Source organism: Schistocerca gregaria, chromosome 1 (genome assembly GCF_023897955.1).
Source record: "Schistocerca gregaria isolate iqSchGreg1 chromosome 1, iqSchGreg1.2, whole genome shotgun sequence".
In the NCBI taxonomy this organism is placed as follows: domain Eukaryota; kingdom Metazoa; phylum Arthropoda; class Insecta; order Orthoptera; family Acrididae; genus Schistocerca; species Schistocerca gregaria.
Window position 1 is genome coordinate 1,119,314,680 of NC_064920.1, and position 72,089 is coordinate 1,119,386,768.

Genomic DNA, 72,089 nt, shown 5'->3' on the forward strand with positions numbered 1-72,089 from the left:
CGTGCTGGACTTGCAGACCGCGTGAGACGACGCTTCATCCAGTCCCAAACATGCTCAATGGGGGACAGATCCGGAGATCTTGCTGGCCAGGGTAGTTGACTTACACCTTCTAGAGCACGTTGGGTGGCACGGGATACATGCGGACGTGCATTGTCCTGTTGGAACAGCAAGTTCCCTTGCCGGTCTAGGAATGGTAGAACGATGGGTTCGATGACGGTTTGGATGTACCGTGCACTATTCAGTGTCCCCTCGACGATCACCAGAGGTGTACGGCCAGTGTAGGAGATCGCTCCCCACACCATGATGCCGGGTGTTGGCCCTGTGTGCCTCGGTCGTATGCAGTCCTGATTGTGGCGCTCACCTGCACGGCGCCAAACACGCATACGACCATCATTGGCACCAAGGCAGAAGCGACTCTCATCGCTGAAGACGACACGTTTCCATTCGTCCCTCCATTCACGCCTGTCGCGACACCACTGGAGGCGGGCTGCACGATGTTGGGGCGTGAGTGGAAGACGGCCTAACGGTGTGCGGGACCGTAGCCCAGCTTCATGGAGACGGTTGCGAATGGTCCTCGCCGATACCCCAGGAGCAACAGTGTCCCTAATTTGCTGGGAAGTGGCGGTGCGGTCCCCTACGGCACTGCGTAGGATCCTACGGTCTTGGCGTGCATCCGTGCGTCGCTGCGGTCCGGTCCCAGGTCGACGGGCACGTGCACCTTCCGCCGACCACTGGTGACAACATCGATGTACTGTGGAGACCTCACGCCCCACGTGTTGAGCAATTTGGCGGTACGTCCACCCGGCTTCCCGCATGCCCACTATACGCCCTCGCTCAAAGTCCGTCAACTGCACATACGGTTCACGTCCACGCTGTCGCGGCATGCTACCAGTGTTAAAGACTGCGATGGAGCTCCGTATGCCACGGTAAACTGGCTGACACTGACGGCGGCGGTGCACAAATGCTGCGCAGCTAGCGCCATTCGACGGCCAACACCGCGGTTCCTGGTGTGTCCGCTGTGCCGTGCGTGTGATCATTGCTTGTACAGCCCTCTCGCAGTGTCCGGAGCAAGTATGGTGGGTCTGACACACCGGTGTCAATGTGTTCTTTTTTCCATTTCCAGGAGTGTACACTGATAGGCGAAAGCATTGCTACTAACTGCTTAACGGCATTTTGATCGCTCTTTGGAACACAGTACGGCAGAGATTCTGCGTATCTTGGTTTTGAAAAGGATATTTCTAGGATGCACCAGGTGATTACTGTGCTATTCACAATTAAGTGCCTTGCAGAGCGTTCAATGAACCACCTTCAAGCTGACTCTCTACCATTCCACTCTCGAACGGCGCGCGGGAAAAACGAGCACTTAAATTTTCCTTTGCGAGCCCTGATTTCTCTTATTTTATCGTGATGATCATTTCTGCCTATGTAGGTGGGTGCCAACAGAATGTTTCCGCAATCGGAGGAGAAAACTGATGATTGAATTTCATGAGAAGATTTCATCGCAACGAAAAACGCCTATGTTCTAATGATTGACACTCCAATTCACGTATCATGTCTGTGATACTATCTAACCTCTTTTACGACAATACAAAACGAGACCCCCTTCTTTGAACTTTTTTAATGTCATCCGTCAGTCCCACCTGATAAGGATTCGACACTGCACAGCGATGCACCAAATAGGGCGGACAAGCTTAGTGTAAGCAGCCTCTGTATTAGATCTGTTGCAGCTTCTAAGTGTTCTGCCAATGAATTGCAGTCTTTGATTTGCTCTACCCACAATACTGTCTATGTGATCCTCCTATCTTGGGTTATTTGTAATTGTAATCCCGAAGTATTTAGTTGAATATACAGCCTTCACATTTGTGTGACTTATCGCGTAATCGAAATTTAGTGGATTTCCTTTAGTACCTGCTGCAATTTCAGTAAATTATTAGCTATCAGTTGTGTGACCTATCGCTTAATCGCAATTTAGCGGATTTCTTATAGTACGTACCGCAATTTCAGTATATTACTAGCTATCAATTTCTGGGCACGGAACTGCCACCCGTTTGCGTCCTAATTGTGATCAATTGTATTGAATCAGGGTAATTTCGTTGTCACAACATCAGTTCAATGTCATCCTCCTCATACCACTGTAACACGATTCTGGCTTTGAGACACGGGCAGTTATCGTGTTGAAAGATGCCATCGCTGTGAGGAATGGCATGGAGTTTGAAGGGATGCAGTGTTGTGCAGTGTTCGCGTAGTTCACAGCTATGGTGCCTTCGATTACTATCACCGGGGTCATGAAAGTCCAGGACCATCATCTATAATGAAATAGGGTGTCCATAAAGGTCCCCTAGCACTTCAAAAAATCACAACTTCGAAACTATTACAGACGTTTGTAAAAAATTAAGCTTCTCTTAAATTCTTTTTTCGTGTGTACTTCGTTGCTGATTCGTTAGAAATGGCTACACAGAAGAAGAAAATGCAGTATGTCAGCTGGCATAGAGAAGAGAAATCTATGATAATGGAATTGCGGAATAATCTACGCCAGAAAAAAAGTGTAGTTTGTTCAAAAACTAAAGAGACAGACAGTATCAAAGACCTTTCAGGAAGTGGACTTTCCCTGCATCTCAGACTCGTGTTGACAGAGTGAGAGCTCTATTTAAAAGCTGATACCATAAGTCAATTTCGTCGTGCATCACACGAATTACAAAAAGCAACGCGAACTGTCCACGTAAGCGGTTACGCCTTTCTGCGTGCAAAGGCCGAATGGTACAAGCATTTTAGAATACGACTATCCTCTGCCGTATGTAGTCGCATGCTTCATGCTGGCCTCCATAGATGCAGGCAATGACAACCAGAAGCAGTGCCTGTTTTCAGGTGAACAATTTTTTGTATTTCTCGATAGGTGAATCGCCACAACGTTAGGATTTGGAGTTCCGAAAACCATCACAAAAAATGTTAAAACTTCCTTGATATCACGAGCTTAATGTTTAATGTGACTTAATGCATAACAGAGTGAGAGGCTTATTTTTCTTCACAGAGAAAAACATAACGGGAAATGTTAACTGAAGATGCTCAACCACTTCCTGTAACCATATTCCAAAGAGCTGCAGCAGCCCCTTATTTTCCACCACGTTGGTACTCTCATACATGAAATCTGAACGTATGAGACATCCTGAATAACACACTGTCTCAAGTGTGCATTGGTCGGGACGACCACCACGCTCTTCCCAAGTCACGCCACTGGGCTTCTTTTGGTCGCGTTACGTCAATGATTATGTGTACGCTGCAACCGTCAATGACATTGTTACCTTCGCCCACGAATTAGAGTAAATTACCCGTGTCCCGTTTCTTCTCTTGATTTTGAGCAGTTCTGATGCAGCTATACTGATAACATTGCCACGCTGATGTGACATGGAGTGGTACGTAAACAGCATATCAATTTTTATACTATGATGACTGTTATTAACAAAAACCGACAGTGACAGCAGAAGACATATAGACAGCTTCGTGCCTAGCATTTCATAAGATACTTAACTACAACTGGCATCGTCTTCAAAAAAAATTTTATGTTTGACGATCTCCATTTTGAAAGCCGTCCTTCATACTAGTAAATTAATAGAATTCCCTCTCAAACACTTCCATATAAGGAAGTACGATTGTTACCTTCGTTACCTGAGTTATAACTTACTTTTTTAAAAGCCAAACGAATGTGCGAGCGAGCTTTTATTATTCGTGAACTTTTAATCTGTCTGTGGTAGAAAATTAAACTACACATTATTCTGTTCTTGGAAAGAAATCTACGGCAAAATGTTTTCGTGAAATAAGCAGTTGAGAATTACCTCTTTCGGATGATCTGGAATTGTGTAAAACAATTTGTAACATCTCGCATCAAAGTAAGTGTATTCAGATGTCTTGAATGCAAGAATGCTGAGAAACCCTTGCTTATCTGGTCGTGTGCTGTATTTCCAGATATTGTTCGCGTTGTCACAGAGACGGATTGATTAAAGCCCGGTAGGTGCTGCCATCTGACGGGAGAATTCAGACCTACTTCCATTTGGGCAGGCCGCCGAGATAATACTACTGTATAGAGTGGCTTTTTGAACTAATGTTAATAAATGTTACACTATTTCTGCTGTTTAATTATTGGTAATGTTCTAAGAGGTTCTTAAAAACATGTTATATCGGAATTTGGTTCAAAGGGCTTTCCGAAAGAAAGTAACAGGTAAAATTTCATTTGCGTTGAATGTAAATCGGTCAATTAAATCTTTTGTAGACACCTCACAGCTTGTACAGTTTGTGTACCTTTTTTGTTTTGAGTGGACACCTGTTTCTCGTTGTTCTTTGTGGAATGATGGTAGATAAAGATTTAATAAGGAAGTGGAAGGTCCTTGTAGATTTGTCCACCAAACGCAACATTTTTCTTTTCCCAAATACATATTTATTTTCCAAGAAGCTGTAACAGCCTTTTGAAATCTTGTACAGTTACACGTAAGTGTATTCAGAGTTCCAGTATCTTTAGGAAACGCAAATTTTTGAAGTAGTGATTTTCCAACGTGCCTAATTCGCAATAACAATTACTGCATAGCTTAGCACAGCCCCAATAGAATATTTAACACTAACAACGCAATAAAACACATTCAACTTTTAAGAATATAAACAAATCACTTTTTTCGAACTTCCCTAAAAGACAGCTGCTACGAATACATGGTAACAATATTTACTTAATTAACAATACAATCAAGCACACTATCGCTGTGTTCTTAAGCACTATGAACGTTCAGATTCTACATTACTTAACAACTTTCGTTCTCAGGTACGAACTTAAACGCTGTTGCATAAAAATTGATTACTTGACTTCCCCTTAAATTTCTTATATAATAGAGGGACTGTAGAGCCTGCCCCGTTGTTCAGAGCACCATATCAATATAATAGCTATAAAGTGATTTTAACAGTGGCTGTAAAAGTGGCGAAATGATTATTACAAAATAATTCCAGCCGCAGCTCTAAGAGTGACCAGATATAGTTTAAAAGAGAATTCTCTGGTCAGTGAAGAATACATGAAGAGCTCAGACGCGCCCTATCCTTTTAAGCAGTGCAGTTCCACCACACCAGCCACATCTAGAACATCATCAGTTCAGGAATGCTCATTACATACCGCTGCCGTTTCACGAACGATGATCAGTTTATGCAGCTGTATTCAAAAAGTGATGCAAAGCAAGGTCAGTCGCACGTTATAGTAAGGTACGTACTCTGATGCTGGCAGACGGCTGGAAATGTCACAAGTGTTTTCCTATATACAAATACGAGTCGTTCGATACTGTAGGACGGATATACAGCGAGGTAACAAAGGTCATGAGATAACGATATGCGACAGTATTGCGTACCCAAGGTACAAATGTGCTGTGCACTGGCGGAGCTATCATTTGTACCCAGTTGAAAACGTGTCCGGAGTGATATGACCGCACGACGGGAATTAACAAACTTTGAATGCGAGATAGAAGTTGGGCTTCGACGCATGGGACAGTCTATATGGTAAATCGTTAGGGAATTCAATCTTCCGAGATCCTCAGAGTCGAGAGTCCACCGAGAATACCAAAATTCTTCACTTCAATTGACGACGGAGAGGGGTGGCGATTGCGCAGAGTTGCCAGTGCTGACACACAAGCAACACTGCTTGAAATAACCGCAGAAATCAATGTGTGTCATACGACTAACGAATCCGTTAGGACAGAGCCTCGAATTTTGTCGTTAAAAGACTATGGCAGCGGCGGCCGGTGGGAGTGTGCTGCTAACAGCACGGCATCAGCTGCTGTTCCTCTCCCGTGGCCCGTCACCATAACGGTTGGACCGTAGACGACTGGAAAAACGTGACCCGATTAGTTGAGTACCGATTTCAGTTGTTAAGAGCTGATGATACGGTTCGAGTGTGGTGCAGAACCCACGATATCAGGAGCCCAAGTTACCAACAAGGCCTGTGCAAGCTGGTGGTAGCCTGTGTTTACTTGGAATAGGCTGGGCCTCTCCTCCAGCTGAACCGATAATTGCCTGGAAATACACTACTCGCCATTAAAATTGCTACACCAAGAAAATGACGTGCTGCAGACGCAAAATTTAACCGACAGAAAGAAACTGTTGTGATATGAAAATGATTAGCTTTCCAGACTATTCACACGAGGTTGGCGCCGCTGGCCACACCTACAACGTGCTGACATGAGGAAAGTTTCCAACCGATTTCTCATACACAAACAGCAGTTGACCGGCGTTGCCTGGTGGAACGTTGTTGTGATGCCTCGTGTAAGGAGGTACCACCACCTTCCCGACTTTGATAGAGGTCGGATTCTAGCCTATCGCGATTCAGGTTTATCGTATCGCCACATTGCTGCTCGCGTTGGTCGGGATCCAATGACTGTTAGCAGAATATGGAATCGGTGGGTTCAGGAGGGTAATACGGAACGCCGTGCTGGATCCGAATGGCCTCGTATCACTAGCAGTCGAGATGACAGGCATCTTACCCGCATGGCTGTAACGGACCGTGCAGCCACGTCTGAATCCCTGAGTCAACAGATGGGGACGTTTACAAGACAACAACCATATGCACGAACAGTTCGACGACGTTTGCACCAGCATGGACTATCAGCTCGGACACCATGGCTGCGGTTACCCTTGACGCTGCATCACAGACAGGAGCGCCTGCGATGGTGTACTCATCGACGAACCTGGGTGCACGAATGGCTAAACGTCATTTTTTCGGATGAATCCAGGTTCTGTTTACAGCATCATGATGGTCGCATCCGTGTTTGGCGACATCGCGTTGGACGCACATTGGATGCATGTATTTGTCATCGCCATACTGGCGTATCACCCGGCATACTGGTATGGGGTGCCATTGGTTACACTTCTTGTTCTCACTGACGGCACTCTGAACAGTGGACGTTATATTTCAGATGTGTTACGAGCCGTGGCTCTAACCTTCATTCGATCCCTGCGAAACCCTACATCTCAGCAGGATAATGCACGACCGCATGTTGCAGGTCCTGTATGGGCGTTTCTGGATACAGAAAATGTTCGACTGCTGCCCTGGACAGCTCATTTTCGAGATCTCTCACCAAATGAAAATCTCTGGTCAATCACGGCCGAGCAACCTGCTGGTAACAATACGCCAGTCACTACTCTTGATGAATTGAGGCATAGTGTTGAAGCTGCATGGGCAGCTGTACTTGTACACGCCATTCAAGCACTGTTTGACTCAATTCCCAGGAGTATCAAGGCCGTTATTACAGCCAGAGGAGGTTGTTCCACGTACTGATATCTCAGGATCCATGCACCCAAATTGCGTGAAAATGTAATTACATGTCAGTTTTAGTATAATATTTTCGTCCAATTAATACCCGTTCATCATCTGCATTTCTTCTTGGTGTACCAGTTTTAATGTCCAGTAGTGTAGTCATGTTAGGCTATTTGTAGACAATTTACAGCCATTCATGGACTTTATGTTCCGAAAAAGGGATTGAATTTTTGTAGATGACAATGCGGCATGTCACCGGGCCACAATTGTTCGTGATTGGTTTTTAGATCATTCTGGGCACTTCGAGCGAATGATCACACGACATGAATCACATCGAAAATATGTGGGACGTAGTTGAGAGGTCAGTTCGTGCACGAAATCCTGCACCGGCAACATTTTCGTAGTTATGGATTGCTGTAGAGGGAAAATAGTTCATTATGGTTCAAATGGCTCTGAGCACTATGGGACTTAACATCTGAGGTCATCAGTCCCCTAGAACTACTTAAACCTAACTAACCTAAGGACATCACACACATCCATGCCCGAGGCAGGATTCGAACCTGCGACAGTAGCGAACGCGCGGTTCCAGACTGAAGCGCCAGAACCGCTCGGCCACACCGGCCAGCTAGTTCATTATTCCCATGACTAGTTAACCTCATGCCAGGTCGTGCTGCTGCATTGCGCCTGGTATAAGTCGGTCGAAAGGGATATCAGGAGGGATCCCATGACTTATGTCACCTCACTGTCTATCTGCCTTGGTAGGTGAGGGGTCAACAAGGGGGATTGGTAGCCAAAGAGATCTGAGAGATTCACGGCAGGGTCGGGGTTTTTCTTCTTTCGGGGACTGAGTGTTGTGTCTTGGTACCGTCATAATTGAAACGGGTGCTTGGCATCGTTTGTCAAGTCTCAGTATATGCAGCTCCGTACCAGGCTACTGCCTGGCCCCAATCAATCACTGTCATATCTTCCACTGCTGAGGTGGCTGGATGGGCACGCCGCGGAAGCCATCATATCAAAATAACAATTAAAAAGAAAAAACGCGGACGTAGAACGCGTCCTCTATCACTGTACACTGCGGTCTTTATTTGGTACTGAAACAAACAACAAGCTGTCCACGACGCTCGGTACTGACGCACCGGGTAGCTCATCCGTGGGCTTGTTAACTTTGGCATTACCATTCGTACAATTTAGGGGCATCTTCCGAGTACTAGCGTCGTCTGCAGGGTTACTGTGTACTGAGCAATCAGCGCACAGTTGGCCATCGCCGGCTGCTCACGTAAACCTCTTTTTCACTCTCTCCTATCTTCCGATGTCGTTGTCATCGTCCTCGTCATCAAAGATTTTCGGTCAGAAATCACATTTATCTTCTTAAAGTATATCTTCGCGAGACGTAAAGCGGATCACTTTGAATTTCCACTAGTTAAGGATTTTCATCATTTCGCATGGTTTTCTCGCCTGTCCAACAAGACTTGTTCATTCCAAATACTTTTCTTTGACTAACCCCTGAGCCATATACAGGAGCGACTTCATTTATTTCGAAACAAATTTCCGCTATTGGACTGTAAACTACAGTACATACACTTAACACAATCATGCTTTCGGTTTCTTAGTCATTCCAAGTTGAAATTAAACAAAATGCTCAACATGTTTAAATTCAAATTGAACTTGAGAAGGGCTATAGATCCGAAACAGAAAATCAAAGAAAATTTGGTTTCAAATGGCGGAAATATCTTTCGGGAATTTCTATATGATTCAGGTCCCCCACGAAACAAAAATTATTAACTTGAGCGATCGTCAGCTGTGAACCATCTCTACACATTGTTACTCCCAACTGAATGTCAGGACTGACTACAGCTGGGACTTATTGAAGGAAAACCTACCCCTTTACCTTTCCAGAAAAGCATAACTTAAAATTTCTCTACACTGAGAGCAAGTTGGCATCCTTCGCGCTATATTAATATATTTGTCATGTTATTCACCGTTTAGAGGGTAGAATTGCTTCATAGGTAATTGCGTCATATACCAAATGTCTGACACAGCAACTTCTAAGGTTTCTAGCTTATTTTTAGTATTCGCAAAAAAAGTAGTGTGACCTGTCTCTTTATTCGATGCGTCGTACTTCACACTAGTTAACTGGGTATCTTCCGAACAGAAGTCTTCAGTATTCGATATGTTACGTCACAAAGATTCTGAGTATAACCACTGTGATATTTGGCGATCAGAAACGATGTCGTTGTCATTGAAAAGTGAAAGAGCTGAGTGTTCGTAACGTTGCCGACCGGTCTGGAGATAACTGGCCTTGCAACTTGTGGTGGCCAACAAGCCTGGCAACCCTCCCACCTACACAGCAAGGGGGGAAGGTGGGGGGGGGGGGGCAGCTTAGAGACAGAAGGACCTGACGACCATTATGCAGGACATTGCTCAAGCATGTACAGAGCAAGCTGTTACTGATTTGTTTTACTGTTGGGGCTGTTAAGTGCTATACCACCTACTGCACTCCTCTGACTTTAATCCTTGTAAGTGCAACTCAATTTCTAAACCGAAGGAAACGTTACACGGCATTCGCTTCAGAACTGTTACGAGCTCGTCGGGCTACAGACCGCGCCATTCGAACTGTCAACACAACTGGCACTACTAAGAGAGTCCTACGACTTCCACATCGCTGGCAACGGGTTATACACAATGCTGGTGACTACTTTCAAGGTCAGTAAAACTTTGAAACACGTATCTATTTTGTACGAGCTGTAAATGAAGAGTCGCCACTATTTAAGTTGCAATCATCGTATAGCCGCCATTCTTTCACCTCGAATTTCTATCCCAGCCTCGAAACTTTCTTTTATTTTCATCATTGCTTTGGAGATGTATAGACTGAACAGTAGGGGCGACACACTATATCTGTGTTTTACACACTTTCTGTTTTCAATTTCCCAGGCTCATTGTTCCCTCTTGATTCTTGTACATATTGTTTATTACCCGTTTTCCCCATATCCTACACCAGTTATTCTCAGAATTTTGCGTTATTTCCGTTATTTGACATAGATGAAAATTTATTCCAAGGCGTCGAATTCTATTCTTCTCCTGCCGTTTTGCTTCCGTTACTAGCCGAAATGTCAGAAATGCCTCTCTGGTGTCTTTAACGTTCATGATGCCAAACCGACCGTCATGTAACGTATCCACAGTTTTCTTCTTCATTCCACATTTTATTCTGGTTATCAACTTGGAAGTATGAACAAGTAAGCCGATTGCGCTATAATTCTCACACTTTTAGGCTTTTGCCATCTTCGGATATGTTTGGTTGATTTTTTTCCCCGGAAGTCTGATGGTATATCACCACTCGCATACAATCTACACAGCAATCTTTTTATTTCCCCTTCACTTAATGGTTTTAGAAATTCTCATGGAGTACTATCTATAGCCTAAATTTTATTTTATCTTAAATCATCCAAAGCCCTTTTTTTATTCTAGTTCATATAGTGTTGTGCAGCTAGTAATCAAAAGGCCCTCGGTGCCGGCTTACAAACCCGCCACCGCTTCCGGCATCATAAGTCACCCTCATTCTGCCAACGGCCTTGTCAAAGAGGGTGGAGGAGCGGATAGAGGTTCAGGGGCACTCCCTGTGTCTTAGCCGTGGCGAACTGCCCTTAAAAGCGGAAGAACCAGCAATCATCAACGGCATTAGGATGCAGAAGGCTATGGAAACTACTGCATTAAAAACACATAACGTGCATCCACAGGACATGTGGCCTGTAATTGAAGAAGTGTCAAGATGAGTTCACCACTGGCAAAAGATTCCCGCCATTAGGATTTCCGGGAGATGACTGCCAAGGGGGAGATGAACATGAGAAACGGGTGAAATAACCGACGAACCATAACTTTCTAGGACTCGGGGCGTGGAATATCAGAAGCTTGAACGTGGTAGGAAACCTCGAAAATCAGAAAAGGGAAATGCAGTGACTCAGTCTAGATATAGTAGGGGTCAGTGAAGTGAAATGGAAAGGAGGCAGGGATTTCTGGTCGGATGAATATAGGGTAATATCAACAGCAGCAGAAAGTGGTAGAATGTGGAGTGGGATTCGTTATGAATAGGAAAGTAGGGCAGATAGTATGTTACTGTGAACAATTCAGTAAGAGGGTTGTTCTTATCAGAAACGACAGCAAACCAACATTGACAACGATAGTTCAGATATACATGCAGACGTAACAAGCAGAGGTTGAAGAGATGGAGAAAGTATATGACGATATTGAAATTTTAATACAGTACATGAAGGAAGTAGAAATCTAATAGTCACAGGGAATGCAGTTGTAGGTGAAGGAGCACAAGAAAAGTCTATGGATAATATGGATTTGAGCCAAAGAATGAAGGAGGAGAGCGACTAATTGAATTCTGTAATAAATTTCAGCTAATAATAACAAATACTCTGTTCAAGAAACACAAGAGGAGGAGGTATACTTGGAAAAGGCCAAGTGATACAGGAATATTTGAGTTAGATTACATCATGATCAGGCAGGGATTCCAGAATCACCATACTGGATTGTAAGGCGTACCCAGCGGCAGATATAGACTCAGATTACAATGTAGTACTGATCAAGAGTAGACAGAAGTGTAAGAGAATAGTCAGGAAGAATCAATACGCGAAGACATGGAAGTACTGAGGAATGATGAGGTACGTTTGAACTTCTCTAAGGATATAGATACAGCAATAAGGAATAGTTGAGTTGGCATAGAGTTCAAGAAGAATGGATGTCTCTAAAAAGGGCAATCAAAGAGTTGGAAAGGAAAACGCAGGTAGAAAGAAGGTAACTACGAAGAAACCGTGGGTAATGGAAGAAATATTTCAGCTGATCAATTAAAGAAGGAAGAAAGGATGTTGAGGGAAATCCAGGAATACAGAAACACAAGTCGCTGAGGAATGAAATAATTAGGTAATACAGGGAAGATGAGGTGAAATGGCTCTAAGAAAAATGTGAAGAAATCGAAAAAGCAATGATTGTCGCCGGCCACGGTGGCCATGCGGTTCTAGGCCCTACAGTCTGGAAGCGCGTGACCGCTACGGTCGCAGGTTCGAATCCTGCCTGGAGCATGGATGTGTGTGATGTCCTTCGGTTACTTAGGTTTAAGTAGTTGGACGTTCTAGGGGACTGATGACCTTAGAAGGTAAGTCCCATATTGCTCAGAGCCCTTTGAACCATTTTTTTGAATGATTGTCGGAACGACTGACTCAACATGTAGGAAAGTCGAAACTACCTTCGGTGAAAATAAAAGCAAGGGTGGAAACATTACGAATTCTTCTCTGAAATGTATAGGATAGAGCGGATAGGAGGAAAGAGTACATTGAAGGATTCTATGAGGGGGAAGTTGTGGATGATGTGATAGAGGAAGAAACGAGAGTTGATTTACAAGAGATAAGGCATCTAGTATTAGAATCGGAAATTAAGATAAGAGAGTGTCACTGGAAAATTACAGCATTTGGGTTGGACATCATTAAAACAAAGGCGTTTTTCGATGCGGAGGAATCTCCTCACGAAATTCCAATCACCAACTTTCTCCTCCGAATGCTAAAATATTTTGTGGAAGCCGACCTACTTGGTAAGAAACGATCACCAAGATAAAATAAGGCAATCTTAGCTCGTATAGAAGGATATAAGTGTTCGTCTTTTCCGCGTGCTATACGAGATTGGGATAACAGAGAATTTTGAAGGTGGTTCGATGAACCCTCTGCCAGGCACTTAAATGTGATTTTCAGAGTATCCATGTAGATGGAGGAGCTAAGATCAAATAATGCAGCAGGGATAGATAACATTTCATCAGAATTTCTAAAATGATTGGGGGAAGTGGCAGCTAAACGTCTATTCATGTTATTGTGTATGTCTGGTGACACACCATCCAACTTTCGGAAAAATCACCCATACAACTCCGAAGACTGCAAGACCTGAATAATGCACGAATTAACGTACAATCAGGTTTAACATCTCATGCGTCCAGGCTGCTTACAAGAATAGTATATAGAAGAATGTGTAAGTAGGCTGTTTAGGTTTTTATATTGGTAACGCCACGTGGCGGTCTGTGTGAAAATAATAGACGATCCTGTGTGTAGTCTGTGCCTGGTTGGCATTGTTGAAAAATTCTCTGTTGTATCGTTGGGCAGTAAGCTGTTAGCAGCGCGTAGCGTTACGCAGTTGGAGGTTAGCCACTAGCAGTGGTGGATGTGGGGACAGAAATGGAGGAGTTATGAGAGCGGATGATCTGGACTTGTGTCCATCAAAGACAGTAAATTTGTAAGACTGGATGTCATGAACTGCTATATATATTATAACTTTTGAACATTATTAAAGTAAATACATTGTTTGTTCTCCATCAAAATCTTTCATTCGCTATCTATGCCTGTCAGCAGGTAGTGCCATAAGTAGTTTGAATCTTTTATTTAGCTGGCAGTAGTGGCGCTCACTTTATTGCAGTAGTTCGAGTAACGAAGATTTTTGTAAGTGATTTGTGAAAGGTATAGTTTAATGTTACTCACGGCCATTCTTTTGTAGGGATTATTGAAAGTCAGATTGCGTTGGGCTAAAAATATTGTGTGTCAGTTTAGTGTTGATCAGAATCGGTAAAGAGCGAAATGTCTGAGTACGTTCAGTTCTGCTCAGCTGTTTGAAAATCAAATAGTGTAAGAGGTTTATTAGCACAGTAATTCATTAATTTTTCTAAGGGAACGTTTCAAATGTAAAAGAAATTTGAGGATGGGGTTCAGTTTAGCTGTTGGAAAGCTAAAGGGTCCAGAGAGGCAATTCTCACTCTGCGGAAGGAAAACTAAAGAAAAATCAAGACACATTCGTAGGGTTTGTCGCTATGGAAAAAGCGTTCGACAGTGTAAAGTGGTAGTGCTCGGATTAGTTAGGGTGTAAGATAGGGATGTAGTCTTTCACCCACACTCTCAGCCTGTATATCAAAGAAGCAGGAATGGAAATAAAGGAAAGGTTCAGAAGTGGAATAAGGATTAAAAGTGAACGGATATCAATGATATGATTCGCTGATGACATTACTATCCTGAGTGAAAGTGAAGAATTACATGATCGGCTGAATGGAATGAACGGTGTAATGAGTACAGAATATGGATTCAGAGTAAATCGAAGAATGACGAAAGTAACGAGAAGTAGCAGAAATGAAAACAGCGAGAAACTTAACATCAGGACTGATGGTCACGAAGTAATTGAAGTTAAGTAATTCTATTACCTAGGCAGCAAACTAGTGACAGACGGGCAAGGAGTACAACAGATGGAGACTAGTACTGGCAGAATGGTCATTCCTGGTGAAGATAAGTCTACTAGTATGAAATATTGGCCTTAATTTGAGGAATAAATTTCTGAGAATATACGTTGGAGGACAGCATTGAATAATAGTGAAACCTGGACTGTGGAGAAAACGGAGCAGAAGAGAATCGAATCGTAGGAAATGTGCTGTTACAGACGAATGTTGGAAATTAGGAGGACTGATAAGGTGAGGAATGAGAAGGTTCTGCGCAGAATGGAGAGTAAGGGGATATGTGAAAATCCCTGACAAAGAGAAGGGACAGGATGGTAGGACGTCTGTTAAGATATCAGGACATGACTTCCATGGTACGTGAGGGCAATAACTGTAGGTGAAGACAGAGTTTGGAATACATCCAGCAAATAATTGAGGACGCAGGTTGCATATGCTACTCTGATATGAAGAGGTTGGCACAGGAGAGGAATTCGTGATGGGCCACATCAACCCAGTCGAAGAACGATGACTGAAGAAATAGATAAAAAACTAGTGGCTCCACTATCTTCATTTTCTATCACGTCATCAGACAAGTCCCCCAGGTCGTACATGTCATCAACGTACTAGTTGATGCGGTCGTTTATATTGCCTTCTGCACCATCATACCGTTGATCATTGATTCTTCCGCCTTTTAAGTGCCCTTTCCCCAAGGGCAAGGGATTGTCCGGAACCTCCCTCTACTCCTCCGCCCTTTTCGACAAGGTCGTCGGTAGAGTGAGGGTTTTTGTATTTTCATTATTGCAGCACAGTCAGCGATCGTGATAATCCAGTATATAAGAAACGATCAGCCTCGATTGCAGTAATGAAACCAACCTTTACCTAGGTTTCAGCCAAGTAATTAAGCCCTCTTCAGAAGACATACCTGAATCTTTAATTTGTCTAACAGGGCATGGTCCGGAAATAAAACTAAAACAGGCTGAATAGGCGTAGTCACGTATTAAAATTGCGGTACATAAGTACTACGTCTACACCAAGACTTAACGTAAGCTCTGCGAGAGCCTCGTCTCCATGGACACCGTGCGCTGGACCTCGGGAGCTCACGTGAATCTAGGTAGGACTAGATAACGCGCTGCAAATCAACATGGCGGGGAACATTGTTCATCTATAACTGAGACCATGACTGTCAAAGATAACACGCCAACGCAGTTATATCGTGAAACAAATAACTTATAGAGAGGTTGACAATCTTAAACATTAAGCCTTTCCACCAGGTTATGACTAAAATGTAACAAACTATGCCTGGATTTGTATAATTTCGAATACACTACTCCGACTTATACTGTTAGAATATATCGGCCCTTTTACAAAGAATGCTGAATAACTCACCCATCGTAATTAATGAAAGGTGACATAGGACACAAAACAGCGAAACTGTAATATGTAAACTCCATAATGCAATAATCTCGGTTAACCTGTACACAGATGGTCGAGTAGATGTTTTTATCAGTTGATTTAGATATACTTCTTACTGTTGACACAAACTGTATGAATAATGTTACCAAGATGAATTTTTTTATCTTATTACAAAAAATGATGCGTGAGTGAACGAACAACGCCACTTCATCGCCATGTAATAGCAAATGACCAGCGTGAATCAAATTATGTTTTACGTGTAAAAAATATAGTAATTGCGTTATGCAGCATTACCTAGGTTAAGGGTGGTTTCATTACCGCAATCGAGGCTAATTGATCCTTACATATTTGGATGAGAGTTATTTCTTTAAAAAAATGGTTCAAATGGCTCTGATCACTATGGGCCTTAACTTCTAAGGTCATCAGTCCCCTAGAACTTAGAACTACTTAAACCTAACTAACATAACGACATCACACACATCCATACCCGAGGCAGGACTCGAACCTCCGACCGTAGCGGTCGCGCGATTCCAGACTGTAGCGCCTAGAACCGGACGGCCACTACGGCCGGCGGTTATTTCTTATGCCACGGTTTTCGGCCGCCGTTGCTGATAATCTATATTTTAAAATACACCGTCTTTACAACTGATTTTGTATACACTGTGCAGGTAGGAATTTCGAATTAGGTACAGAGGACACGCTACATGTAAATACACAAAGTAATCCGCTCTCTTCTGTCAATAGAAATAGAAGTAGAAGTACCCGAGGCTGATCAATTTAAAAATGCAATTAACATATACATAACACGTAAGTGCCTTAAAATGAACGTTCTGGAAGAAATCAAAATGCGTGTAAACTCACGGACAGCCCTTGATAAAATATTAAATGAACAAACAGACTTGAAACATAAAAATTATTTAGATAACTTTATTGAAATCATACAGCTTGATTACGGATAATCGAAATAAAGTGAAAACAAAGATACACACAGTATGAAAACATACTAACACAACACAGATCGTCTCTACACATAGACAAATAAACAAATCGTAGACGTGAAGCACCGCTAATTTAGCTATCAGAACTACAACACTATACACGCTATCGATAAAAGACCTAAGCTGACATTTCCAGAAAATAGCAAATGTAAGTGAAAAATACTTTAAATGAGTAGCAAATGAAATTAGGATCCAACTGAAGTTCTTAAGAAGGCAATACGATTACAACAGAGCGAGAGTACCACGATGCAAAGTAGTTGTAACAACCAATACAAAATCAAGTATAATTCTCATTAGTTTTAATTTTGCAAAAGGAATGACGAAGAATGAGGTGACAGACAATGTCCTCTGTGATGTACCGGGAATCAACAGGAGACTCAGTTGCTCTAAGACCGAGATGTCACAATGGAGGCAATACTGAATCAAGTCAAAATCAGCCAACAATAAGTTTCCTATATCTTTCACGACAGTTTGGACAGAAAAACAGACCAAGATAGCCGTAAGCCTGCACCCGTGGCCCCTTTCTCCCTTTTAAAAGGCCCGCCGAAGCGAAACAGCAGCGTAAATATTGAAGGTACATGAAGCCATTCTTCCAGAAGATGTGTTTAAAATCCTAATTATCACGGGCAAGTACTGAGTGCATCTCTAAGATAAATGCAGTAATACATAGCTAAGTGGCGGATTATTCTGTCAAAAAAAGATACATATTGATTCACTACCGCTAAAAAAATGGCGTAGTCACAACCGTCGCAAGGTATAGCTTTTTTTCCTGATGACAAGAGATTATGCCCCTAAGGGGTAAACCGAATCTTCTGACAATGTTACGTGAGGCTGTCGACTGGAAACATTGACGGAACTGTCTAAGGGACTCTGGTTTTTGTTGATCGCCATACCTCATTCTGCGTAGGTCGCTGTCTTACATGCTGCTTCTTTGGACTATCAAATTTTTACAGCTCCCAGTATTTTCTTGCCATGTTAGCCAATGACTGTATGGAGAAATACTAATTTCCATCTTATCGATCCTAACTTGATTTTAGTTAAGATAAATGGGCTCCAACATATCAACTGCTTACGACAATGATCTGCTGAGACTGTCTTCGTCTGTTTCAGTAGGTACGAAAACGTTCTGTGTTCCCCCCGCCATGCCGGTCTCCGACATCAAAATCACCGTTCCTAAAGCTTTGAAAACATTCTCTGCAGGTTATTCCACTAATAGTTCCCTCTCCATTGGTCTTAACCAGAATTTTAAGAGCCATGTTAAAACAGATTCCTTCATGTTAAAGCAGAAAATTAAAACATCCCCAAATGTCGAGAAATGGGTACGTAAGTTGACGTACTTAATCGACAATAACCTTAAGATCACAAGTCGACTAATATTTTATGTTTAAATATGCCTAAGCGTATTGTATTACACCTATGGCCAACTACCTGAACCGCTCTTGTTGCTACTGCCGTCTATTGCAAAACGGCGGAAGCAAAGTTGTAGACCTAACAGCTCACAAGTTCTTGCTGTGAGCTAAATACGTCAGACAACCCGTCGCTGGAGGCAATTTTGTCCGAGGACCGGTCTTTGCTGTTCGCGGCGTTTCGAACTTAGTATTCTATGACATTCGACAATGCTCTACAACATTTGAATGCAGTCGAGAATATTCTAAGAAAAAATCAAAAACAATGTGGAACGGTATCTATTTGTTTCACTTTAAAAACTCTTCATTGCGAAGAGGTGTGGTTCTGTGGACCACTTCACTGATATCTAGTATAACACCAGACAATCACTACAGTAAACAACAGGAGAATACAAATAAATACTGTTATTGGGGGTGATTGGTTTTGGAGGTACCTTCGACTTCACCCAAAACTACGTTATGTACAGGGCGGACTGACGCCTTAAGATAGGCAACCCAACTTACATCACCCCCAACTGGGCCAGGTGATGCAAGACGGGTTGCTTGTCTTAAGATGCACGAAATGCTTTCTGTATCAGTTTTATACCGTCCACCCTGTATAATATTTGTTCTAGGGCTCTCCGTCATAGCGTCGTGTGTACTTCCAGGCGTGCAGAACGCTGCGCTAGCGTTTGAGGCCACCTCGCATCCGCCACCAGCCTGCGACGCTAACACCAACAACTGGCGTCGTTGACAGAGACGAGGAACTCTCTGCGCTCAGCCGAGTCTGACCGAAGCAGAACTGCCCCGCACACAGAGCGCGGGGCAAGTCGGCTAATGGACGCCCCGAGAGGCTATTAGTCGCCTTGGCCTCTGGCGCTGACCGTCCACTCGGCCATCGCATTTAATTTACGAGTTAATTAAACTGCTAATTGCGTGAGCGATGCGCGCAGGAAGTGCGTACGCCACCCAGAGATGGACCAGGCTGCGATGCGCGGTTGTCTGCCACGATTGCCCAGTCCTGCGCGCGATTGCGGGGTCCTGCGAGACAATTTGGCACGGACTCTTGCCAAGTACAGCTCTGCTGGCCGTAAAATGTACTCGGAAAGATATAAAATAACGCATATATTAGAATGAATTCATTTTTATGTCACGTAGGTGTATGAAGCGAGTTAATTCTTCGTTTGACAGCTTGAATGGTGCTCATCTCGCGAGGTATCGAATCGAACCGAGCTGAAATATCAGGAAAGTGTACTTCATCTGAAGCCGCTTCAATTCTGTGCCAGAGAATATCAATCCATGACCAACTGGTGAGATATCTGTGCTGGCCAGGGAAAAAATCGAACACCCTCTGTATCGGGCAAGTCAGCAGAGCCAACAAGCACTGTTCCGTCATCCTAATGAAAGTAAACATCGTGGAATCTTTGACAATGGGGCACAGCCATCCGCCTTAACACGTCAGGTACGTAATGCCTGTTGGGAAAATTATTGATTATGTGAACCACGGATGAATCGTGTAGTCTACCCAATGACACCACTTTTCAAACACCAGGTGATGGTGCCACTATGGCAACATTCGTTCTCCCCGCCGTCTCCACTCTGGGATAAACCATCACATAGCTGGAAGCACCACGGCTCATGTGTCCAGTGTTACCACTCAATGAACCACAGTCGGTGCGCTTCTCACACCTACCACTTCAAGAAGGCAGCAACAATGGCCTCCTTACTACATATGTCGTTCGAGTGTCCACGTGGATACTTGTCATGATACAAGGAAGTGTTTATGTGATTGTCGTGTTGTTATTACAATCCAGCACGAAGGAGAAAATTACGCATCTGTTCTCTCGTGCATTTATCATGGAAAGCTGTTGGGACCTTGCGCAATGTTGAGTACGGCCTTACTGAATCCATTGGCTCCATACTCCACACTCAAAAGTTCTAATTTTTATGCATTCAATGTAAGACCCATGTGTTACACGACAAATATCAAAACGGTGACTCATTTCCAGCCACACACGAAATAGCTGGTGTTTTGTTATCGAATTCATACCTTGAACAAAAAGATGTCGTAGATTTTCAAGAGCGTCAGGCATGAGGGAGGGGGGGGGGGGGGTTGGATAAAAACGCGTTCTTTTACGTAACCCTACAGACAAATGTCACAAGGTGTGACGTCTGGAGACCTGGAAGGCATCGTCGATTAAGTTCATCTTCTGCCGCTCTTCTTACAATCCAACGTCCTGGACTGGTGTCATTCAGGTAACGTCGGACGTGATTTGAGAAATTTCTCCAATCACGTGCGACGTCACCCGAATGACACAAATGCAGAACGTTCGATTTGAAGGGGAGGAGCATACGATGAACTTCAACGCCGGTGGCCTCACAGGTCTCCAGACCTCACACCTTGTAACATTTATCTGTGGGGTTTCGTAAAAGACCGTTTTTATAGCCAACATTGCATCGAATGTGGCAGGAAAAGAGCCGCCATTGTCGTGTAACATTTACTGCTCACGATGAATGCAAGAAAATTTCATATTTTCTCTTTTCGGGAACGTCGCAATTGTGTTTCTATCATTCGCAGTTTGAAAGCAATAAATGTTTCAACAATTGTGTTTCTATCTTTCGCAGTTTGGAAGCTATAAGTGTTTCAAATTTGTTCCTTACCGTCAAAGAAGCAGGTATAGGCCTGCGTCTTCAAATACAGAGATATGTAAACAGGCAAAATACGGCTCTGCGGTCGGCAACGCCTATATAAGACAGTAAGTATCTGGTGCAGTTGTTAGATAGATTGGTTCCTGCTGCTACAATGGCAGATTATTAAGATTTAAGTCACTTTTAACGTGGTGTCATAGTCGGTGCACGAGCGATGGAACACAGTACTCCACCGAAGCATGTACCGTAGCATGAGCGTAGATTCGTAAAACATCAAACCTCCGACATCGCTGCGGCCGGAAAAAGTTCCTGCAAAAACGGGACAAACGACGACTGAAGACAATCGTTTAACGTGACTGAAAAAGAACTTCCGCAAACTGCAGAAGATTTCAATGCTAGACCATCAAGAAATGTCAGCGTGCGAACAATTAACGAAACATTAACGAAGTGGGGTTTCGGAGCCGAGAGTCCACTCGTGCACCCTTGATGAGCGCACGACACAAAGCTTTACGCCTCGCCTGGGCCAGTCAACACCGACATTGGACTGTTGTCTGGAAACATGTTTGCCTGGTCGGACGAGTCTCGTTTCAAATTGTAAAGACCGGATAGATGTGTGCAGGTATGGAGACAACCACATGAATCCATGGCACCCTGCATGTCAGCAGGGGACTGTTCAAGCTGGTGGAGGGTTTGTAATGGTGTGGGACGTGTGCAGTTGGAGTGATATCGGGCCCCTAATACGTTTAGATACGAGTCTGATAGATGACACGTACGAAAGCATCCTGTGTGATCACCTGCATCCATTCATGTCCATTGTGCCCTCGGACGGACTTCGACAACTCCAGCAGGACAATGCGACAGCCCACAAGTCCAGAATTGCTACAGAGTGGCACCAGCAACACTCTTCTCAGTTTAAACAGTTGCTCTGGCCACCAAGCTCCACAGATATGAACAATATTGAGCATATCTGTGAAGCCTTGCAATGTGGTACTCAAAAGAGATCTCCACGCCCTCGTACTCTTATGGATTTACCGACAGCTCTGTGGGATATGTGGTGTCAGTTCCCTCAAGCGCAACTTTAGTGTGAGTGTTTGCGCGCGCGCGCGCGCATGTGAGTGAGTGTGTGTGTGTGTGTGTGTGTGTGTGTGTGTGTGTGTGTGTGTGTGTGTGGTGTGTGCGTGCGTGTAAAGCTTTTGATACTTGGATCGAGTGCATGTAAGAACTGTAGTGTGACCACAGAATCGTACCCTAGCACATGTATTGATGTTGACGTCTTTTTTCTCATTAAGTCTTATATACGTGATTGTCATAATGAGTTATACACGTACAGAAGCTTCGGAAGGCATCAGTGCATTTAGTGAGGGGTTTTGTATCATCGACAGTGTAATGCTTAATGTCTTTCGGAGAGCCATAATGATACAACATGGGACCTGATGACGGGAACACAAAGCGGAGAGTGGACGCGTCGGCTTGTGGTTGAGCGTCGTCGTCGTCGTCTTCGTCGCCGGCGTCCGCGAAGGCGGGCGGACGGCCGTGAGCGTGGATTTCTTCCGGAAAGCCGATCAGCGTAAGCCCGTCCAGCTCCCGCAAGTCACCAGACGCACGCGGCGTGGAAAAGGCGGACACGTCTCAGGGGCGTCGTCTCACAGATGTGTGAGTGCAGCGAGCGCAGGCTAACTTGGAGGTGTTACTGCAAGGTGTTCGCTGTGAGATTCAGTGCAAGGATCGCTACGAGGCATACGTTGACTCTAGTTTATTTATTCTGTTATATCCTGCTTTTCGCTATTAGCACTTTTATAGCAAAAAGTACGATATTACACACATAAAAAAAGTTAATCGTAATATTGGCTCTTCTATCTCGAAATGAGATAGATGTCTTATACTGTTTATTTTGATAATACAGAATATTACGCAGAGCAAAACGAAACTATATGTTCGAAATTAAAAAAAAGGAAGTTCGCTTGAAAAAACAAAAAGTAAGAGCACAGAGACTATAAGACCAATTGTTTTATTAGATTGAAGAGTTTCTAGATAACAGAACGCAGCATGTCATTCTCAGTGGAGAAAAGTCTTCCGAAGTAAGAGTGATTTAAGGTGTGCCGAAGGGGGGTGTCGTAGGACCGTTGCTATTTACAATATACATAAATTACCTTGCTGATAACATCAGGAGTTCACTGAGCTTTTTGCGGATGATGCTGTAGTATATCGAGAGGTTGTAATAATGGAAAATTGTACTGAAATGAAGGAGGATCTGCAAGGAATTGACGTATGGTGCAGGGAATGGCAATTGAATCTCAATTTACATAAGTGTAATGTGTTGCGAATACATAGAAAGGAAGAGCCCTTATCATGTAGGGGAAGCAGCTAATTCCATAAACTACTTGGGAGTAGGCACTGGGAGTAATTGAAAAAAGAATGACCATATAAAGTTGATTGTCGGTAAAGCAGACGCCAGACTGAGATTCATTGGAAGAATCCTACGGAAATGCAATCCGAAAACAAAGGAAGTAGGTTATAGTACGCTTGTTCGCCACTGCTTGAGGATTGCTCACCGGTGTTGGATCCGTACCAGATGGGGTTGATAGAAGAGATAGAACACATCCGACGGAGAGCATCGCGCTTCGGTACAGGATAATTTAGTAATCGCGAAAGCGTTACGGAGATGTCAGATAAACTCCAGTGGAAGACTCTGCAAGAGAGACGCTCCGTAGCTCGGTACTGGGCTTTGCTGGAGTTTCCAGAACATACCTTCACCGAGAAGTCAAGTTGTATATTGCTTCCTCCTACGTATAACTTGCGAAGAGACCGTGAGAATAAACTCGGAGAGATTGGAGCCCACACAATACGAGACTGGAATAGATGGGAGAACCGATAGAACCTTCAGCATTGCAGCGCGTCAGCAATCGTAATTATCTAAATAAATTATGAATAATCCGCCTCGATTGCGAAAATTCCCGGTGTTTACCCAGGGTGTTCATTTTAGAAATTGACTATGCCCATTTAGGCAAGCTGTTTTTTATTTTGTCCTGAAGAAGGCGTGGTTATCCACGTTGAAACCTGGGTAAACACCGGGAATTTTCGCAATCGAGGCGGATTATTCATAATTTATTTAGAACCGATAGAGGTACTCAAAGTACCGTCAGGTGGCTTGCGGAGAATGGATGTACATTTAGATGTACATGAACGTCTCACAACATCAAAAGACATAAAATGGTATATTCAGAGTAGCGTTCTCCATGAACCCTCAGGCATTCTTGAATCCGATGGGGCGTGCTTAGTAACTACTCATCGCAGGCCTCTTGAGACATATTGTCCCACCTCTCAACGGCAGCATTCCAGAGAGCTTCAGCTGTTAATGGTGGATGTTGACAACTAGAAACAGCTGTTTCCAGCAAGCTCCATGCATTCTCTCTCTCTCTCTCTCTCTCTCTCTCTCTCTCTCTCTCTCTCTCTCTCTCTTTTTTTTTTCCGTCTTCAGGCTGGTTTGATGCTGCGGCACACCGTTAATTCCTCTCCTGTGCTAACCTCTTCATCTCAGAGTAGCACTTGCAACCTACGTCCTCAATTATTTGCTGGAGGTATTCGAATCTCTGTCTTCCTCTACAGTTTTGCCATCTACAGCTCCCTATAGTACCATGGAAGTCATTCCTTCATGTCTCAACAGATGTCCTATCATCCTGTCCCTTCTCCTTACCTGTTTTTCCACATATTACTTTCCGATTCTGCGTTAAATCTCCTGATATCTTACCTTATCAATCCATCTAATTTTCAGCATTCGGCTGTAGCACTATATCTCAAATGGTTCAATTCTTTTCTGTTCTAGTTTTCCCACAGTCTATGTTTCACTACCATACAATGCTGTACTCCAGACGTACATTCTCGGAAATCTCTTCCTCAAATTAAGGCCGGTTTGATATTAGTAGACTTCTCTTGGACAGGAATGCTTTTTCTCCATAGCTAGTTTCCTTTTAATGTCCTCCTTGCTCCGTGCGTCACTGGTTATTTTACTGCCTAGATAGCAGAATTCCTTAACTTAATATGCTTCGCGACCATCAATCCCGATGTTAAGTTTCTCGCTGTTCTCATTTCTGCTACTCCTCGATACTTTCGTCTTGCTTCGATTTACTCTCAATCCATATTCTGTAGTCATTACACCGTTCATTTCATTCAGCAGAACATGCAATTCTTCTCTTTCACTCAAGATAGCAATGTGATCAGCGAATCGCATCACTGATATCCTTTCACCTTGAATATTAATTCCACTGCTGAACCTTTCTTTTATTTCTATCATTGCTTCCTCTATGTATAAATAGAATACTAGGGACGATAGGCTACAGCCTTGTCTTACACCCTTCTTAATACGAGCACTTCGTTCTTGGTCGTCTACTCTTATTATTCCCACATATTGTGTATCACCCGTCTCGCCCTATAGCTTGCTCCTCCTTTTTTTCAGAATTTCGATCATCTTGTAACATTTAACATTGTCAACGCTTTTTCAGGTCGACAAATCCTATGAACGTGTCTTGATTTTTCTTATTCTGGCTTCCATTATTAACCGCCACTTCAGAATTGCCTCTCTTATGCCTTTATTTTTCCCAAAGACAATCTGAACGTCATCAAGCACATTCTTAATTTTCTTTTCTGTTTCTTCTTCTATAACATCAGACAAATCTTCCACCTCATAGAGTCTTTCAATGTATCCTTTCCACCTATCCGCTCTCTCCTCTGCATTTACCAGTGGATTTCTCGTTGCACTCTTAATGTTACCATCCTTGCTGTTAATGTCACCGAAGGTTGTTTTGACTTTACTGTATGCTGAGTCTGTCCTACACACAATCATTTATTTTTCAGTGTCTTCATGTTTTTCCTGCAGCCATTTCATCTTAGCTTTCCCGCACTTCCTTTTTATTTCATTACTCAGGGACTTGTATTCCTGTATTCCTGAGTTTCCCGGAACATTTTTGTACTTCCTCCTTTCCTCAGTCAACAGAAGTATTTCTTCTGTTACCCATGGTATCTTCGCTGCTACCTTCTTTGTACGTACGTTTTCCTTCCCAACTTCTGTGATGACCCTTCTTAGAGATGTCCATTCCTCTTCAACTGTACTGCACACTGGCCTATTCCTTATTTCTGTATCTACAGTCTTACAGAACTTCAAGCGTATCTCGTCATTCCTTAGTATTTCCGTATCCCACTTCTTTGCGTATGGATTCTTCCTGACTAATCTCTTTACCTTTAGCCTCCTCTTCATCACCACTACATTGTAATCTGAGTCTATATGTGTTCCTGCGTACGCCTTACAATCCAGTATCTGATTTCGGAATCTCCGCCTGACCACGTTGTAATCTAACTGAAATATTTCTGTAGCACCCGGCCTTTTTCAAGTCACCACCGCCTCTCGTGATTATTGAACAGGGTATTCGCTATTACTAGCTGAAACTTGTTACTGAACTCATGAAGTGTTTCTCCCCTCTCGTTCCTTGTCCAAAGCCCCTATTCTCCTGTAACGTTTTCTTCTTCTCCTTCCCCTAAAACGGCATTCTATTTCCCCATGACTACTATAGTTTCATCCCCCTTATCATACTGTATTATCTTCTCAATATTCTCACACACTTTCTCTATCCCTTCATCTTCAGCTTGGGACGTCTGCATGTATACCGGAACTATCGTTTTTGGTGTTTGTTTCGTGTCGATTCTTATAAGAACGACCCTGTACTGTAGTGTTCACAGAAACACTCTCTCAGTCCTACGTTCCTATCCATAACGAATCCTACTCCTGTTACACCATTTTCAGCTGCAGTTGACATTGATCAGAAATCTCTCTCTTCTTTCCATTTAACTTCACTGACCCCTACTATATCTTGATTGAGCCTTTGCATTTCCCTTTCCATATGTTCTAGTTTCCCTACCACATCCAAGTTTCTGACATTCCACGCCCCGATTTGTAGAACGTTATCCTTCCGTTGATTATTCAATCTTTTTCTCATGGTAACCTTCCCATTGCTAGCCCCCTCCCAGAGATACGAATGGGGGACTATTCCGGAATGTTTGCCAATGGAGAGATCATCATGACCTTCTATTACAAGCCACATGTCCTGCGGATACACGTTACGTGTCTTTAATGCAGTGATTTCTATTGGCTTCTGCATACTCATGCCGTTGATCATTGCTTTAGCGGCCGTTTCCCATCCCTAGGACAAGAGAGTGCTCTGAATCTCTGTCCGCTCATCCACCCTCTTTGATAAGGCCGTTGGCAGAATGAGGGTGATTTCTTATGCCGGAAATCTTCGGCCGCCAGTGCACACAAACGTGTGGTTCCAGAAGAGGGGCAGCAGCCTTTTCAGTAGTTGAAGGGGCAACATTCTGGATGATTGACTGATCTGGCCTTGCAACACTAACCAAAACCACCTTGCTGTTCTGGTACTGCGAACGGTTGAAAGCAAGGCGAAACTACAGCCGTAATTTTTCCCGAGGGCATTCAGCTCTACTGTATCGTTAAATGATGATGGCGTCCTCTTGGGTAAAATATTCCGGAGGTAAAATAGTCCCCCATTCGCATCTCCAGGCGGGGACTACTCAAGAGGATGTCGTTATCAGGAGAAAGAAAACTGGTGTTCTACGGATCGGAGCGTGGAATGTCAGATCACTTAATCGGCAGGTAGGTTAGAAGATTTCAAAAGGGAAATGGATCGGTTAAAGTTGGATATAATGGGAATTAGTGACGTTCGGTGGCAGGAGGAACAAGCCTTCAGTTCAGGTGAATACACGGTTATAAATACAAAATCAAATAGGGGTAATGCAGGAGTAGGTTTAATAATGAATAAAAAAATAGAAGTGGGGGTAAGCTGCAACAAACAGCATAGTGAACGCATTATTGTGGCCAAGACAGACACGAAGCCCATGCCTACTGCAGTAGTACAAGTTTATATGCCACCTAGCTCTGCAGATAACGAAGAAATTGATGAAATGTGTGATGAGATAAAAGAAATTATTCGGGTAGTGAAGGGAGACGAAAATGGGTGACTGGAATTCGAGAGTAGGAAAAGGGACAGAAGAAACATAGTGGGTGAATATGGATTGGGGAGAGAAATGAAAGAGGAAGCCGTCTGGTAGAATTTTGCACAGAGCATAACTTAATCATTGCTAACACTTGGTTCAAGAATCATAAAAGAAAGTTGTATACATGGAAGAATCTTGGAGATGCTAGAAGTCATCAGATAGATTATATAATGGTAAGACAGAGATTGAGGAATCAGGTTTCAAATTGTAAGAGATTTGCAGGGACAGATGTGGACTCTAACAACAATCTATTGGTTATGAACTGTACATTAAGACTGAAGAAACTGCAAAAAGGTGGGTATTGAAGGAGATGGTACCTGGATAATCTGAAAGAACCAGAGGTTGTACTGAGTTTCAGGGAGAGCATAAGGAATCAATTGACATGAATGGGGGAAAGAAATACAGAAGAAAAAGAATGGGTGGCGCTGAGGGATAAAGTAGTGAAGGCAGCAGAGGATCAAGAAGGTAAAAAGACGAGGGCTAGTAGAAATCCTTGGGTAACAGAAGAGATACTGAATTTAATCGGTAAAAGGGGATAATACAAAAATGCAGCAAGTGAAGCAGGCAAAAAGGAATACAAACGTCTCAAAAACGAGATCGACAGGAAGTGCAAAACGGCTAAGCAGGGATGGCTAGAGGATAAATGTAAGGATGTAGAAGCTTATCTCACTAGGGGTAAGACAGATACTGCCCACAGGAAAATTAAAGAGACATTCGGAGAAAAGAGAGCCACTTGTATGAATATCAAGAGCTCAGATGGAAACCCAGTTCTAAGCGAAGAAGGGAAAGCAGAAAGGTGGAAGGAGTATATAGAGGGTCTATACAATGGCGATGTACTTGAGGACAATACTATGGAAATGGAAGAGAATGGAGATGAAGATGAAATGGGAGACACAATACTGCGTGAAGAGCTTGACAGAGCACTGAAATACCTGAGTCGAAACAAGGGCCCCGGAGTAGACAACATTCCATTGAAACGACTGACGGCCTTGGGAGAGCCAGTCCTGACCAAACTCTACCATCATGTGAGCAGGATGTATGAGACAAGCGAAATACCCTCAGACTTCAAGAAGAATATAATAATTCCAATCCCAAAGAAAGCAGGTGCTGACAGATGTGAAAATTGCCGAACTATCAGTTTAATAAGTCACAGCTGCAAAATACTAACGCAAATTCTTTACAGACGAACGGAAAATCTGGTAGAAGCCGACCTTGGCGAAGATCAGTTTGGATTGCGCAGAAATGTTGGAACACGTGAGGCATTACTGACCCTACGACTTATCTTAGAAGCTGAATTAAGGAAGGGCAACCGTACGTTTCTACCATTTGTAGACTTAGAGAAATCTTTTGACAACGTTGACTAAAATATTCTCTTTCAAATTCTGAAGGTGGCAGGGGTAAAATACAGGGAGCGTAAGGTTCTTTACAATTTGTACAGAAACCAGATGGCAGTTATAAGAGCCGAGGGGCACGAAAGGGAAGCAGCGGTTGGGAAGGGAGTGAGACAGTGTTGTAGGCTATCCCCGATGTTATTCAATATGTATATTGAGCAAGCAGTAAAGGAAACAAAAGAAAATTTCGGAGTAGGTATTAAAGTCCATGGAGAAGAAATAAAAACGTTGAGGTTCGCCGATGACATTGCAATTCTGTCAGAGACAGCAATGGACTTGGAAGAGCAGTTGAACGGAATGGACAGTGTCTTGAAAGGAGGATATAAGAAGAACATCAACAAAAGCAAAACGGAGATAATGGAATGTAGTTGAATAAAGTCGGGTGATGCTGAGGGAATTAGATTAGGAAATGAGACACTTAAAGTAGTAAAGGAGTTTTGGTATTTGGGGAGCAAAATAACTGATGATGGTCGAAGTAGAGAGGATATAACATGTAGACTGGCTGTGGCAAAGAAAGCGTTTCCGAAGAAGAGAAATTTGTTAACATCGAGTATAGATTTAAGCGTCAGGAAGTCGTTTCTGAAAGTATTTTTATGGAGTGTAGCCATGTATGGAAGTGAAACTTGGACGGTAAATAGTTTGGACAAAAAGAGAATAGGAGCTTTTGAAATGTGGTTCAACAGACGAATGCTGAAGATTAGATGCGTAGATCACATAACCAGTGAGGTGGTATTGAATAGAATTGGGGAAAAGAGGACTTTGTGGCACAACTTGACTAGAAGACGGGACCGGTTGGTAGGACATGTTCTGACGCATCAAGAGATCACAAATTTAGCATTGGAGGGCAGCGTGGAGGGTAAAAGTCGTAGACGGAGACCAAGAGATGAATACATTAAGCAGATTCAGAAAGATGTAGGATGCAGTAAGTACTGGGAGATGAAGAAGCTTGCACAGGATAGAGTAGCATGGAGAGGTGCATCAAACCAGTCTCAGGACTTAAGACCACAACAACAACATCAACATATAATAATGTATATAATAATGTGTGTTAGAGCATGTTCATGGTCCAGCTGCAGGAATATTTATTTAATTTCAAGTCGTTTAAATGTAAATCCAGTACTTCGGAAGGCTTTCATTATCTTTGTGTGGGTGTGTTGGCGTGACGACATGGCTTGAGTGGTCTAGCCAGTCACAGCGCTCGTGAAAGGGGAGGCTGAATGAAAGCGAGTTCGGGTGGAGAATGTGGTGCAAGGGACAGTACGGCACACGAGACGGGCAGTGCTGGACGCGACGGTGCGACGGACGCGGAGTCGGCGGAAGGACTTGGAGAGTGGAGCGGTTTGCGCGTGATCGCGAGAGATAGAAATACTTTGGAGAGCCGACTTGTGCACTTGGGAGATTTCCTTGTCTTCTAAAGTGAAAACGTAGTGTGCATTTAGAAGTGTACATCTCGTTAACTATGTTGTTGTTCATAACCAATTACTTGCAGTAGGAATCTATTGTTTCCCTCTATTCAACTTATATTTTAATTAATTGCTGAACAATCGAGACCAATAAGTGTTTTGCAGAAACATAGCGCATTCTCAAAAGTACTTCACCTATCGTACTCATATTTTAAAGTCGGTGAGACAGTGCCTGCAGATTAGATTTTATTGCAATCATACATTTATAAATTTATATGTTACTTTCATAATTCGCAACTGCCGAGTGATAGAAATATTCGACCATTCGATTCATGTGCGTATTCTTATCGTATACTGTATACTCAGCAGTATTTGGCCTGTAATGCGGCAACTACGTATCCCAGCCCCTAGACAACGGAACCAGTCAATACCTTTCATATTGCAAAAATGGTTCAAATGGCTCTGAGCACTATGGGACTTAACATCTTTGGTCATCAGTCCCCTAGAACTTAGAACTACTTAAACCTAACAAACCTAAGTACATCACACAATCCCAGTCATCAAGAGGTTTAATATTGCAACTTCGATTCGGAGGGTACGTAGTTGGAGGCACACCACCCTCATTTCATTTTCTTATTCATAAAAGCCCCTTCCCCTCCCCCCCCCCCCCTCTGCCCATCCTAATCATGAAGTATACTGGGCACAGTTTGGGTACTTACGGTCACCGCTGTGGCTTCTCGAAGCTCGTGGGTTAGGGTAGTCGCTTTTGTAGGATGCAGATACCATTACATACTTGTCCTGAGCCTCTGTAGATTTGTGTGGACGGCCTTCACTATGTCGATCTTCTGTTGAATGCGTTTCCTGGTACTTCTTCCATAGTCTGGAGACAAAACCCTTGATTAACTTGAACAACATTCGGTGCGTAAACTTGTCTCACGTTTTGTCCCATCAGTGTGATTATTTTGATGTGGGCTGCCTATTCAGAGGCTTTGTGCTGTACTACGAGGCATACTGACAACTGTGCATTCACAAGAACATAGCTCTGGTGTACTGTGTTTATTTACAAACGGTGTTTCACGGCTCCAGTTGAGGCAGCGTGACAACGACGAACGAGTCCGCATTATGCACACAACCTCCTTCCTAGATAAACACAGAAGAAACATCCGTAGTGACAATTTGCTGATAATTTGGAAAGAAGCAAAAAATTATTAATGAGTGCATTTTTACTCCCTTTTTCGTGCGCTCATATCGCTTTGTATTCACTGTACTTTTTATTTATTTAATTCCTAAGTGGCCTGTATTTCTGTATTCCGGTCTTCTCCTGTCTTTCTTCGATCAGCTGAAGAATTTCTTTTGTTACCGATGGTCATTTTTATCGTTAGGTTCCTTGCATCCCGTTCTGTCTGCCCGATATGTCTGATTGCCTGCGGTAGAGATGCCCAGTCTTCATCAGCTGAATAGGCTACAGGGGTATTTATTAGCACAATACTGACAGGCTTACAGAATTTGAACGGTCTGCTGACACACAGTAAACACCTACTTGGAAAACACAGTTCTTGTGATCAGGGCGCTGATAACCTCGCCATAAGTTCCCAAACCGCACACAGCAATCCATCAAACTTGGGTTACGCGGTAAATCAATCATATCTAAAGGGCGTAAATTGAACTAAATACCTAGGTATCACAATTACCAACAAAATTTTGTGGAGAAGAAGAAACAAAGACTGGGATTTATTGACAGAACATTTAAAAGATACAACAAATCTACTAAAGAGACTACCTACACTATACTGATAATCCTCTTTTGGGGTACAGCTGCACGGTGTGGGATCCTTGCTGCATATGATTAACGGAGTATATCGTGAAAGTTCAAAGAACTATCAACAAATGAGGAGAGAGTGTCACGGAAATGACTCACGAATAGGGGGTTGACATTATTGTATTTCTCGTTGTTGTGGGATGTTCTAACACAGTTTCGAACACCTTCTCAGAATGCGAAAATATTTTGTTGACTTCGATCTACATAGGGAAGAAGACCATCATAATAAAATACGGGAAGTCAGAGTACGCACCGAAAGATATAGGCTTTCATATTTCCTCTACGCTCGGTTCGAGAGTGCAATAATATAGGACTGTTGTGAACGTGGTTCGATAAACTTTCTGCCACGCACTTAAGGGTGATTTGCGGAGTACCCCTGTCTATGTGAATGTAATTATTCCTCAGTGCTTTAGTATCCCACTTCTTTCGACTTCGATTCTTTCGCAAGGTTCTCTTAAACTTCAGCCTGTTCTTCATTACTAATTTCTTACCTTTTCGGTATGCCTTACTATTCTGTATGTGATTTCGTAACCTCTGACCATGATGTAATCTAGCTGGAAACTTCCTATGTCTTGAGGCCTTTTCGAAGCATGCCTCCTACCCTTCTGATTCTGCAGCAGTGTATTGACTGTTACACTTTGAAATTTATTGCAGCACTCAACTAGTCTTTCCTATCTCTAATTTTTATTACCAAAGCTATATTCTCTCATAATTCCTTCTTCCACTCTTTCCCCTCTTGACACCTTCTGTTCTATACCTATATCCATGATAAAACTGTAAAACTTCCGTGTCTTTCTGTTTGCACACGCGTATCTACAAAACTACTAGACGAATTTTCACAGATAACTTGAGCACGGTTTGGGACAACTTGTAGGCTTTATTTCATAAAAATCGGAACACAGGAGAAAAGAAGTAATAAATTTCAGTTTTATCTAATATCTTCTGCACATATTAGTAGATCAAATGCTCTGTCATTAAAGCGTAATACATCAAAGAATCGATAGTGACTCAGGGACAGAAGTATTTTGGGAAGCTTACGTCTAAGACAGAACTAAGCGCCGCCAGCTTATCTTTACAAATACGACCTGCGAATTTACTTTGCTAGGATATACAGATTTAAAGATTTAGCTTTGTGTATTAAGAACTAATTGACATTGCTTTGTTTCTTTCCATAGGTTTTATTACTAGTTGAGCTGTTTCCTAGGAAAGTTATTTCTACCTTAATGACAGGGTGTTTTCGGAACTTTACGACGAGACAGAATTAAGGGCCACAATCGTATCTTTGAAAATTAAAATTAACATTGACTTTAGTAGAATTTATGAGTTTACTGATTTCGCTTTGTGTACTTGTTCGATAAAACTTAAAGATTTCTTTGCTTCTTTCGACAGGTTTTATTTGCATTCTTTGTTAGGAAAAACGAATTTACTAATTTTGGTTTGTGATACAAAATACAAGTTGATTTCGTTGTGCTTCCAAATAAAAACGCTTAGAAAAGTGGTCGAATCTTTCTGAATACACAAGAACAGTTAAATGACTGAGAACTCTGTGATCTCAAGATTTCAATGAAGATAACCTGGTGACATTTACTGCTGCTCGAGAATATCGGGCTTTACACCTCTCTTTGGAAGCTTCTTGCGCAAGCAAACCGAGCGAGGTGGCGCAGGGGTTAGCACACTGGACTCGCATTCGGGAGGACGACGGTTCAATCCCGTCTCCGGCCATCCTGATTTAGGTTTTCCGTGATTTCCCTAAATCGTTTCAGGCAAATGCCGGGATGGTTCCTTTGAAAGGGCACGGCTGATTTCCTTCCCAATCCTTCCCTAACCCGAGCTTGCGCTCCGTCTCTAATGACCTCGTTGTCGACGGGACGTTAAACACTAACCACCACCACCATCTTGCGTAAGCGTGGTGTGACGTAACTCTGTTCGAGAGCGTCATGAATTATCTCGCTCCTCAGAACTCTTCACTCACAGAGGCTGCAAGTTTCTTCTCCCCAACTTAACACAATAGAAGTGGAAATTTTGATGGAAAGCGGCGCAGCTGATCAAGTTTTTAGACCATTAGTGCTGCGTATTCCTAAGAATTTAGCATTTCACTTTAAATAGCTACAATTCCTTTTTGAACTTACGTTGTCTTGACCATAAACCAAGCAAATGGACAGACGCTGCGTCCTGTGGACATGGATCCTAGTGTCAGTTACTTTCACGCAGCCAGTTCTGTGTGGCTCTTTCCTATGTTTTAGCTCTCCCTAATACTACTTCGGATGTTGTGTACTAAGTAACTTTATGAGTCAAAATATTTTTGCACGTTTACGAAGACTTGAGCCCAGCTACGAGGGGTGTTCAGTAAGTAAAGCAGTAGTTATTTTCCCAGCCGATTTCGGTTGACAAGTTGCGGAACATCGTAAATAATTCCCGCTCCAGTCCCTATAGTTTCATGGAGTTCCGACAGGTGGCGGAGCTATGTATAGCCTTCAGAATTACGTCTGTAACAGAGTTGCGTTCCAAACAGAGAACTGTCTTTGAGTTTCGTTTGGTGGAATATCAGAGCATCAAAGACATCACAGGCGCTTGGAGAATGTCTACAGTGACTTGCCAGTGAACAAAACCACGGTGAGTTGTAGGATGAGACGTCTGTCATCAATGCAAAAAGGTCGCGCAAAACTGTCGATCTCGCACTTACGAGCAAACCACACACAAGTGTGGCTCCTGCAATGCAAGAACGTGCCGACACTTTCATTCGATGCGATCGAAGGGTCAAAGTCAAACATCTCGCTGCACAGCTGGACGTGTCTGTAGATAGTGCCGGCACATTCGTCCACCAACTGAGATACTCAAAGGTTTGCGCCTGGTGTGTTTCTCGCCCCGTAACGGAAGACCATAAAGAGCAAGGAAGACTCATCCGTGAGGAACTGCTTGTGCGTTACGAGGCTAATCGTGACAATTTATGTCGAATATCGTCACAGTTGATGAAAGTAACTTCATCACTTCGAACCCGAAACAAAACTACAGTCCTTGGAGAGGTGCCAAAGAAATTGTTCATAGCAAGGCATCAGCCGGTAAAGTTACGGCGATAGCCTTCAAGGGCTCTGAAGGGATTACATTCATCGATTACCTCCAACGCGGTGCACGATTGTGAAACGACTTCAGTGTATTCGTCGCCACAAAAATGCAAACCAAGTTCTCCACGACAGCGCAAGGCCTCACGCCAGTCTGCACAGTTGAGATCAGCTCACAAAACGCCATTAGAATGTTCTTCCTCATCCCCCTACAGGCGAAATCTTGCATATTCCGACTTCCACCTGTTTGGACAAAGGAATGATGCTCTCCACAGGAAGCAGTACATTGATGATGAGGAAGTTATTGGTGCATCAGTAGACTGCGTAGCAGACGTAAGGCTTAGTTGCACCTAGTTACTCGAGTAAACATGGCTGGCGCAAGGCTTACATTCGATAATAGGAAGTCAGTTTTGAAGAGGCATTTTAAGTATGAAAACATTAATGAGGTTCGACGGCAATGGCGAAATGAGTATCAAACAGAGCCACCGAAACGTTTAACGATTCGTCGCATTCGAGACAAATTTGAAGCTGAGAGCTGTGTTAAAGATGTACACAAACAACAATCTGGACGACCTGTAACAGTAACAAGTCCAGCTAACTCCCGTCGTGTGTTACAACAATTCACTCGCTCATCACAGAAGTCTGTGAGACAGTGTGCCCGTGAAATTGGAGTGAGTCGCTCAATCGTTTGGCGAATTTTGAAGACAGCAAAGAGGAAGTGCTACATCCCACGATTGCTACACGCAATGAACGAGGACTACCCAGATCGTAGAATGGAGTATTGCGAGTGGTTTCCTAACATGGTGCGCAACGATGAAGAGTTTGCATACATGACTATGTGGTCTGATGAGGCACAGTTCAAAATCAATGGTACAGTAAATCGCCACAATTGCATCTACTGGGCCGCTGAAAATCCCAACGTCCATGTAGACAAAGCCGTGAATTTGTCAGGAGTAAATGTGTGGTGTGGGTTGTGTTACGAGGGCTTTATTGGTCGATTCTTTTTTGACGGCACAGGTACCGCTGAGGTGTACCTTCAGAAGCTTAGACATCCATTTTACCTGCAATCCGAGACTTGTATGGAGATGGAAGGGTTTACTTTTAACAAGATGGTGCCCCAGCCCACTACCAAATTCGTGTTAGGGCGTATGTCGCCGAAAATCTACCAGGAAGATGGATAGGCCGTAGATGTGCTGTGTGGTATCCACCACGTTTCCCAGACCTATCTCCTCTGGACTTTTACCTTTGGGGAACAGTAAAGGCCGTCGTTTACCGACAAAAGCCACGCACATTCATGTACAAATATACACCTGAACACGTTGCAGTCAGTATTTCGTGCTGCAGTCCGGCGACATCGTTTGTGTGTGCATGTTAATGGTGACCATTTCGAACGTCTACAGTGATATCTTTAAGTTGAGACAACTCCGTCAATTAGTCTGCAAGTTACGGACTTTTAAACAGTGGATAAATTTTTTTGGACCACTCTGTATACTACTAAACTAGAAATTTTAGACATATCGTAAACAAACAACATAGAATGCCTGAATTCAGTAAATCATATCTCAGTTCTGTATGTGAACAAGTATAAAACATTAGACAATAATTGCTCATTTTACAAATGTAACTATTTTGTACCAAAAGTTTGCTTAAGGGTTAACAATTAACCCCAATTCTCTAATAGTAAAATAAACAAACTTTCTGAAGATAGCATAAGAAGTGCTGAAACACATCTGTGTGGAAAAAAAGCAGTGGACTCTAGGTGAACACTCCAGGAATCTGTTGTAGATAAGTATGATGCAAGATTACATTAAGACAGGACGATACAGTTTTCAGACGGGCGCAGCCTGATACTGATTCACATTGTGTTGATATAGGAGCAGCAGAGATGAACGTGAGACGCTGGTCGGTCATAAAAAGCAGATCTAGTGTGTCAGTGATTACAGGTGCACGTTTTGGCCACATTTCTCCGTCCTCCCCTCTCTCCCCCAACCCTCCCAGGTTAAGAGCGCACTGTGAACAAGGGGACATAGTACAGTTCGCATTTTTCGTTGGGGCCCAGTATGTTGCAGACGCACTTTGCTAGTATTGCTCTGACATCATGGACAAAAGCGTTAGGTTAAATTATTCAAACTAGTGTTTGCAGTTAACAGTTTCTCAGTTAACAATGCACGTCTATCACGAGGTTGTACTACTCTGAATTCTCTCGTGGTAATAAATGTGAGTGATGTTATTTGCATAAAGTTTCCGTACTCCTACTTTCAGCAAATTACATTCAGCCTATTCGTTTTCTCCTGTTTTAAGCCATGTTCCCTTTGTGTAAACTGACTGATTTTTGGCGATTAGCCCATCAAGTACCTCTTACTTCAAAGTTGACTTCTCGTTGTCATATTCAGTGAATATATCTTTTGACTCTGTGCTCAAGGTATACCTGCATTGGCGTCTTTACATGAACCGTTCCGTGGTATCTGAATTTAGGTAAATTCAATGATTTCTTGCCACCAACTCACTTCGTGCCCATCAGTTTAAAGCTTTAATTTACAGATCTATTTCCCTTGAGCTCAACGAACACTCATATTTATGTATGATAATGGCTTATTTCACGCTTTCTGAGTTTATGAAAACTGTCTCATCTTCAGCCACTGGACATCTGGTGGGTACATATCCTATTCGAATGCTATCCGAACAGGAACTCGAACTCGTACTTATATAAGTAACATGGTTACGTATATCTGAGGAAAGTTTCTGCCACTTTATATTTTTTTATATTTTTCTCCTTTGCATCTATTGATTGTTGAGTCTGGCAAACCATCTAGCTGTCCTCCGGTCGTACTCAATAGTGCTGCCTAGGTTCTACCGCTTACCTCGATATTAGTTGTCTTGTATGAATGACATAGTGACATATGCGTTCTCACTCCTCCCCCCCACCCCCTCCTCAACCCCCACCCCAATAATTCCCTACCGCATCGGCTGCGGCAACTATTGTGACCCCTATCTTATATCTAACTTTTATCAAATCCATTTCATTGTTCCGAAAAACGTTCACTAACTAAGGGAACAGATTTAGTGCATCAAATCTCAGATCTGTATTTTCATTTTATTTCGAGGGACCGTATACCACAGTAGTGATTAATTTACAATGTTCAGTAATAAATCAGTCCTTTCGATCAGTAGGATGATATGATTAACCCCATCCAGCGTTTCACCTCCATTACAGCTCGTTTGAGGGGATCCCAGAAGAGCCTAATTTGAGCATGAGCACTGATTGTATTGAGTATCACAAAAAAGCTTGACCTTCTGCGATTTAAAATAGCCGATTGTTCTGTTCACGACATTATTTTCCCCTACTGCCTGTGTACCCATCGAGTACCGTAATGATTACTATACTTGTTATCCACTGTATGTCAGAAATAGAGCTCTTAATAATTTGTTTTATAGGCCCATATACGACATATATCTTATGCAATTTTTCGGATTGGACTAAGAGGTGAAGATAACGCACTTGAGCGAGACCTAACTGTGACAGCACGGTGTAGAAGATCTAAATAAAATCCAAAAGTGAACAATGTTTGCTCTTATCGAGCGGCCGAGTTAAGATAGAGCAAGGTGGCTATCAAGACCAATCACAAACCTGCAGTCATTTGCAATTTAGTTTCTGTGGTCACTTGAAGATGTACAGCTTTGTCTGTAAGTGCGAACACGGCCTTACGCGTCTTGGCCAACTCAAATAACAATTGTCTACAGTTTCCTTAAAGCAGATGAGATGGACCTATGCTCATTGACAGAAGCGATCGCACTCCCATTCGAAATCGTCTTAGACAAGTCACAATACTCGTCACCTTCCGTATTGGCTATGATCTCGTTACAGGTACTGTTCTTACATTTGTAATAAAACTATAAAAAGCCTTGATCGCGGAAACATATGCATTTAAAAATGGTGATCGACTTCAGTCTCTTTTCGAGAATCATCAGACCACACTCTGCAATATAAGTAAATTTAGACATTTGGGTGTCTGGGCAAGAATTGCAACTTAAATTTAAAAGTAACAACAGTAGTTAATTAATGAATACTAAAAGGTGGCAGGCGGAGACGATGACACGGAACAGGAACTGTATGTACGAGACGTCGGTGTCAACCGCTGCTTAGGAAGGTACAGGTGAAATAGGGTAGCTCCGCTCACTGTCTTCCGTCTGATGTCAGTAGTTGCCAGTCAAGCACAATGTGTAGATAATAGTGACAAAATTACGTGATTATAGTACAAAATATAAGTACAAAACGTATAATTTTTTGTATAATGACAACAGAATGAAGCTGCTTTATAAAGTAGTTTACAAAAGAATTTAAGATGAACATTGTAAACAGTGAACCAGTGGTAACACGTCCCGCGAACTATAGTTGCCCTCTGTGGGAGTTGGTACTACTATGTGAATCGTAAGAGCACCAAAGGTAAACGAGCAGTCGCCGTCGGCACCCGAGGCGACGACGTGAAGCATGTCGATACGTCCAATCCGCAGAGATGTAAAGAGGCTAAAGCGCCTAGGCGCTGTATTTCGCTGACACGGAACCGAAGATATGGAGAGCCTTTAGTACTACAATCTCACTGGTACAGTATTACTGTTGGGCTGCTTTCCTCGTTGTAGCTGACTAGCTACACTGGACGTCAGGTGAAAGAGAGCTACTTAACCTTGAAACGTCCCCTTAGAAAAATTATTACACGACTGTGCTTAAGCTGACTTACAATATTTTTAGCGCAACGCAATCTGACTTCCAAAAATCCCTACGAAAGAATGGCCCTGACTAACATTAACCTATACGTTTCACAAATCACTTACCTCACAAAAATCTTCGTTACTCAAGCTACTGCAATACAGCGAGCGCCACTACTGCCAGCTAAATAAAAGATTCAAACTACGGAAGGCACTAACTACTGATAGGTATAGTTAGCAAATGAAAGATTTTAATAGAGAACAAACAATGTATTTACCTTCGTAGTAATAATATATATATCACTTCATGACACCAATTCTTAAGAATTTCTAAACTCCGCCATCTCTCTACCCACGTCCACCACTGCTGGCGGCTCACTTCCAACTGCGCAACGCTACGCGCTGTTAGCATCCAGCTGCCGCTGCTCAACACTACAATGGCAGACAACAATGCAAACTAAACACAGACTGCGCACAGCACAGCCAGTGATTTTCATACAGATCGCTATGTGGCGTTACCAATAAAAAAACCTAAGCAGCTACTTACAAACTGTAACCTTCCTCAAGCTACCTAGCACTTGACAACCGTTTCATCACGTCCTACTGCCACCTTTCGACATATTTTTAATTAAATACTAACGTTACTCTTAAATTTAAGGTGTACTTGTTGCTTAGATATCGGGATAAGTCACTAAACTTACTCTTATCGCATAGCACGGTCTGACGATGGTCTACAACAAACTGGAACTGGTAACCATTTTTAATTAAATATGATGACACTATTAAGGATGTTTTCTATTATTTATTTACTAAGTAATGGTCGTCTATTGCTCCTCTTCCAGATATGATTACAAAAAAAAAAAAAAATGGTTCAAATGGCTCTGAGCACTATGGGACTCAACTGCTGTGGTCATTAGTCCCCTAGAACTTAGAACTACTTAAACCTAACTAACCTAGGGACATCACACACATCCATGCCCAAGGCAGGATTCGAACCTGCGACCGTAGCAGTCGCACGGTTCCGGACTGCGCGCCTAGAACCGCGAGACCACCGCGGCTGGCTATGATTACAAAACCAATGGCTGTTCTTCCACGGTTACGTGTTGTTAGTGGTATGAAGTTCCTTTTCAAGTTGCACAGTCGGCACTGAGACAGCAACAAATCGGTCTACTTAATTCACAGTATCGTCACGGGCACATCCGAACACAATCAGAATCGACTGGCACACATACTGTCCATGCGAAAAAATCCTGGCGTGTAAGCGACGACAACGCTTACTGCGGTGGTAGCTTGAACTAACAACTGTAAACAACAGATGTTTATTCGAGCAGTCAGTTGTGAGCCGGCAGCGTTAAGTAGTAGACGTGAGGACGTAGTGTGCCAGCGTCACAATTAGAAATGGAGCACTCTTTAAACCAACTGTTGAATCAATTTCCAGAATGTTACGAGGAAGAGAGTTTCTCCCACACGCCATGACTCCAGAACAAAAACAGCGACGTGTGAACGTCTGCATTAGTATGACTGAAATACAAATTGCAGTGAATACATTGTAGAAGAAATTGCCATTGGTGATTATTATCATTCTCGTGACAGGAGCATACAGGTACATGTACATACAGGGTGTTTCAGAAATGACCGGTATATTTGAAACGGCAGTACAAACTAAACGAGCAGCGATAGAAATACACCGTTTGTTGCAATATGCTTGGGACAACAGTACATTTTCAGGCAGACAAACTTTCGAAATTACAGTAGTTACAATTGTCAACAACAGATGGCACTGCGGTCTGGGAAACTCTATAGTACGATACTTTCCACATATCCACCAAGCGTAGCAATAATATGGCGTAGTCTCTGAATGAAATTACCCGAAACCTTTGACAACTTGTCTGGCGGAATGGCTTCACATGCAGATGGGATGCACTGCTTCAGCTGTTCAATTGTTTCTGGATTCTGGCGGTACACCTGGTCTTTCCAGTGTCCCCACAGAAAGAAGTCACAGGGGTTCATATCTGGCGAATAGGAAGGCCAATCCACGTCGCCTCCTGTATGTTTCGGATAGCCCAAAGCAATCACACTATCATCGTAATATTCATTCAGGAAATTAAAGACGTCGGCCGTGCGATGTGGCCGGGCACCATGTGGCATAAACCACGAGGTGTTCACAGTGTCGTCTAAGGCAGTTTGTACCGCCACAAATTCACGAAGAATGTCCAGATAGCGTGATGCAGTAATCGTTTCGGATCTGAAAAATGAGCCAATGATTCCTTTGGAAGAAATGGCGGCACAGACCAGTACATATTGAGGATGCAGGGACGATGGGACTGCACCATAGGGCTTTTCGGTTCCCCATATGCGCCAGTTCTGTTTATTGACGAAGCTGTCCAGGTAAAAATAAGCTTCCTCAGTAAACCAAATGCTGCCCACATGCATATCGCCGTGCACTATATCGTTAGCGAATGTCTCTCGTGCAGCAATGGTAGCGGCGCTGAGGGGTTGCCGCATTTGAATTTTGTATGGATAAAGGTGTTAACTCTGGCGCATGAGACGATACGTGGACGTTGGCGTCATTTGGACCGCAGCTGCAACACGGCGAACGGAAACCCTAGGCCGCTGTTTGATCACCTGCTGCACTAGCTGCGCGTTGCCCTCTGTGGTTGCTGTACGCGGTCGCCCCACCTTTCCAGCACGTTCATCCGTCACGTTCCCAGTCTGTTGAAATTTTTCAAACAGATACTTTATTGTATCGCTTTTCGGTCCTTTGGTTACATTAAACCTCCGTTGAAAACTTCGTCTTGTTGCAACAATACTGTGTTTTAGGCGGTGGTATTCCAGCACCAGAAAAATCCTCTGTTCTAAGGAATAAACCATGTTGTCAACAGCACACTTGCACGTTGTGAAGAGCACACGCTTACAGCAGAAAGACGACGTACAGAATGAAGCACCCACAGACTGCGTTGTCTTCTATATCTTTCACATCACTTGCAGTGCCATCTGTTGTTGAAAATTGTAACTACTATAATTTCGAAAGTTTGTTCGCCTGAAAATGTACTGATGTCCCAAGCATATTGCAACAAACGGTGTATTTCTATCGCCGCTCGATTAGTTTTTATTGCCGTTTCAAATATACCGGTCATTTTTGAAACACCCTGTACATTTTACACAGTAAAAATTAAATTATTTCGACCGAAATTAGGCCACTTCCATTGCATTTTTCTGTTGCTTATTGAAGATCATATTCTGTACTGGAGACTGAGAACAATCGACACCGAAGCACGTGCGGAACTATATATTCTTCTTCACAGTCACTCAAATTATCAATTGGACCAGTGTGTCCCCATCATGCGAAGTTAACATTTGACCTTCCATCTCCGGATCTGTCTACTCTGAGACTTCCAAGTTGTCAAATCCCCGTCATGGCCTGGAGGCAAATCTTCAACAACTCAATGTCAAAAAATATATCGGCTCAACCAGTTGTTTATAGTGTAAAACACTGAGATTGACGCGTTTCGGAAGTCAAGCTTCCACCGTCAGAATAATAAAAAGTAAAAGACCCTGTTAAAACTCGCTAAAATGGAACATGCACCAGGCACAATAAAATTGATAATGAAATTAAAACATCGTGGCTACTTCCCTTGTAGCAGCCGTGTCTTTCAAGGTGCATCTCCACATAGTTGCGAAAATATAAAACACTCTAAAATGGTGTCGCCTATGGTATTCAACATCTAACCACATGGCTCTCTCCTCTATCGTCGTAAACCGCCCGTGCGTTTTCGTTGATACCACACTCCACGTAGCCAAATACGACACTGAAATGCGAGTGAGCTCACGCGCAAGTAAACAAGGAAGTCACAGAGATATCTTTACAAACAGATAACGTATACATGTTCCAAGGACCTCATGAAATGATGGTATTCTGCCAATTTCTGAAAATGTAGATACTAAAAGAAACCAGTGAAACGTTTAAAAAAAGCTATTTGTATCACCGGTTAGCATTTCAGTAATTTTAAAAGAATCTTTTTTCCAAAAAAAGAAGACTCCTCGTTAACCCGCAACATCCCTTGTATAAAGGTGTATATTACAAACGCTAGTGGATGATACGCTGCTTCTTATTGACGGACAAGGAAAAGAAATTGCAGAAATAGTAAATAAATTTAACGAATTACAGGGTAAAAGTAAATTCACTGTGGAAGAAGAGAAAAATGGTGAACTGCAATTTCTCGACCTAAGTATTAGGAAAGAAAATGGTAGGCATGTTTTAAAATATTTAGGAAACCAACCACAACTGATGTGTTGATAGAAAATAATTCCTTCCATCCTAATAGCCAGAAACTTTCTGCTTTTGGATCTTTGATAGATGGAGCCTTTAGAGTCGCTATGAATGAAGAAGACAGAATGACTGAGCTGAACATCGTGCAACAAGTAGCCAGAGCTAACGGATATCACCAAAACGTTGTCAATAAATTAATACGACAGAAACAGCGCGCGAATGCAAGGAAGAATACCGCAAATAATATTACGAGAGTCACAATACCATACTTCGGTGATATTTCGCAGAAAGTGGCAAACATTTTGAAACCTTTTAAAGTTGATACCGCTTTTCAGACCAATAACGCACTGCGGTTCAAACTAAGAAATAATTTGCAGCAGGAAAGCGATAAATATGAGAGGGCTGGGGTCTAAAAAATTCAGTGTTACACGTGCAAGGCAAGCTATGTAGGCCAAACTGGTAGGTCCTTTAAAGTACGTCACACTTTGTGCTGTTCCATTTATGCCAAGTTTATTTTCGAGGCTTATTATGTGTTTGTAGACAGGCATGAGGTGGCGGCGTTGTAGATGTCGAGTTAATTTCAGCCTTGATGCTGGCACAGGTACTATAAGTGGATGGTTTACTCTAACTAGCGGGTTGAAACATGTTATCACTACCACGGAGGAGATACTGAACATCTGCGGGAAACAGTTGCATGCGATATACCGGTTCGTTCTGTTCAAAATGGTTCAAATGGCACTTAACATCTGAGGTCATCAGTCCGCTAGACTTGGAACTACTTAAACCAAACTAACCTAAGGACATAACGTACATCCATGCCCGTGGAAAGATTCTAACCTGCGCCCGTAGTAGCAGCACTACTCGGCCACAGCGGCCGGCCATTCTGTTTGTGTGTGCTTCTCATGATTAATGAGTTGGAGAAAATGAGTTGTAACATGTAAACAAACCGTTTCCAAACCCATGTTCATATAACATAATTTCTTCGTCTACATGTGAGGAATGTCTCCTGCTATCTGTGGTGTATACTTTCGTTACATCCTATATTTAAACAGATATTAGACACACTATTCGCTTTGCCGATGAATTACTAGGCAGGTACAAGGAACAAGTCTAATTATCAAAGCGACATGAGTCTGGACTACAAGACGTTATCAGCGGGACATTTCTCCGGATTCTGTGGTAATTGGAAAGCTCTACAATCCCAGGAACTTCCACGAAAGTAAAAGAGGAGGGTGTTGGGAAAATATTGTTGTAGCAGCGGAAGTAATGAAGCGAGTGACCTCGAAAAGTTCGCCGACAGTGGCAGGATCAGCGGACCGAGGAAGCGGTGGTCAGTGCGGGCCGCCTCGCGGGACCGCCGTTTCCCAAGAGCGGCCGGGAACAGGCGGCTATTTGTCGCTGGGGGGCGTGGCCGGCACTTAGCGGCGGGAACAAGTTCATTAGCGGCGGGACTGGCTGCCGGCCATTCATCACGTGACCGGCGGAGTTGGCGGCTGCGGGGGTGGGGTGGGGTGGGGGCCCGGAGCCCAGAGCCCGGAGCCCTGTCACGCCTCGCTGGCTGCACCGCAGTCTCTGCTCGAGGCGGCTAGCTTCTCGTCCATTGTTAACGGAGGCAGTGTCTTTAACGGTCGGTCAACTGTGTCTCAGCCAGCACACGCGAAACACAAGATAAGGACGAAATTAGACCTAACCGCTGTAGATCGTAATAAAAAGTGTTTCAAAAAGATTCACACTACTGGCCATTGGAATTGCTACGCCAAGAAGAAATGCAGATGATAAACGCGTATTCATTGGACAAATATATTATACTAGAACTGACATGTGATTACATTTTCACGCATTTTGGGTGCATAGATCCTGAGAAATCAGTACCCAGAACAACCACCTCTGGTCGTAATAACGGCCTTGATACGGCTGCGCATTGAGGTTTTGATGGCGTGTACAGGTACAGCTGCCCAGGCAGCTTCAACACGATACCACAGTTCATCAAGAGTAGTAACTGGCATATTGTAAACAGCCAGTTTCTCGGCCACCATTGACAAGCCGTTTTCAGTTGGTGAGAGATTTGGAGACTGCTGGCCAGGGCAGCAGTCGAACGTTTTCTGTATCCACTAAGGCCCGTACAGGAATATGCGGTCGTGCATTATCCTGCTGAAATGTAGGGTTTCGCAGGGATCGAATGAAGGGTAGAGTCACGGGTAGTAACACATATGAAATGTAATGCCCACTGCTCAAAGTGCCATCAATGCGAACAAGAGGTGACCGAGACGTGTAACCCCATACCATCACGCCTGGTGATACGCCAGGATGGCGATGACAAATACACGCTTCCAATGTGCGTTCACCACGATGTCGCCAAACACGGATGCGACCATCACAATGTTGTGAGCAGAACCTGGATTAATCCGAAAAAATGACGCTTTGCCATTCGTACACGCAGGTTCTTCGCTGAGTACACCATCGCAGGCGCTCCTGTCTGTAATGCAGCGTCAAGGGCAACCGCAGCCGTGGACTCCGAGCTGAAAGTCCATGCTGGTGCAAACGTCGTCGAACTGTTCGTGCAGTTGGTTGTTGTCTTGCAAACGTCCCCATCTGTTGACTCAGGTAGCGATACTGGCTGCAATTTCCGTTACAGTTATGCGGATAAGATGCCTGTCATCTCGACTGCTAGTGATACGAGGCCGTTGGGATCCAGCACGGCGATCCGTATTACCCTCCTGAATCCACCGATTCCATAGTCTGCTAACAGTCATTGGTAGGCGCTGACATCGGTGAGGACGAGTTTTGGTTCCGCAACAAGCAAGGCAATTCTGAAGCATTCACTAATCTAGCAGGATAAGTTAAAGGAAGACAAGCTTGCAAGCACTTGCAGATTTAAGGGAAGTTTTTGACTACGTTCGCCTGTAAACAGTGGTTTAAAGCCTGTAGGTAGCAGGGATAAAAGACAGGGAGCGAGGGGTGAGCTACATCTTGTACAGAAAACAGACTGCTATTATTAGACTGTACTCGACATAATCGTCCTTAGAGATTTAATAACTGTATTGAAAGTTAAGATAATTTCCATTTCTTGTTCCTTCTAAGTTACGCATTTTTAATTAGATTACATTTTTCGACCACTGTGGATCATATTCAGCTCTCAGCAGGACTAGTACTTTGGTCTGTGGTTCTCAGTAGACAAGACGTGTTGCTGGCGCTACTACTTAGGTCTTAAGGTGGTCCAGAGTGATCGAAGCATATAATCTAATTAAAAACGTGCAACAGATACGAAAATTGGTTCAGATGGCTCTGAGCATTATGGAACGTAACTTCATAGGACATCAGTACCATAGAACTTGGTGTTTAATCCCAACCAATCTATGGACATCACACACATCCATGCCCGAGGCAGGATTCGAACCTGCGACCGTAACGATCGCGCGATTTCAAACTGTAGCGCCTAGATCCGCTCGGACACCCAGGCCGCCGCAACTAACACTGAACAATAAATGAGAATCGAGTTGCACCTATAAGAATCGAATGACAGGGAAGGTATACAATAGTTGAGAAGTGAGTGAAACAGGGTTGTAACCTGTCCCCAATGCTCTTCCATCTGCACATTAAGCAAACAGTAAAGGAAAGAGGTAGAAATTTCGAAAGAGCATTAAAGTACAGCGTGAAACATTAAGGTATGCCGATGACATTGTAATTCTTTCAGACAACAAAAAGACATCGAAACGCAGTTGAATGGAATAGATCATCTATTGAAAGAGAATGATGGCCATCGATAAAACACCGGTAATGGAAAGTAATCGTATTAAAACAGGTGATATAGAGAAAAGCAGATTAGGAAGATAGACACTAAAGATAGTAGATAAATTTTGTTCTTCGCGCAGCAAGATAACTGACGGTCGCCAAAGTAGACAAGATGTAATCTGCAGACTGGCAATAGAAAGTAAAAAATACCTGAAGAGGAAAAACGTGTTAACATTCCATATAATAGTATGTCTCAGGAGATTGTTTGGGATGCTGTAACTGAATGTTACTATTAACTCAACCCCGAAATCCATGGCAGTATAAAGCTGCTATAGTTAATTAAAGCTATCATTTGTATGTAATGTTTGTTAAGTAAACAGTTTCTCTGAGAGTGTGGCACTGTAGTACAAATGTGGCCACAAACCTACGTTAATAAAAATGCAAATGGTTGTTTGTTCCCATTCATGTATCTCCTAAAGGTCTTGTCCGATTGCTTTCAGAATTTGACTCAACGTTACGTTTAGTGCAGGCTTCTTTCTATTTACCTTGTAATATGTATACAGGGTGGGGAAAATAAAAATGGCCGGGAGAACACAGTTCCAGAGCGCAAAGGAATACAGGAGAGGAAAAGAAACACACTACTAACCTGACTATACCAGATGTTGAAAGTGACCACCATTCATCTGTTGTCGATTCTGGACCGGTAGTCAAAAAGTTGCTGAAGCCAGATCGAAGCTGCACTGTTGCGATTGCTGAAATCCTATTCGAAATGTTCTGCTGCAGTTCTTGAAGACTATGAGGGTTTTGCGATACACCTCGGACTTGAGGGTTCCCCACACAAAGTAATCGCACATTAACAGATGAGATGGCCTCGGTGATCAGCTAGGCCGCGACCAGACTGAACTCAGCGAACAACTCTGTCACGCATAACGATGTGTGAATGTGCTCCAGGGTCCGGTTGGCTGTATGGGCTGTTTCTCTGTCGTATAGGAAATAGGTCTCATTCTCCTCCGTTAATGCTGCCACAAATGGTTTCTAAATGCTGTGCAATGTGACACGCCCAAGTAAACGGCTGATGAAAGAAAATGGGAACAATAAAGCGGCGTGCAGACACTCCACGACAAACCCCAGCCTTTTGATCATACAATAGTGTTTCGTGGAAGTTACGCGGTTTCTCTGTTGCCCAGAACCTGTGATTCTGTGAGTTGACATAACCAATTATGTGAAACAAGGCTTCATCAGGCATAAAGGACAGATCCATTTCCAAGTTTTTTATTTTTATGTCAGTGAATATCCGCTCACATAACTGGAGACGCAAAGGAACATCTGTTGGGTTTATTGCATGAACAACAGACACTCGGTAGGAATGCATGTGCAAGTCCCGGTGTAGTGTTCGTCTGCATGATCAGCGTGATAAACCGGCCTCTTATGGTCGGCTTACGATGGATTCCGTAGGACTCTGACGTATTTTCCGGTGAACTACAGCCACGTTTTCTGGTGTGTGGGCGCGTTTCGTAACATTTTTTTTTTCTTGTTCAAAACAAATTCTTCCCGACTCCATTTTCGGATTGAGTTGAATGGTCCTTTTTGCTGGGACTTTGACACCGTTAAACATCTCGGCAAACTACTGACCTTACCGTTCCCACTACTTTATTGTCAAGTAACTTTCCACAATGAACACCCACTGCACCACTGTGAATACCATCGTCCCCTTTACACTACCTAACTCATGCTGACACAGCCCGCACTACGCTCTGAATCGGTGTGGACCACTTGGTGGCTACGTATACAAAAACACACAGTTACTTCACTGCATCTCTGTGTCGAAATTTCAGAACATTCGGTCACAAACTTTCGAAAGATTTGGCATCAGGAACACTTACAGTTCATATGTAGATGATCGTTTTCTCAAAATCACAATTCTCCGCGGGCCGCGGTGGTCTTGCGGTTCTAGGCGCGCAGTCCGGAACCGTGCGACTGCTACGGTCGCAGGTTCGAATCCTGCCTCGGGCATGGATGTGTGTGATGTCCTTAGGTTAGTTAGGTTTAAGTAGTTCTAAGTTATAGGGGACTAATAACCACAGCGGTTGAGTCCCATAGTGCTCAGAGCCATTTGAACCATTTGAACCACAAATATCCGAAATTTCCTCACGAACTGATTTAAAATTTTGGCACAACATTGCATTCAAATACTGAACTGTTTTTATACATGGTCGATCAGGAACTATTGCCACCTAGAAGTCTGATAGTAGCTGAAATGTTTGTGGGACAAATGTTCCATGGGACAATGGGGGCCATGATATGACATTGGTTTTTTGTTGCTAGGTGGGTTCGCGTCAGAGATATGAAGGCCAACTTTGTTTTCTTCAAATGGGATGCTATGGTCTGGTACATATTTCCTGATAGCGGATATCGAGACGAATCCAGTGATATGCAACACTAAGGTCTTTGAAGATCAACAGAGTTCTCAAAGATGGCATGAATGTCCATTTATAGGTGTTCGAAGTGTTGGTATCAATGCAGTGCTGCAAACATCTTATCATGGATTGAGTGGTATCCCTTATCACTTCGGCACTTAACGAAAAACATTATCTGACACTTCTCCCTCGTATAGCGTGCAAATAGTAAATATTCGCTGAATGTGGCGTATCAATCTAACGTGCTATTGACATGTAAACACCTTTCGCCGGTTTCGCAGTACAATACTAATAGGAACGACAAGACTAGAATCGTCGAATCAAGCGAATGTGAATGATGATGTCGTTCGAAGTACAAGTTGATATGCTTCTTATGCCAACGAAATTCATTGAGAGCTAGAGACTTAAACGCTGAAAGATATCCGCAATGTACTCACCCTACACATCGTACATTTAAATACATGTATGATAAATTGAGAACTGGATCTTTAACGTATCGGAAACATATCCGGCAAAGGAAAGTTACTAACGAGGAAACAGAAATTAGTGCTCTAGTAACTGTGGTTCGAGATCCTTCTGGTACTTCGCGTCCAATCGCAAGGGAATCTGGCATGTGCCAGAATACTGTTGTTCGTGTTCTACAATGCCATAAATATCATCCTTACCATATCAGTCTCCACCAAGAATTAACTGGTACGGACTGTATGCGTCGAATTGAATTCTGCCGATGGGCTCAACTTCAGATTCAGAGGGATGACACATTTATTATTTAAATTTTATTTACTGACGAGGCTACATTCACCAACCATGGAAATATTAATTTGCATTACAATCACTATTGGGCAACTGAAAATCCATGTTGGCAAGTTGCCCACCAAAAACCGTGGTCGGTGAATGTATGGTGAGTGATTTTGGAGAACAGAACTATTAGTAGTAGTAGTAGTATGGTATTCTGTCTTACAGCAGGTCTTGTAATGGGTTAAGCCTCTTCGACTTTTGTCCGTCCATAGCCAGTCTTTTCATTTCTAAATATTCGTCTCCTTTTGATATTGTCCAGCATTTGATATCTTATTTTTCCTTTTCCCCTTTTTCCACCCACCATTCCTTCTATTCCATCATTCAATAAACAGTCCGTCCTCAAACAGTGTCCAATCCAGTTCTGTTTTCTCTTTCTGATGACTTTCAGCACGTTTCTTTCTTCTTCAACTCTTCTTAATACTTCTTCATTCCTTACTCGGTCTTCCCATTTCACTTTTTCCGTTGTTCTCCATATCAACATCTCTAGCGCCTCCAATCTTCTTTCATCATCCTTCCTCAATGTCCAGGTCTCCGCACCATATAGTGCAACGTTCCAGATATAACATTTGGCAAGTATTTTCCTCAGATCTTTGTTTAGTTGTCCACAAAGTAACTTCTGTTTCCTCTTGAATCATTCTTTTGTCATTGCAATTCATTTTCTAATTTCTGTTGAGCAATACATATCATTCATTATTACCCTTCCCCAGTAACTGAAGTTACTCAGTTTCTCTATTTCCCCTGTCCCTATTTTCATACAGCATTTTCTCCCTTTCCCTCCAAATACCATGCTTTTAGTTTTCTTCTAGTTAGTCTTCATTCCATATTCTTCTAATTTCGTGTTTAGACCATCTAACATTTCTTCCTTTTCTCTTGCACTCCCTGGCATCACAACCACGTCGTCTGCAAATTTTATGCACTCTACTCTCCGACCCCCTATACAAACTCCTATCCTTCCATCAAAATTTTCACTAATAATTTCCTCCAGATATATATTGAACAGTGTTGATTATAAACAACCTTGTCTTTTACCTCTTCCCAGTTCACTTTATTCATTCACTGCACCTCCTATTCCTACTCTTGTTCTCTAGTTCAAATATAACTTTCTAATTAATCGTCTATCCTTCGAGTAAGCTCCATGTTTCCTTAGGTTTCCCATCAGTTTGTCCCATCTAACGAAGTCAAAAGACTTCTCACATTCAATGAACACAACATATACCTTCCATTTCATCTCCATGTACCTCTCCCCTACCACTCCCAGTAGCCGAGTGGCATCTCTAGTTCCAAATCTTCGCCTGAAACCAGAGTGTTCATCTCCTATTACGCTATTCAGCTTTCTTGTTAAGCGTCCTCAGCAAGACTTTGGCTGCATGCGAGATCAGGCTTAATGTTCTATGTTCCTCACAGAATAATACGCCCCTATAGCATTTGAGGAGCAACGGCCTTGCTGCAGCGGATATACCGGTTCCCGTCAGATCACTGAAATTAAGCTTTGTCGGGCATGGCTGGCACTTGGATGGGTGACCATCTGCTTTCCATTCGCTCTTGCTATTTTTCGGGGTGCACTCAGCCTCGTGAGGCCAATTGAGGAGCTACTCCACCTAATAGTTGCGGCTGAGGTCAAAGAAACCCATTATAACGACCGGGAGAGCGGTGTGTTGACCACATGGCCCTCCTACCTGCTTCTTCATCTGAGATGACATGGCGATCGGATGGTCCAGATGTGCCACTTGTGGCCTGAAGGCGGAGTGCCTTTTCTTTCATCGAATAGTAGGAAGTACACCACATTCCTGCAAGAAACAGTAGGTCTGTTATTGGAAGAAATACATTTAGGAACAAGCAACGGAACGTGGTATCAACACGATGGGTGTCCGGCCCATGTTTCGTTGATGGCTAGAAATGAGTTGCAGAGACAATACGCTAATCGTTGTAATGGACACGGAGGAAATTTGTCGTTTCCAGTTCGTTCGCCAGACTTGCCTCTGAATATTTTATTGTGGGGATTCGTAAAAGACATTGTCTATAAAGACGTTCCAACTACACCTGAAGATATGCGAGAGAGAATTGTCAGAGCATGTGCTTCGACTAGTGCCGAAGTGATAAGGAATACCACTCAATCCATGATAAGAAGATTGCAGCACTGCATCGATACCAATGGTCATCACTTCTAACACCTTTTGTAAATGGACGTTCATGTCATCTTTGTGACCTTCGTTGACCTTGAAAGATCTTCCTGTTACACTTCATAGGATTCGTCTCGATAACCGCTATCAGAACATAAGTACCAAACTATAGCATCCCACTTAAAAAAAAAACAAAATTGTCCTTAATATCTGTGAAGCGAACGCACCTAGCAACAAAAAACCAACGTCATGTTATGGCCCCTGTTGTCCAATAAAACTTTTGTTCCGCAAACTTTTCAGCTCCTATCATACTTTCGGAGTTATTTTTGGTGGCAATAGTTAGTGACTCATCCTGAGTACATAGCGGAACGACATTTGGTGTATATGTAGTAAAATCGGAAACGTTAAAATTGTAAACATTGATTCGTTCAACATCGTTTACCTCAAAAAATTCTTGACCAATTGTTCTAAAATTTCGACACAACATTGAATTCTAATTCTAAGGTGTTCTGGGTACCCAAAAATCTCAAAAGTATCTCTCTGATTTACTTAAAAATTGTACATTTTACTGTAACAAACGTTTGGATACATTATATTTGTGGAACTCTGTCAGAAAATGGAAATTTATATTTATGGATCATTGGTTAGTAATTAGAATAATGTTTCAGAATATAATTTCGCAATAACAATAAACAAGGTTCAAAATGAGGGAGAGTGGGTAAGGCAGATGGGCAGAGAGGTGGGAGGAAATGGTCACATAAAATGGGAAGCAGGAGATGGCCAGGGAAGTGCAGGAGGAGATAGGAAGGGGGAGAAGAAGAAGGACAGAGAAAGAAGAAAGGATGTGATGTACTGAGAAAGGGGGAGAGAAAAGGGGCACGAGTAGATGGAGAGAGAGAGGTACAAGAGAAAAAATGGATCTGAGCAATATGAGACTCAACGTCTGAGGTCATTTGTCCCCTAGAACTTAGAACTAGTTGAACCTAACTAACCTAAGGAAATCACACACACCCATGCCCGAGACAGGATTCGAACCTGCGACCGTAGCGGTCTCGCGGTTCCAGACTGCAGTGCCTAGAACCGCACGGCCCCTTCGGCCGGCAACAAGAGCAGATGGACAGAGAGAGGGGTAGATGGTAACAGGCAGAGGCAGCGAGAGAAAGAGAGAGAAAAAAAGCAAGAGAGAGAGAGAGAGAGAGAGAGAGAGAGAGAGAGAGAGAGAGAGAGAGAGAGAGACAGAGGCAGAAGGAGGTAGTCGGTTGTGGTGATGGGCAAAGCAATGGGAAGGGGGATGAACTGAGACAGGGGAAAGAAGGGTATTAGGACATTTATGTAATTCCCATACATATTGGAAACGTGTATTTTCTCTTTTCTTTCTTTTCTATTTCACCAGAATGAGCCACAGCAAAGCGTGACCGGGTAAAGCTACTAAGAAGCAACCAACAACATTTATTAATAGTGTTATAAGACTGTGCTTAACTCTTGCGCAATTTGGTGTGTGGCACCTGATGTCCTAAACAAGAAACAATGAAATCTAAGTAGTTTTTCTGTCCCTTCTCAGACCATGATGTCACTGTAACTAAAAAATGGTTCATATGGCTCTGAGCACTATGGGACTTAACATCTGTGGTCATCAGTCCCCTAGAACTTAGAACTACTTAAACGTAACTAACCAAAGGACATCACACACATCCATGCCCGAGGCAGGATTCGAACCTGCGACCGTAGCAGGCGCGGTTCCGGACTGAGCGCCTAGAACCGCTAGACCACCGCTACCGGCGCCACTGTAACTGATAGTAATGAGTACAAACACTCTTGATAGTTCAGTTACTCTGTCAGTACTGACTGCTAGTTCAGAAGGTAGTTTCAGAGTACCATACAGAGCTGGCTGCAGGTAATGGGATACTGAACTGCTCGTTTGGAACAGACTGAGTGTCTGTGGCAAGGAGGATATCCATGTCCCCAGTACCAAAAAGAAAAAAAAATGTGGTCAATAGTTGAGATCACTCTGTACAACCACTGTCTACGCTGACGTATACGATGGATGAAGAAAGTGGCGTGGAGACAGGAGGAGGTGTGGGTTTGTGAGTGGCAACTGGATGCTGCTGTTCAGAGCTGAGAGAGACAGGGCGAGTGGTTAAGCAAGCATAGTGGCGGGCTTCCACTGTATTTGTTGCGTACCTCTTGCTAGGAAAACCACAGAAATCTTCTCTCAACGTTTTAGTCTGGAGTGTAAACTTTTGCAGCAGCTAAAGGTGGTCAATAAGCAGTTCAGACAAGATGCGAGTAGAAGAATATGAAATGTCGTGCTACAGAGTAATACTGATGGGTAGATTGAATATTATGATACCGAATAAAACTGGGGGGGGGGGGGGGGGAAATAAATTTTTGGCAAAAATTCATCGTAAATAGGCTCTGATTGATAAAACAACCACTGAGGCACAGTGAAATAGTCAGATGAAGACGAAGAAGGGAGAATGTAAGATGAAATGCAGCACTAATGCCTCATACATGAAGCATATATAAGCTTTAGCCATTTATAAAAATTCATTCTAAATGTAAAATACTACAGTCTGGTTCTGTTCAAATCTTTGTTCAATCTCAGACACAACATTCATTATGCTGCATTTTTGATATTTATGTCTTGTAAAGGAAGCTTAGGGTTTAGGGTTTGAGTCTTGGTACGACGGGAGTCATTGCATCCCGTGTAGGTTGCCCGTTGTTTAGTTTTGTGATAGAAAACTCAACGAAAATTCTCTTGATAAGGCACTCAGAATTGAATGAGTATCCTATTTGTCTGTCTACTTTAATAATGGACAGTATGTAATGTCCAATTAAAACTGATGCTACACGCTGTAAACGAGGAATGAAAATAATAATGGTGCCTGAAAATGAGACTCAAATGCCGTGATCTTCCGCTTTTCCCGTGAGACATTTCTTTGACAAAGTCATGTGTAGTTGCCTCAGCAATGTAGACGGAATTATTCATAAAAATACGTCTCACTGCCACAAGGGCTTCCGTGTACGGTATGTTGTACATCTATGGACTTCATCTTGAGGTGAGGTCTTAAGCGTAGCCCATTCAAACTCATCAGAATAGCTTAGGAGCCAGCGTATGGTGCACCTGTTGTTCTAGGTTAATTGTAAAAGAAACATTCCTAAAATAGTCCTCTGCAACAACAATTTTGCTGTACTGTAGTGCAGCTGTAAAGACAGTAATCGTCAATGATGTTTTGTGAGCATATAATAAATTAACTGCTCGAATTTTTAGTAGCGACATTCCTCATCTGCGATATTACTCTGTGATCGAACCGTAAGTACGGTAGGTCGTTAGAGGAAATTGGAGACTGACTACAGTACACAACAATAGGACGGATACAAGCGTTGCTACCTTGTATTGTCCCAGTGCGGTTATCTGTAATAAGAGGAATGACACGAGATACGGAAACCCATTAGGATGAAAATAAATCTGCGGTAATTTGTTTGCACATTGGCTACATTGGACACCTATCCATCACGGTCCTGCTTTCAGATAGGAAACCTGTTAGGTGAGGCTTCTGCGAGTGCGATAACATGAATTATCTCTGCTGGACTCTGCATCCATTGACCCAAGGTTCCGAGCGCATGCAATCTCAATTTTTAGATAAATCGGGTCTCTTATCAGGTAGTTAACGAACATAGATAAATTTAACCAACTACAATGCTTTAAATGTGTGGACAACTTCTGTCGTAGACCAAAATAAGTATTAATACCCGTACGAGAAATCATGATAGGTAAAAAACGTATGCCCAATTAGTGGGCTATGCATGGTGCCAGCGAAACGATTTATCTTATCCACAGAAATCTTAGTCACAGTTTTCTTTACATCCTATTTATTATGTAATGTCTTACTTTCCTTGAGAGTTGAACAAGGAGACACATTCCTAAAGACACCGTATTGTGGCGCAGAATAGATGTAGATGCAGATAGATATTTCTGTTCGATACGATACATTACCTCTTTGTTAGGTAGCTGAGCTAACCATGAACAATTTGTGTTACACACGCTGATTAATGTAACGTGCAGCTTTTTATTTATGTACGGGCTCTTTAGTGTGATGTGATGTGTTGTTGGAGGCTTGTGGCAAGTGCTTGAAAATGCTAAAATTGATTAAAGTAACGTGTAGCTTTTTATTTATGTACGGGCTCTTTAGTGTGATGTGATGTGTTGTTGGAGGCTTGTGGCAAGTGCTTGAAAATGCGAAAATTGGTTAACAAATAAATGGTATGGCTACTAAATATATTACCTCTTATTTGGACCATCTTTTATTTTTTAATACTTAATTTTTATATCTGTCAGAAAACGGAAGGTTTCAAGTATTTTCGTTTGTAACACAGAGTGCATTTTTCTTCGTAGTTTGTAAATTATTTTCCATGGATCTGTCTCCAGACTTAGCCGCAAATGTTAAGACATCTTTCCAATTTGTCTTAATTTTTAGGGGATAGGTTATCCAAATCAGTTGCCTCATGATAGCGATCATGCCCCGGTAACGCAAAAGTTCATTTTCCGCACAGTATTACCGTTTTTATCCTTTTTTATTATAGGCTTCGTTTGCTGTCTTTTTCCTTTATGCTCCTTGACTTTATATTGTCCCAATAAAGCATCTACAGATTTTGTTTGTTGTTCTTTCTTTTATCATAAGTTGATGAAACCAAAAAATTAATTTCTATGGCATTGTAGAATTTCACGGTTAGTAAAATACTGCAAGGCGCGTTTCCATTTTCTAAATCCTTCTTGAACAACGTAGCCCGCAGTCCATGAAGATGCATGTCTAACGCAGTGCACAGCAAAAAATACTACATATTTGCAGTACGCTGCATATTGTGGTTTAGAAAATGCCAGCAACAGAGAATTTCTGGACTACGCGTAGTGAAATTTACTCGGATGCAGATTGTAATTTTCGATTGGTTTCCATATCAGTTTCGTCAACTCCAAATTATAGGAGCTCGTTTTAGAAGGTCAATGTCATTGTCACCCATATTTAAATTTTGAGGCCGCGACAAACGCTCCACATTTTTCTCACTATGATTAATACTGTGACAACCACAAGAATTAGAAACAGACACGCCACTAGCTATTATCATAACACAACTATCTGCTACGTATAGGGAAGTATTGCGATCACCACAAGGACCAAACTTCCGGTCTCCTCTGTATTACTTTTGATGTTTTGCCTAGAAAAAAATTAAACAGAAAAGCTGGTTTTCCTACTTCTTCATTTTGATTTTTTGAACATGGTTGAAATGGCTCTGAGCACTATGGGACTTAACACCTGAGGTCATCAGTCCCCTAAAACGTAGAACTACTTAAACCTAACCAAGCAGATGCCAGACTGACAATGTCATTGACATCCATATTTAAATTTTGAGGCCGCGACAAACGCTCCTCCGAAAACAATGGAAGTAGGTTACAGTACGCTTGTTCGCCCACTGCTTTAATACTGCTCAGCAGTGTGGGATCCGTACCAGATAGGATTGATAGAAGAGAGAGAGAAGATCCAACGGAGAGCAGCGCGCTTCGTTACAGGATCATTTACTAATCGCGAAAGCGTTACGGAGATGATAGATAAACTCCAGTGGAAGACTCTGCAGGAGAGACGCTCAGTAGCTCGGTACGTGCTTTTGTTAAAGTTTCGAGAACATGCCTTCACCGAAGAGTGAAGCAGTATATTGCTCCCTCCTACGTATATCTCGCGAAGAGACCATGAGGATAAAATCAAAGAGGTTAGAGCCCACACAGAAGCATACCGACAACCCTTGTTTCCACGAACAATGCGAGACTGGAACAGAAGGGAGAAGCGATAGAGGTACTCAGGGTACCCCTCCGCCACACACCGTCAGGTGGCTTTCGAAGTATGGATGTAGTTGTACATGAACCTAAGGACATCACACACATACATGCCCGAGGCAGGATTTGAACCTGCGACCGTAGCGGTCTCGCGGTTCCGGACTGAAGTTTCTAGAACCGCTCGGTCACAACGGCCGGCTTTGAATCTTGAATAATGAAAATATGTGATTATAATTACTCACGTGAAAATAAATATGAACACAAAACGAAATTCAGAATCACTGAAAACATTAATAAGGACACTGCTAACAATGTCTACTTTGAATGTTACGTGTGGTAGCGTTCTCGCTTCCCGCGCCCGGGTTCCCGGGTTCGATTCCCGGCGGGGTCAGGGATTTTCCCTGCCTCGTGATGGCTGGGTGTTGTGTGATGTCCTTAGGTTAGTTAGGTTTAAGTAGTTCTAAGTTCTAGGGGACTGATGACCTAAGATGTTAAGTCCCATAGTGCTCAGAGCCATTTGAACCATTTGAACTTTGAATGTTAGACCTTTTTTTATTACCTTTCCGGGTTCTGTGTGCTGAAAAGAGAGACGTTTCATTAGTAATTCATTCACAGAGAGGTCAAAGATTTTCATAGCTTTTTGGCGTTTTTTAAAGATGACACAGGAGCACTTACTGCCCTTACAAATGCATTTAAAAGAATAAAAAAGTCATCTAAACACAAATGACCTACGTTAGCGACCTCCATAAATAAGTAAATGAGGTACAACTAAGAATTCAAAACGAAAATAATCATACGATAACAACGAAAATATGTGGTGGTGTGCCAAATAATCGAACAGAGTGCTACTAAACGCGCGAAATATTATGAAGAAGGTAGTCAACTTTTTGTGGTGGAATAGCGTTGTATGCAAGTACACATGGGCCATTTGACGCCACCAGTTGTGATTACAGATGAACTGGTTAGAATGTTTATCCAACGAAATACTTATCTGTAATACAGAAGTCCGAATCTAGCGCTTATGCTCGGTCGAATTTCAGGGTGCATTTAGTCTCGCGGAAGTACGGGAGATGTCAATGTAGCCGCGTTGGACGCACGGCGCAGCTGCTCTCTGCTTCCTTCGCATTCAGTCGAGCGTCTCATGTTCGAACTGCCCAACAGTCTAGTTACCAGAACGCCAATCAGCAGCCGCTACAGGATCCATGGCGCATAAACGTGTGACGAAGAGAACATGGAAGCCAAGCTTCTTTCCGGAGAATACAACCTGAGAGCGAAAGCCGGTGGTTGCAACAGTGACTGGGAAAGTTGTCCCGCGGTGGAAATGGATTTTAATTTTAGGATCCGGCAGTATCCCGAAAGGCTAGTGGTGACGTTGACGATATATTTGAGAGGTGGAAACGAAACAGTAATATTTTTACTAAGCAACCTAATTAAGTGCGAAAGAATTGTGTTCCAGCCTGAAATGCGCCTAGCAAAAGATATTATAGCCGACAGGAGACCTTATTTCAGGCAGACTAAGCATCCTTGATCCGAAATGAATTAGATGATATTGTGACAATCCGTTGTCATTGCAAGACTAACAGAGAATAACTTGGAGACAATTTTGCTCCTGTTAGATTTCTAGTTTCTTAAGTGGTAAAATGCACTTATGTAAATTTGAATCAGTAATGCGGACGGTATTATAAAGAACAGCATCGTCATTTTTCCCTCGTAGACCGACCGTCATTACAAAAGTTGATAGTTACTTACACCCAAACCTCGAGATGTCAGACAGTCGGATCAGCCAAAACGTTGTATGTAGGCAGAGAATCATCCAAAACTGCGATATATTTCCTGCACTGTTCTGTCGTCCAGGTCCACGTGCTTAAACGGTAAGCAGTACGTCACACGTGACCTACACAGCATAGAGGAAGCATAGCTAATAGTGACTGCTGTCTACAGCGCCCATGGGGTGGGGTTACTAGAGCGTCAGTTGGTCGTGGTCGTACCAAGAGTCCTGATTTCGAGCCCTGGTCATGCCAGTTTTTGCATTGCAGTACGAGTGAAACTGTTATCTGGGACAACATATTCCTGACATATACAAGGGCTGTTCAGAGTTTATAGCAACATTGTCGTGGCAGTCCGCTTTCGTCCTTTTATCTGAAAGAAGCGAACCTGTAGAGTACATCTGTAGTTTCGTAGAATAAACATAAACAAATCGAAAAGAAGAATAAAGAAACTACGGCATCACACGCAGGGAAATATTAATAGTATTCACAGTAAACATAACAACAATAAAAGTAATAACTTTTACAATTACTATTAATATTTGTTGTCCCATACAACAGATTCACACGTACTACAGTACAAAAAGTGGCAAGACCAGTGCTCGGACTTGGGATCTTTGGTACGACATTGTACGGCTCTGCCGACTTCCCCACAGTTGTGCTTTTCTTTAGGTCCATAGGGCAGGTTTCAGTTATTACTTACTGTTTACACACGTTCTCCTAAACAACAGCACATAGCAGCATGGACGGCGTGTTTCATGAGCAATGGTAAATATATTGGGGGGTGGTAGGATACAAGAACTGCAGTAGAAAAAGTGATATAACATTTGTCCAATTTTTATTGAGTACAGAGATACAACTGAATGACTCCAAGCACTATGGGACTTAACATATGAGGTCATCAATCCCCTATACTTAGAACCTGAGGTCATCACACACATCCATGCCGGAGGCAGGATTCGAACCTGTGACCGTAGCAGAAGCGCAATTCCGGACTCAAGCGCCTAGAACCGCTCGGCTACAACGGCCGGCGATACAACTGAGCTCAACGCAGTTCCGTTTCGTGTGTTGGTACACCCGTTGCTATTGGTTGCTATGGGTGTTTTTGTCGAACGTCAGCATTAGTATGTTGATGTGCACTTTGTGAAGTTGTGCTTTAGTTTACATTAAAGTTTTCATTGTGATCTTTTGGCCACGTCTGCAGTAATATATCGTGTAAACATGCCGCATGCTCTTACACAGCTGAATATGCCGATATGTTATTTGTGTATGGGTTTTGCAATGTAATTACTGCTGCTGCTGCTTGTATAGAATACGACATACGATTTCCTAATCCCAGGCTACCGGATTCAAGAGCGTTATTTTTTGTGTTAAGTTCTATAGGACAAAACTGCTGAGATCATCGGTCCCTAAGCATTCACACTACTTAACCTAACTCACGGTTACTTAAGCTAAGAACAACAAACACACACCCATGCCCGCGAGAGGACTCGAACCTCTGACGGGGGAAGTCGTGCAATGCGTGGCAAGGTGTCTTAAATCGCACGGCTAACCCACTCGGCCTGGAGTGTTTACTCGTGTGTTTAACACACTGCGTGACTCTGGTGCAGCGCCAAGCAGTCATTGCTTCTGAAAGTGTAAATGAACAGACTGTGGGTGAAGTAGAAAATATTATTCAGTCGTTGTCCTTGAACAACACACGAGGAATTTCTGCACATCTCACATACAAGAGTGTGGCGGACATTACGTATGCACTTGTTCCATCCATATCATTTGCTGCTCGTTCAACACCTTCGAGCTGGAGATGAAGATAAACAATTCGAATTTTTGTCATTTGATACTTGCAAATCGCCATGAGATCCCATTTTTACTCTTCACTGATGAAGCCACTTTCACTCGTGACGGCATCAGTAAACCTTGTAACTCACATCAGTGGTCTGAAGAAAACCCACGTTCCATTGTGGAGACACATTTTGAAGAACGCTTCTCCGTAAATGTGTGATGAAGTTTGACAGGCAGTCACTTGATTGGGCCTGTTGTGTTACCGCGTCGTCTTTATCAACACTTTCTTGAAAATGAACTTCCAGCATTGTTCAAAGAGATTCCTGTGGCTACATGATGTGTAAGATCATCCAACAAGACGGACCTTCTGCACATTGTAGTCGTCAGGTGAGAAATCACTTAAACGTAACCTTCCTCGGAAGATGGATCGATAGATACGGATACGCTTCTTGGTCAACGATCCCTCCGGACCTTACCCCTTTATATTTTCACTTGTGGGAATTGCTGAAAGGCGAAGTCTCCGAAGGAAAAGTAACCACAAGAATCGATTTGATCGTTCGCATTATGAGTAGTGCAGCCTCATAAAAGAACACAAGGACGGCCTCAGAAGAGCAACACGTGTTGTCATCAAGAGAATTCAAAAGTGCATTGAAGTAGGCAGAGGAATTTTTGAAAATCAACCGTGAACGTCTTCATTTGCCTTTGCCATAACTTTGTTTGGGTTATGTACTAACAGCAGTATCTCTGTATTTAAAAAATTATTGCAATTCCTGTACACTTGTACCATTTCTCCTGAACCACCCAATTTATCGCACTTTTTATTGGTACTCTGACGACAGGCAACATTTGGAGTCGATCTGACTGTCTGACATGTGTAGGTTTGGTTGTTATTTATCCTTTGCAACTAATATTTTTCCAGATGTTCGTTACATTATAAAGACGGCTGTTTTCTCGTTTGGATCATAATGACGTTGCGATTAGACACTACTATCCAAGAATTTCGTCTACAGCATCACTAAATTGATCTCAGTGCAGTTCCACGAGCTGGTGGGAGTATGTAAGTGACAACACCAACCTGCAGACACCCAGGATTACTACTACTACTATTACTACAACTACTATTACTATGATTACTAATACCACTGCCGGCCGGGGTGGCAGAGCGGTTCTAGGCACTAAGTCTGGAGCCACGCTATCGATACTGTCGCAGGTTCGAATCCTGCCTCGGGCATGGATGTTTGTGGTGTCCTTTGGTTAGTTAGGATTAAGTAGTTCTAAGTTCTAGGGGACTGATGACCTCAGAAGTTAAGTCCCATAGTGCTTATAGCCATTTGAACTAATACCACTACTACTCGTAAAACCTTCAAAACAGCAGCGTGCTGAGCGCGCCAGATCGGGCGTTATTTGACCCAGCCCTCCTTACAGCGCCTCATTCAGCCTCAGCCTGCATGTTCCGAGCATTCACACTCGTGAACGCCGTGTCCGTACGCGGTGTGCTGGAGCCAATACGAGTAAGCGAAACGTCCAATTTGCAGACCTAAAGCAGAACGCTTACTATGTACACAAATTCTATAAACCGAAAATACATTTAAAATTAAAGGGAAATACGCTTTGTCCCAATTCTTTTGTGTTTTAGTTGCACTAGCGACAGAAATCTACAAGTAGGAAACAGTACTCAATCTAAGCAGCAACTGCAGTAGAAAGAATGGCATAGTAACTAAACTCAAGCGCGTAAAACACTTCAACTTTGCAGGCTTCATTCATCTCGCAATGGGAATCTCAAAAAATACTACAATACATGACTGTTTTAATGAGAACACAATGAAATAACACAGTCTGTGGCCGACGAACTGTTACATGAAGTAGGTGTTATAGAAAGAAGAGACTTGCCACCGTACTGTGACCATAGGTGAACTCTTTCACTGTAACGAACAATGCTGCTGTCTGTGGTGCCAGACACCTATCATCTACTGTGGTAGAAAATACACATGGAAGTGACAAGTTTTCGTGAAAGCTCATTAAAAATAGGAGGAGGAGGAGGAAATTAGTGTTTAACGTCCCGCCGACAACGAGGTCATTAGAGACGGAGCGCAAGCTCGGGTGAGGGAAGGATGGGGAAGGAAATCGGCCGTGCCCAGGTCAAAGGAACCATCCCGGCATTTGCCTGAAGCGATTTAGGGAAATCACGAAAACCTAAATCAGAATGGCCGGAGACGGCATTGAACCGTCGTCCTTCCGAATGCGAGCCCAGTGTGCTAATCACTGCGCCACCTCGCTCGGTAAAAATAGGTTCATGCTGAATTTCATATAATATATGAAACTAAATTTAGCCTGTAGTATCACTCACTGGAACCTTTAGATATTACAAGGGCTATCGACTTGAATCGATATGTATCTAGAAGAACTTTGGGGCCTAACAACTACTCGATGGGAGTACACTGTATACTCTTTTCATTTCTTGTGTAATTAATTTATAAACAAATGCACGTTTGGCTATTGGCCAACTATTAGAGTACACCTCATCCAGGTGTTAATACGGTACGGGAAAGAGGATCTACTCAGTTGTTAGGCATTTTGCTGTTATATTACTGTGAATGAAACATTGAGATGCTGTAAAGTCGCAAAAGTTTTCAATTTTTTTTTGCTAGTATTTACATCTGAATTAAATTTATATGGAATTGGTTACAGGCAAAATGTGTCTTCGATCAGTTAAACACAACAAATAAAACTGAAACGACTACGATAGCGAAAAAGTTTCCGAGACGTAAGGGTGAGACCCATACTGAATGCTGGCAAGAGGAGGGGGAGGGGGGGAGGCGGATGATAGAGAAGGCTAAATGGCTCCTCCTCCCCTCGCCACCCTAGTTGCGCCACTGGTGCCTGACAACATTTCCAGAAGTGTTGAGGACAGCTAGCCTCAACTGTGAGCACAGCTTTCGATTTGAAGCATCGTTTCGAAGACTGATCGAGGTCCTCTTCAGCCGTAGCTGATTCGACAGTTTAAACCAGAGATGTTCACTATATGACGACCACGCTGCGCTTAGAAATATATAACTAATTTCATATAGTACTTAAGTTATAAGTAATAATGGGCTACTGAACGATTTATAAAATAGGTGGTATAAAATTCGCAGTTTGTGGAAGTGCTGACAAAAGGAGAATCCACTGCGGGCCACTTCAGGTTGCCGCTCCGTACACGTTTCGGTTACAAGAGAGAAAACATTACAGGGATGACGTGATTTGGAACAGCCTGCAAGAATAAGGGGAAACAGAGCACCGCATGACGATGCCTATTGGCGGACATCGCTCGTGATCTAAAATCAACACAGCACAATTCGTATTATGTGTAACACTTTGTAACGACACAGTAGAAAAAAACCTATAATATGTATGCAAGACACGAAAATTTAGAAATATAATGTTGTTGTTGTGGTCTTCAGTCCTGAGACTGGTTTGATGCACCTCTTTATGCTACTCTATCCTGTGCAAGCTTCTTCATCTCCCAGTACTTACTGTAACCTACATCCTTTTCAATCTGCTTGGTGCATTCATCTCTTCGTCTCCCTCTATGATTTTTACTCTCCATGCTGCCCTCCAATGCTAAATTTGTGATCCCTTAATGCCTCAGAACATGTCCTACAAACCGGTCCCTTCTTCTTGTTAAGTTGTGCCACAAACTCCTCTTTTCCCCAATTCTACTCAATACATCCTCATTAGTTATGTGATCTACCCATCTAATCTTCAGCATTCCTCTGTAGCACCACATTTCGAAAGCTTTTAATCTCTTCTCGTCGAAACTATTTATCGTCCACGTTTCACTTTCATACGTGGCTACACTCCATACAAATACTTTCAGAAACGACTTCCTGACACTTAAATGTATACTCGATGTTAAGAAATTTCTCTTCTTTAGAAACGCTTTCCTTGCCATTGCCAGTCAACATTTTATGTCCTCTCTACGTCAACCATCATCAGTTATTTTGCTCCCCAAATAGCAAAACTCATTTACTACTTTAAGTGTCTCATTTCCTGATCTAATTCCCTCAGCATCACCCAACTTAATTCGACTACACTCCATTATCCTCGTTTTGCTTTTGTTGATGTTCATCTTCTATCCTCCTTTCAAGACACTGTCCATTCCGTTCAACTGCTCTTCCAAGTCCTTTGCTGTCTCTGACAGAATTACAATGTCATCGGTGAACCTCAAAGTTTTGATTTCTTCTCAATGGATTTTAATACCTACTCCGAATTTTTCTTTTGTTTCCTTTACTGCTTGCTCAATATAGAGATTGGATAACATCGGAGAGAGGCTACAACCCTGTCTCACTCCCTTCCCAACCACTGCTTCCCTTTCATGTCCCTCGACTCTTATAACTGCCATCTGGTTTCTGTACAAATTGTAAATAACCTTTCGCTCCCTCTATTTTACCCCTGCCACTTTTAGAATTTGAAAGAGAGTATTCCAGTATATATATATATATATATATATATATATATCAGGTACGTTTTGTGTGCGTAGATGAAAAAGGTTTGTGTTTTAGATTTTCGATAAACTGTTTTCGCAGTGTAGGAGTAACTTTATGCTGCACTAAGACAATTACACATCGACTTGATGAAATTCACTTGACCACAGACATTGTTTAACAGTTCAGCTGCGTGAAGTCAAAATATATAAGTTACGATTACTTTATGCTTACATACTGATTACTAACGGATAAAAAACTGTAGTAATTTTATGAAACTTCCTGGCGGATTAAAAATGTGTGGTGGACCGAGACTCAAACTCAGGATCTTTGCCTTTAACGGGCAAGTGCTCTACCAACTTTTTTTTTTTACATAATGGTGTAACAATAACAAACATAAACTGCTTCTAACATTTTATAATATATAAGACGATGACCTTTATAAAATAAAATATTTCTGGGAAACGTAAATAAGTCGACCTTTTTTTACATAATATTGAAAAAAGTATCGTGCTTCTGTTAGTAGAAAACAATAACGGACAACGTTACTCTTTTGGGCGCGTACCTCGCCAATCCCGTTACACCTCTCGTTGGTATCGGATACGTCTTCACGTGTGGTGGTGGATCCTCTCCACTGTCCTGGTGATTTCTTGTTCTGATATTTCCAGGCAATAGTTACATTCTCTTACCCGGGACACCTCAACTGGGTGGGGGATCAAGCAAGATACTCCCAAAAAATTTAGCGTAATATGTTCGATATCTCGGATGTCTCATAAGCTGTGAGTGATGTTCTTGTAGTAAGGCCCAAAAGTCGAGTACATTCTTACTGCCTTCTCGGAAAAGATAACTCACCGTCAAACCTCCAATCCAAGTCACTGCGTTTTTTTTTTTTCTTCGGAGATAATATGTCCTATTTGGGAGAAGTAGTATCCGTGGTTCTATTGCTTGCGGCTCCACCCGAAGGAGGAAGACAATCATTTTTTGGCGGAAGTATGCTTCAGCCAAAGACCCGCATATCAGGCGATGCTCCTCTGTGTCTATAACATTGCACTGCGGTCACAGTGGCTCGTCCGCCATATGAATTGTATGCAACCGGGAACGATTCACGTATTTCCCATTTACCACCTGATTCCACAGTGCGCGCGTTCCCGTATCAAGGTGTGGATGGTGCGCTGTTCTCCATACCACTGACCACGTAATTGTTGATTGGCGGCGCTCTATGGCATTGTTCGGCCGTCGTCGAGTCAAGAGGTGATATACACTCCTGGAAATTGAAATAAGAACACCGTGAATTCATTGTCCCAGGAAGGGGAAACTTTATTGACACATTCCTGGGGTCTGATACATCACATGATCACACTGACAGAACCACAGGCACATAGACACAAGCAACAGAGCATGCACAATGTCGGCACTAGTACAGTGTATATCCATCTTTCGCAGCAATGTAGGTTGCTATTCTCCCATGGAGACGATCGTAGAGATGCTGGATGTAGTCCTGTGGAACGGCTTGCCATGCCATTTCCACCTGGCGCCTCAGTTGGACCAGCGTTCGTGCTGGACGTGCAGACCGCGTGAGACGACGCTTCATCCAGTCCCAAACATGCTCAATGGGGGACAGATCCGGAGATCTTGCTGGCCAGTGTAGTTGACTTACACCTTCTAGAGCACGTTGGGTGGCACGGGATACATGCGGACGTGCATTGTCCTGTTGGGACAGCAAGTTCCCTTGCCGGTCTAGGAATGGCAGGACGATGGTTTCGATGACGGTTTGGATGTACTGTGCACTATTCAGTGTTCCCTCGACGATCACCAGAGGTGTACGGCCAATGTAGGAGATAGTTCCCCACACCATGATGCCGGGTGTTGGCCCTGTGTGCCTCGGTCGTATGCAGTCCTGATTGTGGCGCTCACCTGCACGGCGCCAAACACGCATACGACCATCATTGGCACCAAGGCAGAAGCGACTCTCATCGCTGAAGACGACACGTCTCCATTCGTCCCTCCATTCACGCCTGTCGCGACACCACTGGAGGCGGCTGCACGATGTTGGGGCGTGAGCGGAAGACGGCCTAACGGTGTGCGGAACCGTAGCCCAGCTTCGTGGAGACGGTTGCGAATGGTCCTCGCCGATACCCCAGGAGCAACAGTGTCCCTAATTTGCTGGGAAGTGGCGGTGCGGTCCCCTACGGCACTGCGTAGGATCCTACGGTCTTGGCGTGCATCCGTGCGTCGCTGCGGTCCAGTCCCAGGTCGACGGGCACGTGCACCTTCCGCCGACCACTGGCGACAACATCGATGTACTGTGGAGACCTCACGCCCCACGTGTTGAGCAATTCGGCGGTACGTCCACCCGGCCTCCCGCATGCCCACTATACGCCCTCGCTCAAAGTCCGTCAACTGCACATACGGTTCACGTCCACGCTGTCGCGGCATGCTACCAGTGTTAAAGACTGCGATGGAGCTCCGTATGCCACGGCAAACTGGCTGACACTGACGGCGGCGGTGCACAAATGCTGCGCAGCTAGCGCCATTCGACGGCCAACACCGCGGTTCTTGGTGTGTCCGCTGTGCCGTGCGTGTGATCATTGCTTGTACAGCCCTCTCGCAGTGTCCGGAGCAAGTATGGTGGGTCTGACCCACCGGTGTCAATGTGTTCTTTTTTCCATTTCCAGGAGTGTATATCACGTGCCGTTGCCGTCCTGGTAGTCGGTAGTTCCATATGTACATAACTGTGTTCCACAAAAAAGGTTCGGATGTGGCAAGCGATGGTGAGTTGTGAGACACCGCTACCGGAGCCGAACGAGAAGGTGGAGCGATTTCGTCTATGAAGGTGCGCGTTAGACTTGTCCGGCGTCGTGTCCACATCTCTACCATTGTGGTTACATAAATAGCCATTGCTCGGTCGCTTACGTGTACTAGTCCAAGACCTTCACGACTACGAGGAAGGGTGAGGGTTTCGTATCCGACCTTAAAAAGCAGAGCTGTGCTCACAAAATATCCTAGTGCCGCCAGGATTCGGCGGGCCAACACCACTGACATTGGAAGAACTTGTTCCAGGTGGGGGATGTGAGAAGCTAGATAAGTGCTGGCAAAGGCGTCATATCCAGTGCCCTTAACCTGTGACTTCAGACACTCCCACGAATTGTTTGCAGAAGATATCTGTAGCTCAGTGCCGCCGTGCGTCGAACGTCTGTAGTGAATTCCTAGGCATTTCATCTTGTTGATCGGCTGTAATGGTGCTACATTTCCTGTCGGGAGTCCTCTTCCGATGTTCATCGCTCCAAACTTTGCCATGTTTAGGCGACTTCCCGTAGCCACACGATACAAATTAATCCAATGCAGGGCCGCTCTTGCCTCGTCGCCCAACCGTGGTAAAAACATCCGCTTATGTTCTGCATATAAACTTGTTGTGCCTTATGGTCATTCCTTGAAGTCGATTCCGGAGCCCTCAGAGCAGTGGCTCGACAGCGATGACATACAATATCGTCGACAGCGGGCACCATTGTCTGACCGATCGTGAGATGGTGATGGGCCCCACCAAGCGTACATTGTTGAGCACTTTGGATGCGGCTCTGTGGAGTAGTCTCATGACGACAGTGACAAAACTTTCCGGAAACTTCATTTCCGTCATCACTTCAGTGAGATAAGCATGGCTCAGACTGTCAAAGGTGCGATCGAAGTCTATCGATACCAATGCACCCCGGAGACGACATGTTGATGCCAGTGCGATAACATCGCGGTAGTCACTGAGTGCCGTTTGTATATTGCTGTCTCCTCCTAGCTGGGTTTGGTCGAGTGGTATCACTTGGCGTATTACGCGTTTAAGGCGTGCTGCAAGTATCCTGGTGTAGATATTGTAGTCGCCATTAAGAAGGTTCAGTGTCCTGTATCTCTGTGCCGCCGGATGGTTTGTGGGTGGGGATGATCATTCCTTCCACGGAGGAGGGTGGAAGAGGCACGTTGGGAGACATCAACTAGCAGTACATGGCAGTCCATCGCGGAGTCATGAGATTTTGAAATGTGCGACAAAACTCTAACGGAAACCCGTCGGGGCCCGGCGATTTGTGCGAAACTCCTTTATCAAGCGCTTCCATTATGTCGTCAACTGTGACTTCACATGTTAACTCCCGGTTGGCCGTCTCGTCCCGATACGCGGAGAGCGTTCGTCGGACCCCATGAAAGGCAGCCTGATCGTGTTCCGCTTCTTCATAGAGATGACCGTAGTGTTCCACAAAAGCGTTACAATGTCTTTTTGCGTTATCATACGGCGACAATCTGGCAGTACGACCATCTGTATTAAGGTTCTGCTGCTACGTTGGTTTTCCCTGATAACGTGATACATCGACGGTGGTTCTCCACGGACTCGTTCAAAGGCCCATGCACGGATTGCGACACCCTCCAGACGGCTCCGCGTTATGGAAATTATTTAGGCCTGTGCTCGTTAATACCGGCACGACGCTCCTGTGAAGGTGCTTGTACAGAAAGTTCGCGGAGCATCGTGATATAAAATTCCGTCGT